General features: G+C 43.2%; 2 protein-coding genes, 1 non-coding gene and 1 pseudogene across 3 annotated transcripts; 3 read left to right on the forward strand and 1 right to left on the reverse strand.

The window, feature by feature from the left end:
- Positions 1 to 7,060: 7,060 nt before the first annotated feature.
- On the forward strand, positions 7,061 to 7,166 carry LOC121978896. The gene has a single exon (XR_006111225.1). It is a non-coding gene; the product is annotated as a small nucleolar RNA R71 (small nucleolar RNA).
- Positions 7,167 to 32,347: 25,181 nt separating this feature from the next.
- Positions 32,348 to 33,177, reverse strand: LOC121978413 (annotated as a pseudogene).
- Positions 33,178 to 33,193: 16 nt separating this feature from the next.
- Positions 33,194 to 35,334, forward strand: LOC121978414. The gene is made up of 2 exons (XM_042530762.1): positions 33,194 to 33,220; positions 34,630 to 35,334. The coding sequence occupies exons 1-2, from the start codon at positions 33,194 to 33,196 to the stop codon at positions 35,332 to 35,334; spliced, it is 732 nt and encodes a 243-aa protein (XP_042386696.1).
- A 2,121-nt stretch (positions 35,335 to 37,455) lies between these two features.
- On the forward strand, positions 37,456 to 39,210 carry LOC121975598 (scopoletin glucosyltransferase-like). Its single transcript, XM_042527339.1, has one exon. The coding sequence runs from the start codon at positions 37,566 to 37,568 to the stop codon at positions 39,072 to 39,074; it is 1,509 nt and encodes a 502-aa protein (XP_042383273.1). The 5' UTR covers positions 37,456 to 37,565; the 3' UTR covers positions 39,075 to 39,210.
- Positions 39,211 to 72,089: the final 32,879 nt, after the last annotated feature.

Consider the following 72,089-nt stretch of genomic DNA (forward strand, 5'->3'; position numbering starts at 1 on the left):
CGTATACCCGAGGGACCCTAGTGATAGGGGTAACCCGTTCACGAACATCTAGGGTATTTTCTCGAAAGGAGAGGCAACTTCTCCGCAAGGAAGTAAGAGACCAAATCAAGCCCTTATTTCTATCCTTAGTGACACCAATTAGAGTTGCGTTCTTGTAATCTACCGAGGCGCTCTAGTGACAAGGGTTAACCATAACAGGATTTCACAGGGATCTTCTCTATTTAGTGCTTAAGGATAGATGCTTTAGCTTCCGGCGAATACATGTTGATGGGCAATACCACCATAATGAAACCGAACTCCTAGAACTCTTCATAAAACAAGTTAATTACTTTCTCTTTACTAGTTCTCATTTCTGCTTCCCAATCTCTTTTCTTTAGATAACTTACCATCGATGGTTTAGCTAATCCTAAGTGAACCTTGCTAGTGCTTATAACCAGTCCTCGTGGGATCGATAATCTTCATTACTGACGACGAATCCGTGCACTTGCGGAATCGTAACAAAAGGTTGCACGACCATGTAGCACACACAGCCATTTTCTAGAATTGCTTCAGGGATGACACGACCATGTGAATACACACGGCCATGTCATGCTTCTCCTCTGCTGATGCTACACGGGATGTCTACTCCGCACGGCCAAGGTCATTTTCCTTTGGCATGGTCGTGTGGCTCACATGACTGATGTTGTCTTCCTTTATTTGCTTGTATAGTTGCCCATGAATATCAATTCTTCTCCAAATTCGACTCCTATAGTTAGAAATGTACACGAGCATATCTCTAAACAAAGAAGAGTAAATATGCTAAAAGTAAAGCAAGAAGTATGAAAATGCATAGATAAAGCATGCATAAAACATATGAATGTGCGTCAAAACATGCTAAACAAGTGTATATAATCTACGCACATTACACCCCCAGTCTTAAACTTTTGCTTGTCCTCAAGAAAAATACCGCAATCTAGATTCATATGTTCTATAATGCATCATAATCCCTAATGCACTTTCTTATCTCTATCCAAAAGTTTCATTGATAAGCATGATCATGGAAGTAACTCAAGTATGGCTTAAGAATAAGTCTCTTTGTGCACAGTGCAAATAAGTGACCCAAATGTTGGTGCAGCGGAGGCCGACAAGAGGGGGTTGAATTGCCTGCAAAATTAAACTATACCCTCCTCAAAGCTTTCAACTCAAAAATTCAACAACAATAATAAAATTAAAACAGAAATAAAAGAGGAGACCGAAGTTTAACTTGGTTACAACCAAGACGGTTGTTAATCCAAGGCAGTTGAAGATCACACTAGCAAAGTCTCCTTCACTGTAGGTGGAGAAGCATTTTTACACACTTAGAATGCTCACTAGTTGCTAGGAATTGATTACAGAGTTGAATACTGAGTTGATGTTTAATTCCTAGCTTCAGGAGCCTTTTTATAGCCCCTGGAAAGTCTATCTCGGAGGTCCAAGGCGCCTCCAACAGAGGTCCAAGGCGCCTCTAACCGAGTCAGCGGATAAAACTCTATCCATGCACAAACGGTCACATTTGACTAGTTGAAGGCGCCTTCATCAAGCCTTGAAGGCGCCTTCAAGGTGAAGGCGCCTTCAAGCCATGATGAAGGCGCCTTGAGCAGATTTTCCAGCTCAGTTTCTTCTTTGCTTCAACTTCCGAAGCTCCGTTCTTTTGGGTGATTCCGGCCAACCGAAATAGGGCTCACCCTAACCCAATTTCTGGCCTTCTCCTCGAGCAGCCTTCCTCCCCGGCTTAACATCCCTCGAACGCCACGCATGTTCTTCTCGCCCACCGGTGTACTCTTCCGCAGCTCTCTCATCCTTTGGACGCACCGAGCCCGTCAGCTCCCTTCCCATGTCGTCCTTCTCGCTAGCTACGTCTTCCGCTCGACTTTTTGCGCTCCTAAGCTCCTGCACACTCAGACACAGGGATCAAACACAAAGCAGGACCTAACCAACTTGGTTGATCACATAAAAATAACCACGGGGTCCAACACCAAACCCTTCAAGTTTCAATATTTGTCCTAGTCAAGTTGTCATCCAATTAAGTTCCTAATGTTTCTGGTGATAGGCACTTACCTACCACACACTTAGTTCATATTTTTCAATCAACCCAAGGTCTCAAAGGCATGCTTAATATCAAAAGAATCATAGCAATTATTTCCTCAGTAACCTAACTCAGTCTCAAAGGGGTAACTTGCTAGTTTCCACTCATGACAACTATTTTTTATATCCCTTATTCAACATTTTTTTTTCTTTTTGCTTGCTTTGCTTGCTTTTCTTTTTTTCCATTTTTTCCTAAGTGATTGCAAGGTGCAACATTTAAACATAAATATACACAAGCACAAATGTTGGGATATTTTGATTTTTTTAAATGAGCTTACATGATTCGAGCCTCATCCAGTAACCAAAATGAAGTTTGAGAAATTACTATGGAAACCAAGTACTAAACAAATAGGATGAATCATGACTATTTCAATTATATCAACTATTCAAGCTCAAGTAAAGTGAAAGTAAGATCCTTAAGGTTAGGCCAAATCTCAAACTTATCTCCATACGATACTTAGCTCATATCATGCTACTTAAGATAGAGAAAAAAGGTACACTAAACATACTAGTATCATTTACAACATCATGAATCAAGATAAAAATGTGCTAACAATTTTGCTTTTAGATAAGTAAGTATAAAAGTGAGGATTGATGTTCTCAATATGAATGCCACAATGAAAGTCAAAAACAAACTCAAGAAACCAAACAAATAAAAAAAAATGCATAAAAAAAATTTGGTTGTTGCAGCCCCCCCCCCCAGGACTTAAACTTTTCATCGTCCCGATGAAATCAATATGGTGGTGGACGTGGAAAAGGAGGTCTACGTGGATGACCAATAGGAAAACCTGGAGTCTCACTCAGGAACTTATGATATTTATAGAGGGCATCCACTTGTTGACTAGTAATACTCATGCCTTGCATGAATTCTCTCATCCTAGCTTGATCAATATCATAGTCCTGAACAAACTCAGCCACTTGACCTTGAAAATTCCTCATAAACTGAAAATGATCTTGCACCTTTCTAAACTGCTCATCTGATAATGAGAAATGACCCTCCAACATCACACATTGGGCCTCCTGCTTCTCATGAAGTGAGTTTAGAGATGCGCAAAAATCAGAAAAATCAAATCTGGACTGAGCCGTACCATAGGCGAAAGAATGCCTAGCAGATTCCGGATGACCGGAGGGCTACGAGTGTCCAGATGATGAGGGCTCAGGGTGGGGCTCAGTGTCCTTAAATAAAGAAGGAACATTCTCAGGATCTACATCAGTGATTACCCAATTAGCAGGGTTGCAAACAGAAGTCCGCTCAGGATAAGGAAGAGGTAGTGGAAAACCATCTCTTCTAGGGAAAGCAAAGTCATTCTCATCCCGACAAATCATTTTCATAGCAAGACATGTATTTATATCAATCGTATTATTGCCATGAATGATCTCTAGCTCATCTATATCACAACCCAAACTTATAGCTACTTGAGTAATCAAACCACCAAAACTAATCAATCCTGAGGATGCCTTTCCAGCTCTCACCAAGGTTTGCAAAAAATGAAAACCAGAATCAAAATCAACCTTATGTAACATATCCCACAAAGCATAAAGTTCCACTTTTCTAGCAACTCCATCGCTTTCCCCTCTACCAAAAATAGTTTTACTCATCACTCGATGTAAATACCTAAAAATGGGATTTTGCATATGGGAAGCTTTAGCTCTAGAAGGCTCATAAGGTTGATCCAATCCATTAATTGAATTCCAAAAATGATTCCAATTGAATATAGAGTCAACCCTACAAGAGCTACCGATGGACAATCCAAAATAATTATTGAATTCACTAAATGTCCACTGAAATGCTTGGTTCATTAATCTAAAAGTTATTTTGCCCACGTAGTCATCTTCATTAGTAAAGTGAACATCTAGTTAACTCAAAAACTCAAGTATAATGCGAGGATATGTAGGTAGATGCGTGTACATGATATCATTCCAATCAAGAGACTCAATCATTCAATCTACATCATCTCTAATTCCTAGAATATTCAAAATAGTTGGGTCCATATAACGTGTACACACAATCTTTCTATTGACAAGAATATTAAATCTAGATTTATGATCTTCATTTCTAAAATAATATTGTATTCATTGTCGTTACCTTCGTCGCGTGAAATCCTCTTTCCTTTGCCCTTTGTGACCTTTTCCTTTCCTTTTTCCTTTGTTGGCTCCCTTCCTCCACTTGATCCACAGCTTCCCTTACGAAGTTTCTTCAAAAGATTAGACATATTGTCAAGCTCAAGTAGAGAAAGGTGTTGTTTTGTTGGAGAAGATTTTCTTGCAAGAATAGATCTCAAAAAGTAAGATCTTTAGGAAAAGAAATTATAGATCTTGAAGATAGGAGAGGAGAATTTGCTAGATCTTGATGTGGTTTATGGAGAGAAATGAGTTTGAGATATAGATCTAAGATGTTGGGAGGAAGAGTTGAAGATGAGAAAGGTTTTTGAGAGAGAAGAGGCTTGGGTGTGTCGCCGACACGGCTTAGGCACAGTCGTGTCTTATAGACACGACTAGGGTTAAGGTATATCGCACGACAATGCAGATCTACACGGCTTAAGAATTCTCTATCTCGGCTAAGTCCGCACGACCGTGTCAATTGACACGGGAAGAACATGCTCCTTCTTGGCTTCTTTTGCACGATCGTGTGTAATACATGACCGAGTTCCTTTTCCTCTTGAGCCAGCCTCACATGGTTGTGTCTAAGACACAACCGAGTCCTTCTTCTTCTCGGGAATTCTTGCACGGTCATGTATGGGACACGGGCAGTGCATCTTTCTTCACTGGAATTTTCACACGGTCGTGTCTGGTACACGACCGAGCATGTCTCCTCCTCGGGTAAGTTTACACAGCCTGTGTATGGTACACGACCGAGTGTTCCTTCTTCTTTGTAAGTCTCAAACGACCCGTGTATAACACACGGTCAAGCTATTTCAAGACCCATAATGCTTTATTTCTTCCTTTCCATTTTCTCCATTGTTTCCATGCCCATGAAATGATCATGGCCAGCACATGGAAACAAATTTAAACCTGAAAACAAAAATAACAACAAATTCAAAAGAACTAATTAACGGAAAGACAATTGCAAATTGAATCTAATCTAAAGAACCCTTGGGTTGCCTCCCAAGAAGCGCTTGTTTAAGGTCATTAGCTTGACTGATCCCCATCTTCTTGACGCTTTCTTGCCCTCAGAGGGCAGATGTACTTTTCATTTTTAATGGGAGGCCTTCTCCCATTATCACTTGTCGATCATGTACCTCGTCCGACGACCTTCCATGAGGATGGAAATTCCAATCCTTTAACTTGTAAGTGTCTGTCCCGTTGCAAACACTTACTAAAAGAGAAGAGACATGGTTATAAGAATTTGATAAATCATATTCCAACATTTTCTTACCAATTACCAATGAAAGTTTATGATTTTTGACATCAATTATTGCTCCAGCTGTAGCAAGGAATGGTCTTCCTAATATGATTGGAATCTTCGGGTCTTCAACCATGTTGAGTACCACAAAATTTATGAGAATTATGATCCCACCAACTTCTACTAGCACATCCTTTATAATACCCATAGGATACCTACAAGAAATGGTCAGCTAATTGTAGTGCCATGGTAGTAAGTTTAAAGTTTTTTAGACTCAATTTATTACAAATTGAATATGGAATGAGGCTAACACTTGCACCCAAATCATAAAAAGCTTTTTCTATAAATTCAGCTCCTATATTGCAAGGAATATAAAAGCTCCCTGGATCTTTAAGCTTTGGGGAAGTGTTCTTTTCAAACAAAGCACTGCATTCCTTGGTTAGAGTAATGGTCTTAATGTCTCCTCTTCTTCTTTTATTTGACATGATGTCCTTCAGGAATTTGGAAAACTTTGGCATTTGTAAGATTACATCAATTAAAGGAACTTCAACACAAATCTCCTTAACTTTTTCCAAAAATCTACCAAACTCTTCATCCTTTTTTAACATAACTAATCTTTGAGGAAAAGGGACTATTTGATTTTGTGAGTTAAGTGGAAGAGTCTCTTCAACCTTATTGGTACTCTCCTCTTCATCTTAAATCTGAATAGGTTCAAGTGTTGGATGAGAGAGCTCTTCTTTAGTTTTCATCCCTTTTGGAGCAGTCACATGAGGATCCCCCAAGGTTAGTCCGCTCCTAAGTTTAATTCGATTGCAGTGCTCCATTGGACTAACATCAGGTTTTCCAAGAAATTATCTTGGTGCTCTTGAAGATGATGAAGCTAACTGGGCAATTTGGCTATCTAAAATCTTTTGATGCTTGTCAGAATTATCCATTCTCTAAGTTAACTTCAAGATATCTTGCTTCATTTCATTTTGACTGGAAATAATTTCCTCAAGCATTTTCTCAATTTTAGAAGGTTGATAGCCTTGAGAAGGAAGTTGTTGTTGGAAATTTTGTTGCCTAGACTGGAAACTTGGTCTTGCCCCCATAGATGGTCCTTGTTCTTAATTATTTTTATAAGAAAAATTAAGATGATTCTTCCACCCAGGGTTGTATGTATTTGAATATGGATTGTTCTATCTTTGATTATAACTCATGATAGCATCACATTATTCTAATTGATTGATTTGTGCAGAGATAGCTCCTAGAGGATATGAGTCTTGAGCATGATCAGAACTCCCACATATTTCACAACAACATACAATAGCATTGACTGTACTAGTACTTGTTCCCATATTTTCTAGCTTCTTTGTAAGAGCATCCAACTTTACAGTCATCAAAGTAACTGCATCTACATCAAACTTCCCTTATGCCTTTGTTGGGTTTGAATAAGAATAGCTTCCACTTCTTTCGGTTGCCCATTGATGATGATTCTGTGTTACACTTTCAATGATATCTTCGGCCTCATCTAGACTCTTATTCATAAGTGCCCCTCCAGCAGCTGAATCTAGGGACACCTTAGTATGGTAGTTGATGCCGTTATAAAATATGTGCAATACTAACCACTTCTCTAATCCATGGTGCGGGTATTGTTTGAGCATGTTATTGTATCTATCCCATGCTTCAAATAAAGATTCTGAGTCTGACTGTCTGAAGCTTGCAATAAGATTTCTCAAATGAGCTGTTTTGCTTGGAGGATAGAACTTGTCTAAGAATTGTTGCTCACATTGTTCCCAAGTGGTAATGCTATTTGGATCTAAAGAATTCAACCATTGTTTATCTCTATCTCGTAAAGAAAACTCAAACAATAATAATCTAACTGTTTCTGAAGGAACACCATTCATCTTCATGGTACCGCAGATTTCATAGAAAACTTCCAAATGTTGATTAGGATCTTCATGCGGTCCTCCACCAAATTGATTTTGTTGCTCCATAGTGATTATTGTAGGCTTTATCTCAAAATTATTTGCTTCAATATATGATCTAATAATACTCGAACGAAGCCCTCTAGCATATGGTGCTGCATAATCTTTAAGTGGTTTGTTCACCATGTTTAAGTGTTCTTATTCTTGTTGTCTTTGTGAGGTTTTCCTTTTATGAAAGGTTCTATCAATTTTAGGGTCAAGAGGAAATAAATCTCCTGCAAAGTTAGATCTTCACATACACAAGAACAAGATTGCAAAATTTGATTTACAAAGAATAAAGAACCAAAGAATTTGATTCACAACAAAAAGAATAAATGAATGCAATAAAAGAATGCAAAGAAAAATTAAAGAATAAAATTAGAAAACTAGTTACAAGTTAGATGTAAGAGAAACAAAGAAAAGTTTAGTCTAACTCAAATGATAATCTATAATGTTATAGATGCAGTCCCCGGCAACGACGCCAAAAACTTGTTACGTCACCGCAAGTGTACGGTTACATCGTCAGTAATATAAAAAGATATCGTATCCACAATGACTGATTATAATCACTAAAGATGTCTCAAAGTGAATTAGCTAAACAACCAAACAAGAATTACCCGAACTAAAATAAAACTAGAAAATGGAAATAGAAAGGTAATGCAGGAAACTAGGTCTTATGGAAGTTCTAGGAGATTTGGTTTCTTTGTGATACTTATCAATGTAATATGGTCTACCAACTCTATCCTCAATTATTATGTGTTTGCAAGAAGTCATCGGTTATCTTCTGCAGAAAACACCGGCTAGGGACATTAATCTACGCCTTAAGAAACTAAATAGAAATGATCCCTATGAAGTTCGTTAATGAGGCAGCCCCGTCACGACACCCCTCGATCATATGACATAGAAACTCATCACTAATCAATTCACATCAAGATATAGGGTACAACACATTCATCTATCCTTCTTCTTTGTAGATTCTTGTATCACCCTTCAAGGTGATCCCCTAAATGTCCGTTAATAGGGCAATCCTGTCACGACGCCCCTTGGTCATATAATCTAGAGAATTCCTCTACAAGATACACAAGAATTACAAACATCCAATCAAGAATGGTACTTAGATCCAAACACAACAATCCACACAAGATTGAATTGATACAAAATATAACAACATCATTGAAACAAGAAGTTGGCAAATCTATGAATTCATACATCAATTCACATCACAAATACTCCCTCCATCCTAGAACAAAGAGATCTACTCCATAAAACAAGAGAAAAGAACTGAGGAAGAGATGATCGTAAACATTTTGATCTCAATCAAGAAGATAAAGAAGAAATGCTTATCGAAAGATGGCGAGTGATCTTCGAAACCAATCCGTGCTACCCGGAGTCGAATCTTGGATGGAAACCCCTTAAAATCGTCGGATCGACGCCCAAAAGGTGAAGGAAAGTCCCAAGATTTGATCTCTCCAAAGGGAGAGCCTCCCTCTTTCAAAGGAGGAGAAACCCTTATATAGAGCAGGGGGTTTGGGCGCCACACGGCCCATGCCACGGCCGTGTGGATCTCACATGGCCTGGCAGTGTTTCTTCTCAGCTAAGGTCACACGCCTGTGTGGCTCTCACATGATCGTGCCATGCTCTGTCACTGGATGTCTTGCACGACCATGCAGATCCACATGGCATAGCAATGTTCTGCCTCTGGAAATGTCACACGGTCATGTGGCACACACGGCATGACAATGCTTTGCCTCTGGAAAGGTTGCACGGCCGTGTAGCACACACGGTCATATTCTGGAATTGCTTCAGGGATGACATGACCATGCGAATCCACACGGTCATGTCATACTTCTCCTCTGCTGATGCTGCACAGGCTATCTGCTGCACGGGCTATCTGCTTCACATGGCCAAGGTCATTTTCCTTTGGCATGGTCGGGTGGCTCACATGGCTGATGTTGTCTTCCTTTATTTACTTGTAGGGTTGGCCATGAACATCAATCTTCTCCAAATTCAACTCTTGTTGACAAAAAATGCACACGAGCAGATCTCCGAACAAAGAAGAGTAAATATGCTAAAAGTAAAGCAAGGAGTATGAAAATTCATAGATAAAGCATGCATAAAACATATAAATGTGTGTCAAATATATTAAACAAGTATATACAATCTACGCACATCACCGATCGGAGAAAACCCTTCTCATGCAATTGATGCACGACACCCACCCCACCATAGCAGATCATCCGATAAATAAGGGCGCCTATCTTCTTCCCAAACTGGGGGGAGGCGAGGTAGGCAGCCTTATAAGCCTCCAGGCGTGTAGTTTCGCTTGCCTGGTATTCTGTCAGCTCCTCCTTTACTTTGTCTGTGTCCACCCAGACCAGAGATAGGTCTTGCCAAGCGATGGCAGCCTCATTAGTGATTTTGGAAAGATCCTCTTGCAGGGACTTGATGGTAGCTTTGTTGACCTCCCATTGTTTCTGAAGGGCAGCTTCCCGATCAGTACTCGTAGTAAGGTTGGTTGTGGTGGTCGCCAGGTCCTTCTTTAGGGTATCATAGGATTCCTGAAGATCTTTCAATTTCTGCGAGAGGGTGGTTACTTCCGCTTCCTTCGCGTCTAGGTCATCCAAGATCTAAATGCGTTGTAGCCCTTCAGAGTTGAGTTTGGACTCGCTCATCTTCAAAGCGACCTCCAGGGTCTTTATCCTCTCAGCCTCAACATGAGCCATGCCTCAGGCAACTTGGGCCCTTTCTTCGACAGTTTGAAGGAGAGGAGACAATGAGGTATCAGGGGGAAGCGGATCGAGAATGTAGCTTGGGGTCTTAGGCAGTTCTAACACCCGAATATGACCCTTGAAGGACTCGTTCTCTTGATGACGATCCACCACATATTGGGATAGGCTCAGGCCACTGACACAGACCTAGGAAAAGTAGAGGAATGTTATGTTAGAGTGTACACTAAAAGTCTAGCTTTTTGTAAACATTTAATTTTGAAATAAAGAATCACATTGGTCAAATGTCTACATTTATATGCTAAGTGTAGTTGTTCAATTAATTTATATTGTAGATAACATGGTGTGTGATGTCACACAAAAGATCATGTTATCAGTTCCTTATAAATTTGACTAAGATGGATAGGAACAAACCATTGGAATAGTCATAGTGTAATTTGGTATTAGTTTATCTTGACTATAAAATTACACTAGTACACTCTGAGTGTATTGAGCAGGACAATTTGAGGTAGTTTCTTTTTATACTGACTCTTTAAAAGAACAAGACCTCTGTTATTATGGAAGTGTGTACTCTTAATTATGATATAATAACAAGCACGTATACTTAATATTTATTTCTTTAATTTATCAAAGGGTGCGATTCAGTTCAATAAATCAATAGGCCTGATAAGTTGAGAAATGATATTATTTATATGGTGTGTTGTTGATTATAGAATGAAACTATGTCCTAGTAATCTAGGTTGATGATATCCCCTTGAGGAGCTCATAAGGATTGTAATGTAAACCCTGCAGGTGGACTTAGTCCGACATGACAATAATGTTGAGTGGTACTACTCTTGGAGTTAGATATTAATTAAGTGAGTTGTCAGTAACTCATTTAATTAATGGACATTAGATATCTTAAACATAGTGAGAATAACACACTCATGATAAGAAGGAGCTCATATAGTAATATGAGATTGGTGCAGTAGTTTAATAATAACTCTTTAGTGGTATGAGTTATTATTGATGAACTCGAGTTGGGTGTTTGGAACGAACACGGGAAGCTCAAGTTCATCAGGAGACCAAAACCAATTCCTCCTCTCGGTCCCTATCATATCCTCTTATTTATAAAGTCTTATACCCACCCAAACCTAATTTCTTACCCACCTTTAGGTGGTTGGCCAAGCCTAGCTTGGAGTCCAAGCTAGGGCCGGCCAAACCAAGGTTAGATGGGATCATGTGGTGGCCGGCCCTAGCTTGGAACCCAAGCTAAGGTGGCCGGCCATAATTAAAATAAAAGAGATTTTATTTTTTAAAATCTTTCCTTTTGTAGCAATCATGATTAAAGAGAGTTTTAAAATTAAATTTTTTCTTTTATAGTTTTTACAAAAGGATTAAGAGAAATGTTTGATATCTTTTCTTATTTGTAGTTAAAAGGAAGATTTTAATTTTGGAGAAAACTTTTCTTTTTTAATCATCCACATGTTTTAATAGAGAAATTTTAATTTATAAAAGTTTCCTTTTATAACCAACCATGAAGGGAATTTTTTAAAAGAGAAATTTTTATTTTAAAAATTTCTGGAAACAAATTAGGAAGTTTAATTTTGTGTTTAAAACTTTTCTTATTTGGAGGACATTTAGGGGCCGACCATTAAAAGAATAAAAGAAAATTTTAATTAAATTTTCCTTTTATTGGCAAGGAAAATAAGGAAGTGTTAATGTTTAAAACTTTCCTTATTTGCCAAGACCGAGGAATATAAAAAAGAAGGTAGAGGTACTTCACCTTACAACACATCTATTATTTCTCTCTTCTCCTTTTCTTGGTGGTGGTCGGCCCTCTCCTCTCTTCTTTCTCTCTTCTCCTTTTGTTGAGGGCGGTGGCACTTGGAGGTCTTATTCATCTTGGTGGTCGGTTGCTTGTGGAGAAGAAGAAGAGAAAGAAAGCTTCCCTTGAAGGAGATTGTTGGTGGCCGAAACTTTCAAGGAGAAGAAGGAGGCTTGGGTGGATTCTCGTCTCGGTAGATCGTCGCCCACACGACGTTCGAGATAAGATGAGGAATATGACAGAAGATCGTGAGGTCTATAAGCTGCAAAAGGTATAACTAGTTATTAGTTTTCGCATCATAACTAGTTCATCCTTTTGTTTAGATCTTGAAATACCAAACACAAGAGGCTAACAATTCTATGTTATCGAATTTATGTTTCAATTTTGTGTTTCTTTTGTTTTTTCGATCTTGTGATTCGATTGTTCTTAGTGGTTAAACCTAGGGTTACTATAAGGAGATTAAATATTGAATTTCATTGAAAGGCTTTGTCTAGGAAGTGGTGGATGATCCCATACCCAAGAAGGCCTAGTGCCTCGCCATATTTAACTTGGAAGTCGATCTCTGAAATAAATATTTAATCAAATTTGTAACATGGGTGGATTTGGATTAATAATGTTAAGCATCGTTTGCGATCCAAGTCTAAACCTCTAAGAACAGATAAATTGAATTTGGAATCAATAATGTTAAGTTCTGTTTGCGATTCCAAATTTAATTTCTAAAGAATACAATAGGTTGTTAGGAAAGGTTCGAGACTTGTACAAAATTTTTGTACAAGGGAACCAGTATGATATTCCGAGTAGCAACCAATAGGTTAGTGATGCCTCCAAGGTATGCAAAGATATGAAGAGGAATTGGAGAAGACTTACAGAGAGCAACCGTTGTGAGAATGAGTATGCTGACTCTAAGGGCGAGCCTTCCAAGATTTGTTTTACGGCGGATTGCCAAGATTCGGCTAGGGCCCCATGAAGTTGCACCTGACCGCAAAGAGGGGAGGTGCTCACTGATGGAGGAGGGCCCTACAACTGCAGGGAGGGGAGTTGATGGACAGAAGTGAAGGCGTATCTGCTCCGGGGACGCTCCTTGCCGTGCGAGGAAGAGGCCGGAGTGGCTTGCAATGCCTTGGCTCATGAGGAAGAGGCCAGAGTAGCCTGCGGGATAATGAGGCGCAAAGAAGAGGCCGAAGTAGCTTGCGAAGTGAAAGGCAATGTAGGGGGAGGAGAGGAACCCACGGGTTGGTCTCCCAACGAGGCACTCGTTTGCTCTCCCGCCTAAGGTCTAGTCCGCGAGGAGGAAGTATCCCCTATTATGGTGGAGGGAGACACCCGGGCAGGCATCTTGTCCTTGACCTTGGTGGAGTCTCGGGTAAGCGGAGGCCTTGACGAAGAGGCCTGGACTGATGGAGTGACTCTCTTCCTTTTGCGTTGTAAAGGTAGACATTTTCCAGGAGGTGGAGAAAAAGCCCTCTCATCTTCAATCACCTTGGTTTCTAGGGTCTCTGCTCCCTTGGAAGATTGGGAAGAAGTCCCAGCCGTGACCCCAACTTGGGCAGTTGAAGGTGCCTCAGAACCTGTCTGACTCCGGAGTTCTTCTCCCAATTCCTTCAGAGCATCATTGGGTAGCTTGGAAGAATCAACAGAGAAGGCGCGAAACATGGCGGCATATGCAAAACAACAAGGAGGTACCTCAATTAGCAAAGACCAGGAATAGAAGATAGGAGATCTTACCGAAAGGAGCACCTATCGACACTTGGATAGGGCTAAGCCCAAAAGCATATAGTAGGCCTTCTCGTAATATCACTGAAAGCTGAAGGCGAACTCCTTCTAGTTTCTCGGAGGAAGGGAGGTAGTCATGTTGGTGTTGGTGCTCTCCCAGTTCGGAGGGGGAAGGCAGATTATAACGCCATTGCGCAGGCCAAGTGGCGGGCTCAGACAGCTGTATATAGAAAAAATGGGATTTCCATCCCTTATTGGAGGAGGGCATGTCCACAAAAAACTTATAGCCTACCCTGAATTGTATCATAAAGACGCCCGATTCTAAGCGCTTGAGGGTGTAAAAGTGGTGGAAGAGTTGTGGGGTTAAGGGAATTTTGTATGAGTGGCACAAAATTACCATTCCGCACATAGCACGGAAGGCATTGTGAGCAAATTGGGATAAGGGAATACCAAAGTACTTACTTAAGGATGAGAAGAATGGATGAATGGGAAAGTGAAGGCCACCTAGAAGCTGACCCTTAAAGAAGGTTACAAATCTAGCATGGGGAGAAGAAGCATGATCGTGGAGACCCAGAGGATGGAGATTATAGGAATCGGGAAGCCTCAAGCTAGCACGGATCGATTCAAGGTCACTCCTATCTAAATCAGAAAGAAAGTATGAGTACCAGGGTGTTTCCCTCTCACCAGCCATCAGAAAAACAAGGAGGGGAAAGGCAGACGAGAAAAGAAAAGTACTTACAATGAAGAGGAACGTGGAAGAAGGAGAACAATTGAGAGCGAAGGAACAATGAAGAGCCGAAGGAAGAAGGAGCAGTGAGAAGTAACAACGGACTGCCCTTAGGGTTTATAAATCAAAACCCCTAGGATACATCGAAAACCAAGTCAGACAAATGAAACGGCGCAACATACGTCAGCCTTCAGATCAAGGAGCAAAAGTGATTTGGGGGAGCGTGCGGGAAAAGCATGCATCATACATTATGAGGAGTTAAGGTTGCGGGACACGCGTCAACCCCCGATGAAAGAGAATTTATGATAAAAACGACAGAAAAATCATGAGAAAGGATATGCGAGGAGGCACACCTTGCTTCATGAAGACCGTGCCTCGAGAATCCAACAGTCCAGGCGGGAGCCTCGGGAAATGAAGAAGATGGCGGCGGGAAAGATGATCAGAATTCGACGTTGCTGTGCCTCCTCAAAACTAGAGTAAGGGTTAGATTTAATTAAAAACCTTATGAAATGCACTTTGCGATGACAGGAACATTAAGCTAAATCCATTTACCCATCTCCTGAGTATCACAAGTGCTACCAGTTAAATTAGATTGCTTCCTGGTCAGGTCTCTAGATCAAGTACCGGTCAGGCCTCCAGATTGCTTCCTGATCAGGCCTCTAGATCTAGTACTGGTCAACCCTCCAGATTGCTTCCTGGTCATGTCTCCAGATCAAGTACCGGTCAGGCCTCCAGATTACTTCCCGGTTAGGCCTCCAGATCTAGTACTGGTCAGCCCTCTAGATTGCTTCCTGGTTAGGTCTCTAGATCAAGTACCGGTCAGACCTCTAGATTTCTTCCTGGTCAGACCTCTAGATCCAGTACTAGTCAACCCTCCAGATTGCTTCCTGGTCAGGTCTCCAGATCAAAGTATCGGTCAGGCCTCCAGACTGCTTCCTGGTCAGGCCTCAAGATCTAGTACTGGTCAACCCTCCAGATTACTTCCTGGTCAAGTCTCCAAATCAAGTACCAGTCAGGCCTCCAGATTGCTTCCTGGTCAAGCCTCCAAATCCAGTACTAGTTAGCCCTCCAGATTGCTTCCTGGTTACGTCTCTAGATCAAGTATCGGTCAGTCCTCCAGATTGCTTCCTAGTCAGGCCTCCAGATCTAGTATCGGTCAGCCCTCCAGATTGCTTCCTGGTTAGGTCTCTAGATCAAGTACCGATCAGCCCTCCAAATTGCTTTCTGGTTAGGCCTCCAGATCTAGTACTGGTCAGCCCTCCATATTGCTTCCTGGTTAGATCTCCAAATCAAGTACCGGTCAGGTCTCCAGATTGCTTCCTGGTCAGACCTCCAGATTCAGTACTGGTCAGGCCTCTAGATCACCCCTCGGTCGGGATTCCAGACTCTCGCCCCAGTGCGAGTTATAAGTGAGTATGCTCTCATGCCTCCAGACTCTCGCCCCAGCCTGAGTTATAAGTGAGCTTGCTCTCACGACCAACGACCTCTCGGTCGAGATTCTAGACTCTCTCCCCAGCACGAGTTATAAGTGAGCATGCTCTCACACATCCAGACTCTCGCCCCAGCACGAGTTATAAGTGAGCCTTCTCTCACGATGAATGACCTCTAGGTCAGGATTCTAGACTCTCGCCCCAACGCGAGTTATAAGTGAGCATGCTCTCACGCCTCCAAACTCTCATCCCAGTGTGAGTTATAAGTGAGCCTGCTCTCACAACCAACGATCTCTCGGTCGGGATTCCAGACTCTTGCTTTACATGAAAGTGTCGTCACAGGGTTACATGATCAGTTTATTAATGAAACTCTTGGGATAATTTATAAAAATGTCTTTAATGTCTCAATTTAGTCCTAATTATATCCCTATAGTTTGTTCTGAGCCATTTATATCTCCTATGATCCTGTCCGAACGCTGAATCGATGGACGCTGGGCACGTGGCGCTCTCTAGACCGATGACGTGGCTATCTGAATGACTGTATGGAGCTCCAGCAAACCTGCAAAGAAGTCGGGCCGGGAAGGGGTTCCCGGCGACGACCCTCCGACGCTCAAGTCAGGCAAGAGGGAATGAAGGAAGTGGCTTCGAAAATGAAGGATTGTGTACCTCAGGCGAAGTGCGAGGCCCCTTATATAGAGCTGTGAAGAGGCTCACACACACATACCGAGGCAAATACGTGTCCTCTAACCATACCTCAGTATAGGCTTGTCAAAAGAGTTTACCTGACAGCATACTGCTACAGTCCGAGCACATCTCTGATGGGACAGTGGAACCCTCTGTCGTAAGATCCTGCGTATGGCCTGGTCGTTGAACATACCCGATGTCAGAAGATGTTCCCTTGTCCTTTTGTCTCTTCTTACTCCATGCCGAGTGCTCGTCCGGTCGGCAATCCCCTCACGTCCGGCCGGTCGTATGTGCTGGTCCGCTCGGGAGGTTCTCGGGTCGTGTGCTCTGTGGAGACTGTTAGCAGTATTGCTACGTTATACCTTCGGCTGAGAGGCCATACGACCCTGTTCAACATGAGCGTCGGAACCCCGGCTCCCCGCCGAGGTGTCTTTGCTTCCGCTAGGATCCCGCTCATCCGGTCGGCCTCCTCTTCTCCGATCGGTCGTTTGACTTTGACCTCCACGTGGCGTTGACTTCCCTTAAAGGGGGTCCCCCGTCGTTACCGCCGGATCACTTGCCTCCCCTTCAAGTCTAGTCGAAGGAGGTGAATAGTCCGACTGACTGGACCATCAGTTTCGCCGAGCGGCGTCCATAAGCAACTGTCCTCCGCTCGACCCCCACGGGAGCAGCTAAAACGCCAGTCAACGCCAACCCTTCTCGGTATCTTTCCGAAGTTTTCACCAATCTACATCATTAAGGTCGAGCACGCGCTCTGTGCCTCATTAAGGCGCTCATTAAATGCTCACCCGTGATGGAATGCCACGTGGCCTTGCTTTCGTCATCGTACGGCGGCGGCGCCGCGGGTGACGAGACCGAGGCGGTTCGAAATGGACGGCGCGATGCGTGCTCCGATTCTCGTGACCTGGATCCGACGGTGGAGGCCGCTCGGGCTCCACCCTATAAAGCCTTCTCTTCTTCCCTTCGCCTCACTTCTACTATCGCGTGCTCACCGCTGCTTCTCGCGTTCCATATTTTCGGCGATCTCGCTCTTCTATTTTCGGCGATCTCCGGTGCTCTTCCCTCGATCCTCTTCTTCGTCGTAAGGTTCTCCTTCTTTCTCTCTTTGGTTCTTGTGTTTTCTTTGCATTTCTTTCCCGAGTTTCGATCCTCGGAGCATCATTTTGTTTGCTGTCTTCTTTCTCCTATTCTCTACCTTTCTTCGCCTTTTTTGATTTCGTCCGCTCGGACAATGGCTAGCTCTTCCCAGCCACAAGACCAAGCCCTCGGCCCATGGTATACCACCATGGAGTCGCGCTTCGATCGGCGTGACGCCAACATTCTGATAAATAGTTTTGACATCCCTTCTGACCTCGAAATTATCTTACCCACTCCCTCCGCTCGGCCACACAAACCGCCGCGCGGCGCCTTTTGTGTTTTCCGCGACCAGTTCACTGCCGGTCTACGACTTCCCATTCATCCCTTCATCGTTGAAGTTTGCAACCTTTTCGGCATTCCACTCGGAAGCCTAGTCCCCAACACTTTCCGCCTTCTATGCGGCATCGTCGTCCTATTCAAAATCCATAACATTCCCCTCCGACCGGAGATCTTCTACTATTTCTACTACCCTAAACAGTCCGAGCTGGGCACTTACATGTTCCAGGCTCGGCCTGGTTTAGTTTTCTTCAATAAACTACCCTCTTCCAATAAGCATTGGAAAGAATTTTACTTTTATATTCACCTTCCCGAGCGGGCCCCCTTCCTAACGAAGTGGCAGATCGGACCACCCACCTCACCAGAGCTCAAAAGGTTCAAAACCCGACCGGCCTATCTTCATGCCACCAACATGTTGGCCAGTCTGAGGTTTGACATCAACAAATTCCTGCCTGAAGGGGTGATGTATATATTCGGTCTGAGTCCGATCAGGACCCCCCTTCCGAGCGGCTTCGGTAAGAATTTTACTTTATGCATTCGTTTTAATTGCTAACTGATTTTATCTGTTTTCCTTTGCAGCAAACATTGTCATGGAGTCGGTGATGGCTGGTATTTTGAAGAGGAAGGCGGCGGCGCTCGAGGCCGCAGCGACCAAAGAGATGGAGACACTTGGCATACAGCCGGTCGCCTCTAATGAAGAAGAGAGCGATACCAATGCAGGGGAGTCGGCCGCTCAGGCTTCTCTCCCGGAGCCAGCGGCTGGCACAACTGCTAGTCGAGAGCCTTCCGCTCGGGATGAAGGCTCGGCTCAAGAGGAAGAGCGACCCACCCGAAAAAAGCGACGCCGCACGGAGACACCACTCCGCTCGGCTACATCGGTGGTCCATCCTTCCGAGCGGACCACGACTGATTCTCGAGGCAAAGCCCCAGCAGTCGAGGCGATATCGTCCAATCGGACCCCATCACAATTGGACGCGTCGACGGACCCTCTTGAGGCCGTTCTAGTTAGCGTCCTTCCGCCTGCTCCCCGCCGAGTCCAGCGTTCAACAATTTTGTCCCAGTTCTCTGCGTCGACTTCCGATCCTTCTCCGGCTTCCGCCCAGATGACCCCCGGTCGGCACCGCACCGTCCGGGTCTCCTTGCATCTCCCCACCGAGGAATTAATGCCCGAAGCCGATCGGCCTACCGTGCCTGAGCACACAATCACTTTGAAGGGGCCTCTAGACGAAATGGAATGTGGGCTGATGCCCGGGCGCGTGTGGCGATGATTCCACTCAACAACTTGGCCAATAGCCACATGCAACAGGTCACTGGGGTAAGTGCATTTTCTTCTTAAGCTTTTTATACATTCTTTTTGATCGGCCCTTAATAATTTTCGTTTGTGCCAGAGATGGGTGGAGGAGATTGCTGTCTCCAATCGGCTCGCCATGGTGGACGAGGAGCTCAAAAGGCTACGGAGTTCGGGCGGCGCTCCTTCCCAAGGCCCATCGTATGCCGAGCTGCAGAAAGAGCTCAAAAAGACTCAAAATCTGTTGGAGGCTGAACGGAAGAAGACGGCCGACCAAGCTCATAATCTGGCCGAACTTGATCGCCTGAATAAATCCTTGGATCGCAAGATAAGCCTGGCGACCGAGCAAAAGAAGACAACTATCTCCGATCTGGAGAAGAAGAATGTAGAGGCTCGTGGCCTGGAGCAGAAAGTGAAAGAGCTGATGGAGCAGCTTGATGGAGAGAAGGCGGGCCAATCGGTCAATGCAAATAAGCATAAGGAAGAGCTGAAGACTCTACAGGAGTCCCTCGCAGCCTCTCAAGCGGCATTCAAGGAATATCAAGACGCTGAGCCTGGCCGAGTCGCAGCCCTGCGGCTAAACTACATCCGTTCGACTGAATTTTTAGAGAAAGTCTGCGAACGGATGTACACTGCCTTCGACCTTGCTATGACCGCCACCACGACATATTTGAAGTCCAAGGGTCTACTTCCCGACTCCGCTCTTATCCCGGCCGCAGATCAAGTGGCGCTCCTCGACAACATTCCGAAGGACCTTTACGATTATCTAGAATAGAAGTTTTTATGTAATTCGGCCGCTCGGCCAAAAACTATCCTTTTTGTAATTCGGTCGTTCGACTTTAATTTCTTTAATGCTATCCTTTCTTGCTTTTTCTTTTTCTAATCAATACGCATGCCGTCCGCTCGCCCCTTATCACACCTCTCTTGTGTTTGAAAGGGATTTTTACGAAGTATTTTGCGTAGCTTTTCCACTCGGCTTAATATATCATGTCTCGACAAAAGAGGTTGTTCGCTAGACGTTGACGAAGTACTCTTGGGTACTTGGCCGATTGACTAAATGACTCACCAGCGAAACCTCTTTATTGAATTCGTCCGGCCGGAGGGTTTATAGTCGTCGGCTCGACTCTAAATTTTTAACGTCGGAGCTCGACGGTCTTCCGCTCGGAGGGTTTATAGTCGCCGGCTCGACTCTCGATTTTTAACGTCGGAGCTCGACGGTCTTCCGCTCGGAGGGTTTATAGTCGCCGGCTCGACTCTCAATTTTTAACGTCGGAGCTCGACGGTCTTCCGCTCGGAGGGTTTATAGTCGCCGGCTCGACTCTCGAATTTTAACGTCGGAGCTCGACGGTCTTCCGCTCGTAGGGTTTATAGTCGCTGGCTCGACTCTCGATTTTTAACGTCGGAGCTCGACGGTCTTCCGCTCGGAGGGTTTATAGTCGCCGGCTCGACTCTCGATATTTAACGTCGGAGCTCGACGGTCTTCCGCTCGGAGGGTTTATAGTCGCCGGCTCGACTCTCGATATTTAACGTCGGAGCTCGACGGTCTTCGGCTCGGAGGGTTTATAGTCACCGGCTCGACTCTCGATTTTTAACGTCGGAGCTCGACGGTCTTCCGCTCGGAGGGTTTATAGTCGCCGACTCGACTCTCGATATTTAACGTCGGAGCTCGACGGTCTTCCGCTAATTAACGTCGGAGCTCGACGATATTCCGCTCGAAGGGTTTATAGTCGCCGGCTCGACTCTCGATATTTAACGTCGAAGCTCGACGGTGTTCCGCTCGGAGGGTTTATAGTCACTGGCTCGACTCTCGATTTTTAACGTCGGAGCTCGACGGTCTTCCACTCGGAGGGTTTATAGTTGCCGACTCGACTCTCGATATTTAACGTCGGAGCTCGATGGTCTTCCGCTCGGAGGGTTTATAGTCGCCGACTCGACTCTCGATTTTTAACGTCGAAGCTTGACGGTCTTCCGCTCGGAGGGTTTATAGTCGCCGGCTCGACTCTCGATTTTTAACATCGGAGCTCGACGGCCTTTAAGGCTAATTTCAACACTGCCGTTCGGCAAAGATTGCCAAATGCGTTATCATTTTGCTTCCTGCATTAAAAGAACACGGGCAGCCAAAAGGTACACCAAATGAATTACATCAGCGCACCTCTCACCCAGCTCTGTACGGCTGGAGATGATTCGCGCTCCATGGTCGATCCAGTTGTCGTCCATCTTCATCCTCCAAATAATAAGCACCCGAGCGGAGCTTTTCGATGACTTTGAAGGGGCCCGATGAAATAGAACCGTGGCAGGCGGTGCTTCCGCTCGGCCACCCGACACTGACGTTGCTTGTTGCACCATCCGCTCGGCTTGTGCCTTCTGCTTCTATTGCTCCACGAGCTTAGCTGCTCTTGCCTCGATTAGAGCATCGAGCTCCTCCTGGGAGAGCATCACGGTGTGCGGTCGTCCAGCTTCGTCCATCTCTTCCTCTCGGATGCAGGTGCGTTCCCACAGACGGCGCCAATTTGATCCTATCCGAACGCTGAATCGATGGACGCTGGGCACGTGGCGCTCTCCAGACCGATGACGTGGCTATCTGAATGACTGTATGGAGCTCCGGCAAACCTGCAAAGAAGTCGGGCCGAGAAGGGGTTCCTGGCGGCGACCCTCCGACGCTCAAGTCAGGCAAGAGGAAATGAAGGAAGTGGCTTCGAAAATGAAGGATTGCGTACCTCAGGCGAAGTGTGAGGCCCCTTATATAGAGCTGTGAAGAGGCTCACGCACACATACCGAGGCGAATACGTGTCCTCTAACCATACCTCGGTATGGGCTTGTCAGAAGAGTTTACCTGACACCATACTGCTATAGTCCGAGTACATCTCTGATGGGACAGTGGAACCCTCTGTCGTAAGATCCTGCGTATGGCCTGGTCGTTGAACATACCCGATGTCAGAAGATGTTCCCTTGTCCTTTTGTCTCTTCTTACTCCATGCCGAGTGCTCGTCCGGTCGGCAATCCCCTCACGTCTGGCCGGTCATATGTGCTGGTCCGCTCGGGAGGTTCCCGGGTCGTGTGCTCTGTGGAGACTGTTAGCAGTATTGCTACGTTATACCTTCGGCCGAGCGGCCATACGACCCTGTTCAACATGAGCGTCGGAACCCCGACTCCCCGCCGGGGTGTCTTTGCTTCCGCTAGGATCCCCCTCGTCCGGTCGACCTCCTCTTCTCCGATCGGCCGTTTGACTTTTGACCTCCACGTGGCGTTGACTTCCCTCAAAGGGGGTCCCCCGTCGTTTCTGCCGGATCATCCTATATTTTACAAATTATCCCAAATATATCCCCACCCTCAACTCCTCCGTTAACTAATATGAAATTAGTCATGTGATAGTCACATGACTAACCTGTGACGGGATTCTTAAAGAAAAAATAGAGAAGCTTGGCTTTGCTTCGTCTTCTATCCTGATCCCCCTACCTTAAACCCTAATTCTCGTGGGATCATTGGTGGTGAAGTCGCCGGGCGGTGAAGACGTCTAACTCCTGTGGTGAATGTTGGTTGCTACTCGAAAAACCTAATGGTTCCACTGTATAAAAATTTTGTACAAAGGTCTGAACCTTTTCCTAGCTACCATGTGTTCTTTTAAATTAAACTTGGATCGCCTGCGGAACTTAACACGTTTGATCCAAAGTTTAATCTATTTGTTCTTTTAGGTTTTGACTTGGATCTCCTGCGGAACTTAACACGTTTGATCCAAATCACCTAGGTTATTAATTCCATTAAATATTAGTTTCCAAAATTGGCTCCCAGTACTGACATGGCGAGGCACATGGCCTTCTTGGATATGGGAACAACCACCACCGACTAGACAAAGCTATTTAAGGAAAGTTAATATTTAATTTCCTAAAATAACTTTAGGTTTACCGAAAAGAACAATCAAATCACAAGGAAAAGAAAGAAAAAAAAACAAAGAACACAATATCGAAAACAAATTCGAAATACTAGAATCGTATGCCTCTTGTATTTGGTATTTATTTCCAAAAATAACTAGTATGATGCGGAAAGGAAAAATACTAGTCATAACTTTTAGAAAGACCTCTTGATCTTCTACCGTATTCCTCTTCTAACCTCGGACGTTGTGTGGGCAACGATCTTCCAAGATGAGAAACCACCAAAGCACCTTCTTCTCCTCCTTGCTAGGTTCGGCCAAATCAAAAGCTTCACCAAGGATGAAGAAAAAAAACACCAACCAAACTCCAAAGGATGAAAGCTTTCTCTCCTTCTTCTTCTTCTTCTCCAAGTAGTATCCGGCCACCACAAGAGCTCCAAGCAAGAGAGGGTTTCGGCCACCACAAAGAGGAAGAGATGGAGAGAAGATGGCCGGCCACAACACCAAGGAAAAGAGGGAGAGAATAATAAAAGTTGTGTCTCATGAAGGCACCTCAACCCCTTCTTTTATATTCCTTGGCTTTGGCAAATAAGGAAATTTAATTACAATAAAATTTCCTTAACTTTCCTTGATAACAATTAATTAATAAAAATTAAATAAAATTTCCTAATTAATTGTATATGGCCGTCCACATCAACAAGACCAAACAAAACAATTTCAATCACCAATTAAAATTCCTTATTTGTCTTCGGAAATTTAAAAAAAATAAAATTTCCTTTTAAAATCCCTTCATGGTTGATAAAAATAAATTTCTATAATTTTAATTATTCTACATGTGAATAATTTATAAAGAAGAAAAATAAAATATCTTTCCAATCTACAAATAAGGAAAGAGATCTAATCTCTTTCTTTAATCTTTTGTAGATCCTTTTAAAAGAGATATTTTAATTTTTTATCTCTCCAATAAATTATATCTTTCACATAAGAAATATTTAAAATTAAAATTCCTTTTAATTTAATGGGGGCCGGCCACCTAAGCTTGGGTTCAAGCTAGGGTCGGCCACCCATGAATCAAGGCTTGGCCGGCCCTAGCTTGAACCACAAGCTAGCTTGGCCGGCCCCCTTCTCATGGGTATGAAGGTGGGTATAGGTGGGTATAGTACTCTATAAATAAGAGGCTACGATAGGGACCGAGAGGAGGAATTGGTTTTGGTCTCCCGATAAAATTACCATGTTCATTTCGAACACACAACTTAATTTTATCAATAATAATTCATTCCACTAGAGAACTATTATTGAACTACCGCACCAATCCCAAATTACATTTTTGGGCTCCTTCTTATTATGAGTGTGTTAGTCTCCCTGTGTTTAAGATGTCAAATGTCCACTAATTAAGTGAGTTACTGACAACTCATTTAATTAATATTTTAATCCAAGAATAGTACCACTCAACCTTATCCTCATGTCGGACAAAGTCCACCTGCAGGGTTTAACATGACAATCTTTATGAGCTCATCTTGGGGACATTATCAACCTAGATTACTAGGACACAGTTTCCTTCTATAATCAACAACACACACTATAAGTGATATCATTTCCCAACTTATCGGGCTTATTGATTCATCGAACTAAATCTCACCCATTGATAAATTAAAGAAATAAATATCAAATATATGTGCTTGTTATTATATTAGGATTAAGAGCACACACTTCCATAATAACTGAGGTCTTTGTTCCTTTATAAAGTCAGTATAAAAGAAAACGACCTCTGATGGTCCTACTCAATACACTCTAAGTGTACTAGTGTAATTATATAGTTAAGATAAATTAATACCTAATTACACTACGATCTTCCAATGGCTTGTTCCTTTCCATTTTGGTCGTGAGCTACTGTTTATAATTTATAAGGTACTGATAATATCATCTTCTGTATGTGACACCACATACTATGTTATCTACAATATAAATTAACTGAACAACTACAACAAATGTAGATGATTTGACCAAATGTGATTCTTTATTCAAAATAAATGTTTACAAAAGCTTAGACTTTCAGTATACACTCTAACAGTGAAGACATCTATCTTTAGGATCCCCTTAATCCCCCTTGTATCAACATTTTGGCACCATTTTATTCTTCCCGTGACATACTACTAATTCGTCGTGGGATCGTCGATAGTGAAGATGTGTAACACCTTCGTCTAACACATCACACTTTGGTTGCCGACATTGCAGGCAACGTTTAACAACGTTGGGAGCACAAATTGGTAAGTCCTACGAAAAAACTATGTTTTGTGATTAATCTTACAAGTTAGAAAACTTTAGGATTTGCAACTAATAATTTGATTTTATTGAATAGTGAAGATACATTTCTTGAGTTTCGATGGTTAGATGAAGTAAATGCTTGTTGCAATTCACCCCGGACTATAGTCTTTTCTATCCTTTTTTCAAAATTTTAATTATATATTTTTTGTTTAATTACTTGTTAGATGACACTCATAAAACTTATTTTGTGTTTTTATTTTTTATTTACAGATAATGTTGGAGAACCATATGAGATTGGAATTGAATCAAATGTTGATGAAAGTGGATTAGATGATGAGGACGATGAAGATTTTCATGACAGTGGGTATGAGTTTGATAAAGATGATAGGATTTTTTATAGTCACGCTGATCATGATGTTGAAATAATGGAAAATAGAGTGGCTATTGGTAATGTAGTAATTCGAAATGCGGTTTTATTTAACATGCAGGTTGGTTTTTTGCACATTTTGTTTAAGGATTGTTTGCGCATATTATTAATATTTATAAGTTTTTATTCTTAATGATTACTAAGTATATCAATATTTTTGCAGAATATAGAAGGCGATGCTAATTGTATTGATATTGATGAATTGATTAGTGATGTGGGTTCTAATGATGATGATTGTGAAGCCCAGACATTTCTTTTGTTAAATCCCATTAAGGATGCCGAAAACTCTGACTTGCAGGTTGGTATGATTTTTAGCTCAAGAGATGTAGTTAAGTTTGCCATTGAAAGTCATTGCATTCGACGAGGAAGGTCTGCTAGGTTTGTTAAAGTGGATAAAAGAGGTTGCAGGGAAAGTGCAGAAATAAAACTTGTGATTGGGTTACTCATGTGTCACCAATGGGTCATGATAGTTGTTGACAGATTAAGAGTTTTCATTCCAAATACAACAATTATTTTTGGGATAATGCTAATAGAACTGCAACCTCAACTTGGCTAGGAAAGACTTTTGTCAACAAGTTTAAATTGAACTCAAATTTGGGGACTATAGCTTTCAAAGATGAGGATTTTGATAGCTTAAGATTGAGTGTTTCGAGGAAAAGAGATTACTTGGCTAAGAGAAAAGTTGTTGAAATGGTTCAAGGGTCTGTTAGCCAACAATTTAGCAGGATCAAAATTATTATGCAGAGTTGATGAAGGTAGATCCAAGTACCACAATCATTTAAAATTAATTGAGGATGAAGATGGTCCAAGGTTTTAGCGTATGTACATTTATTTTTCTGCATGCAAAGAAGGATTTAAGAAAGCATGTAGACCTCTTGTTGGTGTTGATGGATGCTTTCTTAAAAGTAAGAATGGTGGACAATTGCTAGCAGCAATTGGGCTAGATCCCAATAATAATATCTTCTCTATTTGTTATGCCTTGGCTGAAAGAGAAACAAAAGATAGTTGGATGTGGTTTCTGCAGTTGTTGGACACTGATATAGGCATTGCAGATGGACATGAATGGGCATTCATGTCATACAAACAAAAGGTGTTGATTCCGGCATTCGAAAGTTTGTTTCATGCTACTGAGAATCATTTTTGTATTAGGCATTTGCATACTAACATGAAAAGGGAAGGGTTTCCAGGTATGTATATTAGAAATTCACTTTGGGTCATAGCCAAAGCAACAACAATTGCAGAATTTCGTCATAGGATGGAGGAGATGAAACAAATTGATGTGAAAGTGTACGAGTGGTTGGCTAAGAAACCCGAGGAACATTGGTCCAAGTCACATTTTACCATAACCCCCAAAAGTGATGCACTTTTGAATAATATGTGCAAGTGCTTGAACAGTTTTATCTTGGAGGCCAGAGAGAAGCCAATTATTCTGATGTTTGAAGCTATAAGAAATCTGCTCATGATTCGATTTCAACTTAATAGAGAAAAGGTTGAGAAATGGGACAACAAGATTTGTTCAAAAATTATAAAGGTTTTGACACAAAATTACAATGACGCGGCACAACATAGCCTGATACAAGTTGATATATCATATTCATTTCCAGATCAATGGACCATCTGGTTAGCACACAGTCAAGTTTGGTGCAAATTCGTGCAATTGCAAGAGATGGGACTTGACTATCATCCCATGCCAGCATGCAGTGTGTGCAATTTGGTACAAGTATCAAAATCCACTTGATTACGTGCATTCCTATTATGGGGTTGAGACATATAAGAAATGCTATGAGAAATTTATTTTGTCAATTACTGGTTTTGATTTATGGCCTGAATGTTCATTGTCATCACCACTACCTCCGATATTTAAAGAGAAAGTGGGTAGACCTGCTAAATTGTGAAGGAGGGAAAGAGATGAACCTCCTAGTTCTAGCAAAACACATCTACATGGAACAAGAAGAAATAATAAATGAAAAAAAATGTGGAGAATTTGGCCACCCAAGAAGACTATGCAAGAACATTCGATACAACAAAGCCAAACAACGCCTATTGTTGATTCAAGCCAAATTAAAAGGAAAAAAATTGTAGGTTTGGATATCTGAATTTTATTCTTGGTTTCAATCTTTAATCCATGTTATTTAAGTTGTCGTTATGCTTTGATGATGTTATGCTTTAATGATGTTATGCTTTGAGTTGCTTGCTGTTAATATTCTGCTTTGAAAGTGGGTAGACTTGTTGTTATTTAAACTGCTATTAATATTCTGTTGTTAAGTTGCTTGGTGTTTATATCTGAATTTTTAGTTCTATTGTACAATCTGCTGTTAAGTTGCTGTTAATTAATAAGATCCCTTATTATGCTTTACACATGTGAGAAGGTCAGTTTGTGGTGGGTAAAACGGAGCAGGAGAGAGACCGATATCAACTGGAGTCAGAGCATTGTTAGCTGATTAAAGCATCGTGAAAAGGGGACTTTGTGACTCTTTCTGGACTCAGGTCATCGTTATTTTATCCAAGAAAGAAGAGCTATGAAAATGCAAGGCTTGTTTCAAAGACTAAATCAACTACATGTGCTTTAGAATCTTCAATTGTGAATCTTCATAATTAGTAGATGTAATGCATTGGTGTTTTTGGATAATTTTTTGTAGATACATTTTAGTAGATGTAATGCAATGGTGTATTGGGATAATTTTTTGTAGATACATGTCAATAGATGTAATGCATTTCAGTAGATGTAATGTAGTAGATGCATTGTAGAAACTATCTTAGTCTATTTTTTTTGTGAACTTGGCAGTTTCCTTATTTGGTCACAAAACTTGTCTCTAAGTACTGTGTTTGGTCACAACAAACTTGTCTCTAAGTATTATTTGCCACGTTTATATGCAAATCATTTTTTCTGGACAAATCTTTCAAAAAAAAAAAAAATAGGAGGTTTTAATGACCAACCAATGAGACAATCATCTTTTTTGATCAAGATAATAGTTCTTGAAGTTATAGATGCATGTACCAAGAATTAGATTTGATCCAAATGATCTTGGCTAGATCGTTGCTCAATGACAAACCTTTTACAATTTAGCCAATGATTTCCGTTCTATTTCCTGGATGATTTCTTAAATAATAACCATGACATTTCAATGAAGTGAAAAAGAAACTTGATGTTTATCTCAATACATCGATCAACCTTGATTACACCATAAAAAATAACTATTTGACATCATCTCTAACACGGAGAGATTTCAAACCTTCATTACAATATAAAAAAATTACTTGGCATCATCTCTAATACGAAGAGATTTCAATTCTTGTTCTATGTTCTCAAACATCCCTGCAACCTTTAAATAATGGCTACGATGCTCATTTTCTAACTCTGACTATGCATCCATAAGTTTAGCTAGCATCTCAAATTGGTCGAGTTTACTAGAACTCAAAGCAACTGTTGAGCTTGATTTGGAAGTTGAGCTCGAAGGTTTCTTTTTAGCACGAGTAAAGGTAGTAGCTTGTTTCTCTTTGTTTGTAGTAAATACTGCTATTGTTTCCTTACTAGTTTTATAGAACTTGTGTACAACTCTGTTAAATTTGTTAACTTGCATATGCGCTTCCTCCCAAGTGCTATAAACACCATGATTCCATCCAATAAATACAACATATGTCTTTGTCTTTCCCTATAATTGCAATAAAAATTTTCAAACTTATTTCCAAAATACAATAAATAATCAGAAACACAAATTGAAATCCCTAAAATGGCTCACTATTTCCAAACTTATTTACTCTTCTTTCTTCTCCTGCTCAATTTTGATGATCACGATTTATTTTCCAGTCCGCTTGTTAGCCCGTTAGATCTGGTCTCCTCAACTCCAGGATCCCCTAAACTCCTCTAAATCAAGATGCAAAGTCACATTTTGCCAGCCATTTGAATGAATCAAATGTTAAAACACATTCACAGACAACTTACCGATGTGTGTTGATGGTACCACCGGCATCTGTGAGTTAGATGTTTTCACCACCGGAGTTAGATGTCTTCACCGCTCGGCTACTTCACCGCCAACGATCCCGCGAGAATTAGGGTTTAGGGTAGGGGGATCGTGAAATAAGATGAAACGAAGCCGAGCTTCTCCTTTTTTTCTTTAAGAATCCTATCACATTAGTCATGTGGCTATCAGGTGACTGATTCTATATTAGTTAACAAAGGAGTTGACGGTGAGGATATATTTGAGATAATTTGTAAAACATGAAAAATATAAATAGCTCAGAACTAACTATAGGGATATAATTGGGATTAGATTGAAATATTAAAAATATTTTAATGAATTATCCCGAAACTCTTTTTTCATCTTTAGGGGATATGGTTCCACCTATCTTATAGTAGATCTGTTCTTATTCATTGACCTCATAGATGTTCCTTATAGATGTTTGTGCTTCTTGATATATGATAAATTTAAGATAATTAGGAAGAAAAAAGTTTAATGAATTTTGACTTTTGAAAAAGATGTTAAGAAATATCAAATAATTAAGTATTATTTGGGTGAAATTGAATTACCTTTTTCAATAAAAAAAATTACTTTTGTATACTTTAGAGTTAAAGATAAAATGTAGTGTAATTATATGAAAGAAAGTAAACCATGAATCATCTTACTGACCATGAAAATAAATAAAGTGTAGAAAGGTATGTGTATAGAATATATCATAATAATTGAATTGGACCAATAGCGCCAATTCTATCGGTGCATTTATATTTCGGGTTAGGTACACTATGAATTGACAATATTTATATGTCGAGGACGACCTGTGTACAGCTCAGCCCCTTATTTAAAATTTGAAAAAAATATTTTTTTTAAAAACATGGAAAAAGGCAATTTTCAAAATATATATATTGAGAAAAATCAAAATGGAAAAATAATAAAAGATAAAATGTATATAATACTTAGACATATTCAGAGCTATAAATGATTTATATAAAAAATAAAAAAATTTAACACTAGTAAATTTATTTTATTAACATATATAAATTTATGAATACTTTTTTAAAATAGTATTTATTATATTTGTACAATAGCTAATTATAATTATTTTTAAAATTTATGTCTAAATATAGATACAATCGATATTAATTGGTTCATCGGCAGTGCCCCCTATCGACAGTGGAACCCCTAGTATTATAGGGTTTCATCGATAGAGATAGAAGATACCACCTTTTATTCCGTGTAAAAATCGTCCCTTCGTATTGAAATTCCTAGATCCGCCACTGAATGTCGACCCCCTCGTAGAGGTGGGAGGGGGCCCACTCGGGATAGGGAGGCCACCTCTATAAGGGGTTAGACCATCTCAAATCCATATCACCAAATTTGGTACAATTTTCACACCAAAATGGTGCTATTTCAATACCAAACACTATTTCAACTCCAACTCATTATCACCATATCACACCAAAAAGGAATATTCTATAGAATATTCTATAATTCTTATTAATTTTTTTTATATGATAATTATTATATTTAAAATTAATACTTCTTAATATTTGATATTTTAATTTTTTTAAAATTTAGTATCCAACTAATTATTATATATATATAGAGAGAGAGAGAAATGATATGCTACGGACCATTATTTACGGATTGCTACGGACTTAATGCCATGTCATTTTTTTATTAATTTTTTATAAAAAAATTTCTCTTTCTTCTTTATTTTTTTTCTCCTGCTTCATTCGTTCTCGGCGCGTTTCACACAGAAGCAGCTCACGTCGCGCGCCCGCCACCCGCCCTGCCGCCGGCCATCTGCCCACCGCCAACGGCCTCCGGCCGCCTGGACCCACCCACACTATAGCCCATGGGGTGAACCCGTCGGGGATCGCGGCATGGATTCCGGCCACATCTCTATTCCAGCCGCGATACAGGCGATTCCGATAGTGTTGGGCAGGGGACTAGATTCCGACGCGGTCGCATCTGGATTCCGGCCGTGATCGCGTCGGAATCCGGATGTGCCTTCGTCGGAATCCTGACACGGGCGCGTCCGGACGCGATCGCGACGGAGGCAGGTGCGGTCACGATGACGATGGCGCCATCGCGGCCGGAATCCGGCGCCATCGCGGCCAGAATCCGGTCGCTGCCAAACTCCATCCGATTCCCGACCGGATTTCAACCGGAATCCGGCAGAAATCCGGCCGCGATCTGGCCACCATGCTAGCGACCGCAATCGCGGTCGGATTTCGGCTGGGATTCTGGCTGCCGGCGGGTGGTCGGCGGGTGGTGGGCGGCCGGAGACGAGGAGGCGGGGTGACCGGTGGGTGGTGCCCGGCTGGCCAGCGGCGAGGAGGCCGGCGAGGCTGGCACATGCACACGACGACGAGAGGGAGGAGAACAAGGTAAAAAAAAATATAAAATATATAAAAAAAAAAAAAGCAAAATCTGTAGGTCGCGGATGAGTCCGCATGCAGAAGTCCGCATTTTAACAAAACTGTATATATATATAATTTTTATTTTTAATTTTATTATATAATTACTCAGGCATAAATATATTTTAAAAATATTATAAAATCACACACAATTAGGATAAAATATTTTACTATTTTATATTTAAAACAAACAAGGATACTTAATTGAAAATACAATATTACAAGACTTTAACTTTCAGAATTACTATATTGTTCCCATAAATGCTCAATTAATGCATTTCGAAGGGCAATATGAGCTTCTTTGTCTTTGATTTGTCTGTATCGAGCTAGAAACTCTTAAAATCGAGTACCATCATCTCCTGTGGGCTCAACATCTGGAGTCGGCACCTCAAAGTGTTGCACGATTGGTGCATTTAAATCACGTTCATCTTCAATTATCATATTATGCATAATAATACATGATGTCAGTATATCATGTAAAATATTTTTCTGCCAAAAACGTGAAGGTCCTGCAACAATTGCAAAGCGTGATTGGAGCACGCCAAATGCTCGCTCAACATCCTTTCTACACGCTTCTTACTTCATTGCAAATAATTTATTCTTTCGACCTTGTGGAGCATGAATCGTTTGAACAAGTGTTGACCATTTTGGATATATACCATCAGCTAAATAGTAACCCATATTGTACTCTTTTCCTTGAATGACATAATGAGCAGGAATTGTAATACCTGCAGCAAGATTAGCAAAAAGATGAGAAGACTCATTCTGAATCTTCTTCAAAACATTACATCATTATACAATGCATTTTCGGCGAAATAATCATTGAATAGATTACGATCAGCAACTTCACGATTACGATTGATCATCTTATGACCAGGAATTGAGCCTCGATGCCTGCTTTTGTTGCTTCCTTCATTGAGATAATTTAAGACAATTTGATTATTGGTAGAAATCACCTGAGCGATCAGTTGTTGCCTTGCACTAAAACTTTCTCCATAGTTATCATCATCAGAGCTTGAAGATGATAAATTTGATGAACCTTCAATATTGTTATCCATTTTCTGAGATAATTGAATGGATGAGGTACATGTTGCTTATGGGGTATGTATTTATAATGTATGTTATAAACACATTTGGACAAATATACACAGATGACGTGACACAACAATGACAACATCAAGACAAGTTTAGCAAGCGACATGACCGGACATTGAAAACACATTTTTGTGTGCCCAGATGATGTGACCTAACAATGAACACATTTGGACAAATATGCACAGATGGCATGACACAACAATGACAACATCGGGACAAGTTTGGCAGGCGAAGTGACTGGGCATTAAACACACATTTTTGTGTGCCCAGATGACGTGACCTAACAATGAACACATTTGGACAAATATGCACAGATGACGTAACACAACAATGACAACATCAGGACAAGTTTGGCAGGCGACGTGACCGGGCATTGAACACATATTTTTGTGTGCCCAGATGACATGACCTAACAATGAACACATTTGGACAAATATGCACAGATGACATGACACAACAATGACAACATCGGGACAAGTTTAGCAGGCGACGTGACCGGGCATTGAACACACATTTTTGTGTGCCCAGATGACGTGACCTAACAATGAACACATTTGGACAAATATGCATAGATGACGTGACACAACAATGACAACATCGGGACAAGTTTGGCAGGCGACGTGACCGGGCATTGAATACACATTTTTGTGTGCCGAGATGACGTGACCTAACAATGAACACATTTGGACAAATATGCACAGATGACGTGACACAACAATGACAACATCGGGACAAGTTTGGCAGGTGACGTGACCGGGCATTGAACACATATTTTTGTGTGCCCAGATGACGTGACCTAATAATGAACACATTTGGACAAATATGCACAGATGACGTGACACAACAATGACAACATCGGGACAAGTTTGGCAGACGATGTGACATGACACTGAATCAAAATTTGCATAATTTTATATTCACATTTTTTTCACTATATAATGGCTTACCAGATATTGGTATAACACATTGTATGTCAACAATTTTTGTGAGGGTTTCTCTTCTACTAAAATGAGTGCAACCCCCCGACAAGCTTCATACTCATTTGAAGAAGATAAACACTTATGTTATGTTTACCTTCATATTTCACAAAATCCAATCATTGGGATCAACCAGTCGAAGGATCAATTCTGGGCAAGAGTTGAGAAAGAGTTTCATGCATATCCAAATTTTGCGCATCATAGCCGACCGCCTAGATCTTTGCAAAAAAGAATGCTTCTTATGCTAAGTTCAGTATCCAAAATGCAAGGTTGCATTCGACAAATCGAACATCTGAATCCTAGTGGAGCATCGGAATAAGATATTGTAAGTTACTATGCTCATATTTATTTTAGACTATCTAAATTTTTAAATCTAAGTCTAAATTTATTAATACATATTATTATCTTCATAACTGATGTTCAATTATTTTCTTGCAGTTAACTCGTGCCAAAATGTTATTTGCAGAAGACCCAAAATACACAAAGGGTTTCAAATTTGATCATGTCTGGAATATTCTCAAAGAGATTGAAAAATTTGGCACTGACACTATGAATACTGCATCCATGAAATCGCGACAACAAAATGCTAATGCTGGTTCATCTGAACAACAATTCTCCGATGAAGCATTTCATACACCTTCATCTCTTTGTGTGTCTGCTTTTGATCTTAATATCACTGATTCAAATAGCGGTGGTAGTTCTATTAAACGACCTCCAGGGGTGAAAAAAGCAAAAATGAAGAAAAAGAATGATGAACAAATTGCAAAGGTAATTAATATTAATGCTCAACTTGTTGAGGCAATGAATGCAAGTACTGTTGCTACTACAAAAATAGCAGATACTATGCTTTACAAGGAAGAAACCAAAATTTTATTCAAAGATTTGAACTCGATCTCTAACCCGATGATGCGTGAATATATTCGCAACGAGCAAATTAGAATTATGCAAAAGAGAATACAAGTACAAGGATCTCATTCAGTTGCACATCAAGGAGAAGGATCTCAAACATCTCAAATACAGGGAGAAGGATCACAACTTAATCAATATCAAGGTGAAGATCAAGAATCTCAGAATCCTTCGAATATTTTTGGGCAATTTCATAATTATTTTAGCGGAATGGGAAGTGATCTTCCTGAATATTAGTATTATAATATTATTAAAGTAATTTTAAGTTTATGTGTGCTTTATTAGTATCGTTTGTACCATGTACTTGTTTGTTAAGCTTAGTTAATTATGTTTTTAAGTTTGTATTAGTAATATTTTAATTTAATGTCATTACTATCTTTATTTTGTGTGTCAATGTAATGGGTAATGTATTGTATATTTATGCATATCAAAAATTTTAATATTTTATTGTACTATGTTTATGAAATTAGTGATAATTTATAAATGTAATTATAATTAAAATATATTAAATAAAATTAAAATAATAATTTTAATAAATTAAATATTTACAAATATACATAATAAAATTTAAATATTCTATTAAATGCACTTAATTTAAATTTATAATAAATAATAATTACATTTAATTATACTATAAATAAAGATAAAGAAAATAATAATTATTAATTAATTACATTTGATTTTATAATAATATAATAAAAATAAAAAACAAATCTCTCCATCACCAAATATGGTGATGTGAATAGTGCAACACCAATATGGTGTTGCACTATTCACATCACCATTCACATTCTGCCCTGGAATTAACCGTGATTTACTCCCTCTAGAATCTTGTGGGGTCGGGGCCAAGGGGCCGCTAGGGTGGCAGTTCCACCTTTTGTCACTATTCACATCACCATATTTGGGATGAATTTTGGTGTATGGGTTGAAGCAATTTGGTGTCAAATTGACACCAAATTTGATGTTTTGGTGATGGATTGGAGATGCCCTTAGAGTATCCATAATAACATTAAATATTTCTCTCAAATATTTATGGTTCTTATGTTCACATCATCAATCAAATATCTAACTCGGGGATAAAACCCTGGTCTGCTGTGCCAAAAATTCCTTCGACCCCCAGTCACCTATCCTGCCCAGCATTAACCGTGATTTACTCCCTCTGAAATCTTGTGGGGTCGGGGTCAGGGGGCCGCTAGGGTGGCGGTTCCACCTTTTGTCACTATTCACATCACCATATTTGGGATGAGTTTTGGTGTATGGGTTGAAGCAATTTGGTGTCAAATTGACACCAAATTTGGTGTTTTGGTGATGGATTGGAGATACCCTTAGAGTATCCATAATAACATTAAATATTTCTCTCAAATATTTATGGTTCTTATGTTCACATCATCAATCAAATATCCTAAATCTTACAATTAAATATCCCCTCAATCAAATATCTATAAATTCCACCTATTAAATATCTTTTAAATATCTCAAATTATATAATAAAATAATCATTATTCCTAATGGAGCCTACTTACATACCATCTTATAAAATCATCCGATATAAAATTATGTCTAATGATTTCTATTGACTTCTCAAAATATCCTTACAATAATAAAAGATATTTGACAGAGTGAATATTTCTCCTCATGTCTATATATTTGAAAGAGTGATAAATCTCCATTAAAGATGCCCTTAGAGGACGATCGAATCAACTTTGAGCTGTCTCGAGTTTTTAGCTCTTTAGTTCCTGAGTTCCTAAGGAATGGGACACAGAAATTATTATGATATAGGTTATAAAGAAGTGCGTTTTGTAAGGAGCGGTTAATTTGATCCTGCCCCTCCGCATTGCCCCCACCTCTCACAAAGGGAGTGGGCCCCACAGATTCCCAGATGGACCCCACCCATCTCCTGGTGAGAGGTGAGAGGTGAGAGGTGAGAGGTGAGAGCGGTGGCCTTAGGGGCAGGGTCGAATTAATCGTAAGGAGCACTCTTGATTCCTCCGACGCATATTATTCTATGCAAGAATCATCTTGTCGCGAGAAGATAGCTAGTAGAAGATTTCGACGTCATCTCCTGGATTGCAAGCTGAATTTCTATTTCTGTATCACCGCAATGAGATTTCTTCCCCATAGCAAATATGTTAAAAATAATTAATATTAATATTTATTTTTACCATATTGACTTTTTTCTAATATGTTAAAAATAAATAAATTTAACGTATTACCTTAATGTTTTAAATAAATTATAAATATAAGTTGAACTTCATAAATTTGCAATAAGAAAATCGCAATTAAATTGGGATCATTCAAACGTGGCTGGCAAAGCAAAGTCGCGGCCGCCTTGTAACCTCTCGTCCTCCCTATAATTTCTCTATATATATGGCGCCGGAGAAATGGCCTGAGTGGCGCTCGCTCTGCTCATCAACTCCTCCTCCATCAATACCATTGTCCTTGTCTACACATTGTTAATCCATTCCGCCATGGCCGCCGCATCCTTCTCTGCCACCTCCGACGATGGAGCCGCTGTCACCGAGACCGCGCCCATCCGCGTCTTCTTCATCCCCTTCTTCGCGTCCGGCCACATGATTCCCATGGTTGACCTTGCCTGCCTTTTCGCCGGTCGGCCCGGAGTCGAGCCCACACTCGTCCTCACACCCGCCAACGCCGACCTCATCCGTTCCACCCTCGACCGCTCCGCCGCCGCTGGCCGCTCCGTCCGCCTCCTCCTCTTCCCCTTCCCTTCCGTCGGGCTCCCCGATGGTGTTGAGAACATCGCTACCGCCCCCGCCTCTGACACCTGGCGCGTCCACAAGGCCGTCGAGCTCGCCCAGTCCGTCCACGACGAACTCATCCGACTCCACCGCCCCGACGCCGTGGTCACCGACATCCCCTACTGGTGGACCACTTCCATCGCCGCTGACCTCGGCATCCCTCGCATTACCTTCCACGCCGTCGGCTGCTTCCCCCAGCTCGTCATGAACAACCTCTTCCGCATCCGGTCGGAGCTAGCCATCAACAATGGGAGTAGTAGTCCTACTCCGATCGTGACCGTCCCGGGTCTGCCAGGGAGGTCGATTTCCATCCCGCGGGCGGAGCTCCCCAGCTTTTTAAAGGCGCCCAATCACATGACCGCCGCGTGGGATCGGATGAAGCAGGCGCAGCTGAAGTGTCACGGCGTGGTGGTCAACACCTTCAGCGGCCTCGAAGGCGAGTACTGCGAGGAGTACCGCCGGGCGGACGCCCGGCGCGCCTGGTTCGTGGGCCCTGTCGCGCTGGCCGCCAATGCAGGCATCGAGCGGGGAGGAGGCGAAACAGGGGAGGCGACCGGAAAGGAGTGCCTGCGGTGGTTGGATGAGCGGGAGGAGGGGTCGGTGGTGTTTGTGTGCTTCGGGAGCTGGTGCTTCTTCACGGACGAGCAGCAGCGGGAGCTAGCTGCTGGGCTGGAAGCCTCGGGCCGGCCGTTCCTGTGGGCGGTGAGGGCGGCGGAGGAGAACGAATGGATGGAGGAGGGATGGGAGGAAAGGGTGAAGGAGAGGGGACTGGTTGCCCGGGGCTGGGTACCGCAGGTGGCCATCCTCGGCCACCGGGCCGTGGGGGCCTTCCTCACCCACTGCGGATGGAACTCTGTTCTTGAAGCCGTCACCGCCGGGGTGCCGATGCTGACGTGGCCGCTGGTATTCGAGCAGTTCATCAACGAGCGGCTGGTGGTGGAAGTGGTCGGCGCGGGACGGCGGGTGTGGGAGGGGCCGCGCGCCGAGGCCGAAGCGGAGAAGACGGTGGTACCGCGGGAGGCCATAGCCTCGGCTGTCACGCGGTTCATGGAGGCGGGCGGAGGGAGGGAAGAGGCCGCGAAGAAGGCCACGGAATTAGCGGCGGCGGCGAGGGCGGCTGTGGAGGAGGGCGGGTCGTCGCAGCAAGATTTGGAGAATCTGATCGACGAACTGGTGGCAGCGGGCCGCCGTGGAACGGTGGAGAGCCAATTAGCTTAATCAATTACTCCAATTTAGTCGCTATTAATAAAAATGTATGACGATAAGTATGGATTCTATTGGTACCCGATGCCTTAATGCTTATCTTAATTATTATGAATCTAAAAAGGCACGCACTTCTTTTTTTTAAAAATTTATTGTTTTAGAGAAGTTTATATATTAAAGCCAAATAATAATAATAAATATTATCGACTGGCAAATTAGCTTGCAAAATTCTTTGGACGAAAATATCAGTGCCAACTGCCACGCGTAATTTAGGGAAACGCGGCTTGAACGTCGTTTTATACTAATTATGAAATGCATTTTTCATTTCGTTAAATTTTGTTTTTTTTCTTTTTCTTTTTAATTTTTGCAGAAAAAACAAGAGTAGGTCTATTTCCCAAAAATTCTAAACAATTTAGGGCAAATTGCAGTTTCATTTGCCGTTGCTTGTCTGGTGGTGGATTGCAGATGCCCATATGTCCACTGAGATCGCAGATTGAGAATAAGCTTGAGCGATGATGAAAAAACATAAAAATAAAAAGAGAGTTCTTTGAGAGTCTCTTTGAGTGTTTCGAATTGTTACTTCTTTAGTCCGTTGGTTATTAGTGGAGTTAATTATAAGTGTATATAAGTAAAAGTCTAATCTATGAAACTCATCTAACTTAAATTTACTAGATTTTAGATTATCAAATGTGGATTAAATGTATAAAAAATTTTAACCTCATTTGTTATTATTTATGGATTGATAACAAATTTATTATCTTATTTAAGGGGAGATCCTTAAGAATTTATAGATTATCTTGACAGAACTTGTGATTACCATTGACCTAGAGTTTTTTTTTTGACACCATCATCCCTTAAATTCCTTGAAAGATCTTTTCATTTTACTTCCTCCTCTTTCTTCCACTTTCTCAGGAGCACAAGATTGAGAAGACATGACGCTATAACAATGACACTTCCACTCCAATCAAATTCTATTCCATTGCTTTTAAATAAAGATAGATTCGTGCTATCTTAACGACTTTCTTAGTGCCGATCTCACAAATATAGAGGGAGGTAAATACATGTATGATCCTGTCCGAAATCTGAGTCGGATGAAGGCTGGATGAGATGTCGCTGGCGTTGACAGAGGAAAGACTATGATGCTACGGTCGTGCGAGCTTCGGAGAACGGACCCCCACGTGGCCCTGAAGGACTACTGGACCTGAGCCGGCGGTACTAGAACTCTACGCACACTTAGACAAGCACACGGAACGTTAGAAGCCAAGAACCAGGGTAAAAGTCCCCGGAGTAGGCCCTCCGACGCTCAAGTCAGATACTTTTTCCCTAAAAGAACAGTGTACGAAGGAAGAAGAAAAGCATAAGACAAGTATGCTAGTGAGCGTACCTGCACAAGGGAGAGGACGCCCCCTTTTTATATGACAGTGCGTAGCTTCTAGAGATTAACCCATGCCAGAGGATTTCGGGTGTCAGGACTTTGTCGGGTGGTGGAGGACACGTGGCCTTCTCCTATAGACTGGAGGAAGATTCTATTTGCAGTTGACCCCAACCGTTGGAATATTCCCTAATATGCAGTAGTTATTCTCTGACAGGTGGTTACGATTCCTTGACCTGTTGTCGCATAGCGCCTTCTATCTCGTCCGGGTGTGATCGAGGCAGCCCGGGTCAATGTGCTAAATGCTGATGAATAGACTGGATGGACGGAAGGACGCGACTAGAGCCCCTTTCTCCCTGCTATCATGATTCAGACCCGATCGAGAATGATAAGTCTGTTTATGCGAGCTAGCTTGAGGAAACCCGACCGGTGAAGATAGGTCAGACTTCGTCTTGATTACTCGTTCTGTTGTAGACCTGGTTTCCTGACCGGTAGAACCTGCCCTGGCTTTACATGCAAGATGGCCCTGGGTGGCCCTACTCCGTATGTTGAGTGTCCCATCTCCTTAACTTCTGACTGTCACGCCCCTTTGACTTCTGACTGTCACCTCTACTTGACTTCTGACTGCCACGTCCCCTTGACTTCTGACGACCGGACCCTACTATTATACACCGTATCACAAGTTCCCCCCCCCCAAGTCTAGTTAAAGGAAGCTCAGGTTCGACTGACTAGACCCAGACTCTGGTTTCACTTAGCCTTGCCATTGCACCTTTAGCTATTATTCCTTTCCCCCAGGTCTTTGGAAATTTATCATGTTCTCAAAGGCTACGCCACTTCCCAAATGTCTGCGCCGCTATGTCAGTTCCCAGATCTTTGGATATGTAACATGTCCTTGAATGCGACACTATTTCTCATATGCCATTGCACGCTTCGAGGATGACTCTTCATATCTCTCTCTTTAAAAAGGGTTGACTCCTCTTATGCCCTTATTCTTTCCTTGCTAACCTCTTTGCACCATGGAATCCATCGTGGAGTTCGACGAGATGTCATCTTTGCGCCAACAACTTACTCATCTGACTCAATTATTTGCCAAGAAGGATGAGGTCTCATTTGAGATGACGCAAAGCAGGGATCTTCAGTCCTCCCTTCGTCGAGAAATGGAAGAACTTTGGCTAGCCACTAAGTCCCGGACTCAAGCTGAAGCGGCCTTGAAACATAAGGCTCATTCAGATCTGGAGAGCCAGACTCAATTTATTACCTATTTGAAGGTAAAACATGAAGATTCTCTAACACTTCTCCAAGAAGAAAGTCGGATGAGAGATGAAATCATTGCCCAACAACATCGTACCCTTCAGTGCCTCAAGGAGGAGTTGACCCAAGTGCGAGCTCATTTGGAACGGGCAGGTCAGGCAGATTGATCTTGCCCCAAGTGCCGACCTGCTACTGCTATTTGAAAGAGGGTTGGGACTACTTATATTCCTAGTGTAATGATATGAACTTTGAAGAATGTCTCTCAAACTTGATCGAATAAATGGCGATTTGGTTGAGTTCTTGTCTTTCTCTTGCGTTTCCTTTTCTTCCTTGTTATTTCTATTTCTTAAGTGAACTTTGAGGAGGGTGAGAGCAAGTCTTGCTCATCGCAAAGTCACTCGAGAACAAGAGTGTGGAAAACCAGCCAATGAATCATTAAATATGAGAATATTCTTGCTTGTAGCTTGCGCTGAGGCATGAGTCTGAAAAGTTTAACTGTAAAGTTGCTGCTTGCGAATAACTTGCACCGGGGAGAGGGTCTGGAATATCGACCGAGAGGTCGTTGGTCGTGAGAGCATGCTCACTTATAACTCGTGCTGGGGCGAGAGTCTAGAATCCCGACCGAGAGGTCATTGGTCAGAGAATATGCTCACTTATAACCCGCGTTGGGGCGAGAATCTGGAATCCCGACCGAGAGGTCGTTGGGCGTGAGAGCATGCTCACTTATAACTTGCACCGGGGCGAGAGTCTAGAGGCGTGAGAGCAAGCTCACTTATAACTCGCACTGGAGCAAGAGTCTGGACTACCGACCGAGAGGTCGTTTGGCGTGTGAGCATGCTCACTTATAACTCATTCTGGGGTGAGAGTCTGGAATCCCGACCGAGAGATCATTGGTCGTGAGAGCTGGCTCACTTATAACTCGCACTGGGACAAGAGTTTGGAATCCCGACCGAGAGGTCGTTGGGCGTGAGAGCATGCTCACTTATAACTCGCACTAGGGCGAGAGTCTGTAGACGTGAGAGTAAGCTCACTTATAACTCGCACTGGGGAGAGGGTTTGAAGGCGTGAGGGCAAGCTCACTTATAACTCGCGATGGGGCGAGAGTCTGGAATACCGACCGAGAGGTCGTTAGGCATGAGAGCATGCTCACTTATAACTCGCGCTGGGGCGAGAGTATTGAGGTGTGAGAGCAAGCTCACTTATAACTCGCGCTGGGGAGAAAGTCCGGGGGTCTTCTTAGCATTGTGATCTAGAGATCAACCCAGGAATTTGATCTAGAGATCTGCCCAGGAATTGATCTGGAGGTTTGACCAGAGAACGATCTGGAGACCTGACCAGGAATGCTCTGGAGGTCTGACCAGGGAACGATCTGGAGACCTGACCAGGGATTCCCTAGAGGTCTAACTAGGGAACGATCTGGAGACTTGACCAAGGATTTGATCTGGAGATCTGCCTAGGAATTGATCTGGAGGTCTGACCAGAGAACGATCTGGAGACCTAACCAGGAATGCTCTAGAGGTCTGACCAGGGAACGATCTGGAGACCTGACCAGGGATGCTCTGGAGGTCTGACCAGGGAACGATCTAGAGACTTGACCAGAGATTTGATCTGGAGGTCTGCTCAGGAATTGATCTGGAGGTTTGACTAGAAAATGATCTGGAGACCTGACCAGGAATGCTTTGGAGGTCTGACCAGGGAACGATTTGGATACCTGACCAAGGATTTGATCTAGAGCTCGGCCCAGTAAATTTCTAGAGGTCTGACCAGAGAACGATCTGGAGACCTGACCAGGGATTTGATATGGAGCTCAGCCAAGGAATTTTTTGGAGGTCTGACCAGAGAACGATCTGGAGACCTGACCAGTAATGTTTTGGAGGTCTGATGTCACGCCCCGGAGGAGTCTCTGTCCGAAGAAATTTCGGCAGCATCTCCCCTGTACGGCGCACAATCTGAAACTTTTCTACAAGCACTATACACCTCAGCCACATGCAGCTGGAATAATAACACAAATTAAAACAAACACCACGCAGTTTATAAAGATATTCAGCCTCTAGCTGTCACAACCACGCAGTTAATAATAGTAATCAATAACAATAGGACTCTGACTCGAAATCCACCCTACTCCACTACACTCGTAAAGCTCAAATCCAACGAACTCTCCTCTTCTGCCATCCAGGCAGGCACGTAGTAGAATGAAATCCAATATCATATCAAAAATCCATCAAAAGGTATCACTCCATACAATATCCATAGGAAAAATCCAAAGACAATACTAAAACAAAGTTTGATATAGAAAAAGGCCAAATAAAAACAAATAACGAACTAGTAGAGAACTGGCTCTACGTGCAGATGGGGGGTCAGCGACTAGAACTGCTCCGGACAGCCTCAACCTGAAAATATCAACAATGGAGATGGGGTGAGTCCAACACTCAGCAGGTACAACTGATATGCATAATAAAACAAATAACAGACAACACTAATCATGCGTACAGCCTCCTGAATACAAGAAGGAATAAATGCAACTGAAACGAAATCAGGAGATAACTGTACTAACCGGAATCAAGGTACAAAGGTAACAGGTCGTCAGACCGAAGAAATCATAATCCTGTATGCATGTCAATCAAATGCATCCATACAAATGCAGCATATAAGTGCAGCAATCACAACAATAAAATGCAATAAATGCATATGGTGACCGTGCACTCGGACATCATTGCTCCTGACAGTGACTGAGTGGACGGAATGCTGTCGGAGTACTCCTGTCCTCTGGCCCCAAATCATAAATGGGGGAGCTCAATGCTCTCATCTCCCGGTACACAATCTCTGCCGGCTACCACGCTGAGTCTCCTGACCAACGGAGCCAAACAGAGTCCACCATCTGCCGGCTACCACGCTGCTACACTAAATGCCAACGGAGCCAAACAGAGCGGAACTGACTGTCGGCTACCACGCTGAGTCACCTGACCAACGGAGCCAAACAGCAGAACCACCACACACCTGCCTGATATACCCCTAATCCATGGGTGGTGGTGGTGTGTGCAGTACATGTAGCTGGCGATGGGCTCAACCATAGTGGAGCCGACAATCGCACAGCATGCAAACATGATGCATGATACTAAGCATAGCAATCTCATGAATAGCATAGCAAGATCCATACATAAATAAAAGGTGTACCACAAGTCAATGTATCAGATGGAAGGTACACAAACAGATAGGGTATCATATAAACCCTAGGTCCTGAACATGATGTATCACATGGTTGGGTCACTACCGAAAGCATGTATGGTCAGATAAATAATAACATGCAGTGCATAATAAATAAACAAACAACATGTAACAGATCATGTAGTGACCAACCGAATCAAATGGAAACACAATTCTTGCTATATGTTAGACACTTTATCATGCATATCAAAAGACATAAGTCAAAGTACCCGCCTCCAATAAAGTGGTCCAATCCAGTAATCAAGATACTCGTCGAGATACCGTCTCGCGTCAAAGTCTTGTGTCATAATATTTAATTTAGTTAATTCTATCATGCATTCATTAACTAAACTAAATCCTAATCCATTGATCAATTAGGGTTAATGAAATTAACCCTAATCGTTCCACCTTCTAATTAGGACTTACTATAACATAATCCATCACAGATTCAACACAAAAACACATCTAAATCTGTACTTACCCACTGCTAGGGAAGGCTGCTGCCGGACCAAGAACACTCCACAGTAAAACAAACCCTATAACTCTTCGGTGGCAATACAACAGCGTGATCACCGCCCAAAAACCCTAGCAGCAATGTTTCTTCCCTGCTCCAACAGTAAGACAACAAAATCAGTGACTTACCAAAATGAATCGTAAATCGGTTCATCACAGGAGCCCAAATCAAAATCCTACAGTGAACAACCCTACCCAAAATCTGCCTTACCTAATTCGGAGTTAGGCCACAGAAGGGAGGATTCCAACTAGGGCAGAGGGATCTGTGGTGTGTCTGTGCTGCTCCGTGCAACGACAATCTAGGGCAGAAGAGTTTGGTCGGTTGCCGACGCTCAACAAATGAGAAGGCCGACGGTAGGGCTGAGGAAGAGGTGATCGGCTTCGGGCAGAGAAGGCGTCGGGAAGGAGTCGGCTAGGGCTCGCAGTAGCAAGAAATCTGCGTCGGCGCGCAGGAAAGGAGGAGCCAGCGGTGGTGGCTTCGGTGTCGCGGCAGGGGAGAAGTGGTGCTCTGCCGTGGGGAGGAAGGGAGGCTCGTTCGCCGGCACAGAGAATCGGAGAGGTGCGGTGACGCTAGGTTAAACCTAGTGGCCGACAAGGTCTCGAGAAGAAGAAAGGAGGCGGCTAGGGTCGGCGCAGAGGAGATTAGGGCAAGGAGAGGCGCGGCGGTTTCGTGGAGAAGAAATGGAGGAAAACGGCGAAAAATAAAGAAAAATAATAAGAAAAAGAAAAGGGAAAAGGAAAAGAAAATAAATCTTTTCCTCATTAAAACAGGGTAACCTAAACAGGTTTTTCCGGACCCCGTTTTTATCCCCGTCAACTCGTCCGTACGAGCTCCGAAAAATTCCCGAAAAATCTCCAAAAATTCCGGAAAATTCCCTTATTAATATTCGCCTATTTTCCGGTATTTTACATTCTCCCCTACTAATAAAAATTTGGTCCCCAAATTTCGTTATCTACCATCAGCAAGTACTAACAACAGATATAGAGTATAAATGTTGAACGGTAAATAAATCACATACCTCAAGTGAAAAGATGGGGATATCGAGCTCGGATCGTATCCTCGAACTCCCAAGTAGCATCCTCGTCCGAATGATGCTGTCATCCGACTTTAACCAGCCGGATAGTCTTGTTCCGCAACTGACGCTCTTTCCGGTCTAGAATCCATACCGGAACCTCCTCATAGGTGACGTCAGGCTGAAAGGAGAACTGAGATTATCTATCAACACATGTATCAGATCGGGTACGTATCTCCTCAGCGTAGATACGTGGAATACGGTGTGAACGCCTGCCAAGGACGGCAATAGTGCCAACCGATAAGCTACTGCTACAATCCTTTCCGAGATCTGGAAAGGTCCAATGTATCGCTGAGCTAGCTTACCTCTGAGGACAATCTCTTCACCCCTTTTCGTGGGTGAAACTCGCAGAAATACCTAGTCGCAAATGGAGAACTCTAAGGGTCTCCGACTCCGGTCAGCATAACACTTCTGGCAGTCTTATGCCTCTGACATCCTCTGCTGATAATATGGACCACTTTGCCTCACGTTGAGCTCCATGAGGTCTCAACAACTGGATCTCCCGGATTCTCTTCCTGATCAATGACTGAGCAACCATCGTAACAAGAATACCCTGCTCTGTCTGTCCCTGCTCCTCAATGTCTAACTCAGAGAAATCCTGAATCAAATCTGTGACCACAACTCGGTGGCAAGCTAAAGTCCCTCTGGACCTCTAGCTAAGTGCATCGGCAACCACATTAGCTTTTCCCAGGTGATAGCTAATGGTACAATCATAATCCTTCAGGAACTCCATCTATCTCCTCGGTCGAAGATTAAGTTCCTTCTGAGTGAACAGATATTTGAGACTCCGATGGTCAGTGAGAATCTCAATGTAATATTATACAGGTACTGCCGCCAAATCTTCAGGGCAAAAATAATAGCGGCCAACTCCAGATCATGAACTGAGTATTTTCTTCTCAGACTCCCTCAACTATCGAGAAGCATATAAGAATACTCTACCGTGCTGCATCAGAACAGCACTCATACCCTGTAGAGACGCGTCGGTGTAGAGGACAAATTCGTCCTCTCCAGAAGGTAAAATCAAAACTAGAGCCGACACTAATCTCCGCTTCAGCTCCTAGAAGCTGGTCTTGAAATCCTCAGTCTAAATAAACTTCACGCCTTTCCTGGTCAGGCGTGTAAGTGGCATAGCAATCCGTGAGAAACCCTCAACGCATCTCCGGAAATATCGAGCCAAACAAAGAAAGTTATGAGCCTCTTCTATAGACTCCGTCTACTTCCAACGGTAACAACCTCGATCTCCTGTGGAACCACGGTATACTCCTACTGGTGACCGTGTGTCTCAAACATTTCACAGAAGACAATCAAAATACGCACTACTAATCTTCACATCTAGACATTTCCATCGAAACATCTCTAGAACTATGCAAAGATGATGTGCGTGACTCACTGTGGATCCAAAATAAATCACAACATCGTCAACAAAGACAATGGAAACCGATCCAAACATCCTGGGAATACCAAAATCATCCAGTCTCTGAAAACATCTAAGGCACTGTAAGCCTATATGGCAAAAACCAAGACACATAATGTCCGTATCACAGACATTCCTATCCATAAGATCTCTGACAATAAGTCTGAAATATGATCACCAACGATAAAAATCACCTAAGCATAGATCCTCCAGTGTGAGAGCAACGCTCCATCACAGAAAATACCACATATGGGGGAGCAACGCTCTACCACAAGAAATCCTCAATATGTAGGAGTAACACTCCACTACAAATAATCCATAACATGTATCTGCAATAGATATGGGAGCAATGCTCCGCTACAAGCAATCCGAAATATGTATATGTGGGAGCTCCGCTCCACCACAAACGATCCATAAGTGTCCAAGGCACCTAACTATCCAACTAAAGGCTGCACGAGATCACTCGACCACATATCACTGTGGGCAGCCAAAGGTATAAACAACCTAGTAAACAAATCAAATCCATAGTCAACTCTATCATCATCCTAGTGGGTTGGTCACCCACTAATAGGAGAATTAGTTGACAGGGTTATACAACCAATAACATAATGTAGACACTCAGCATTCTACATTCAACATAGGTAGAATCATCATGATGCTACCCACCATACACCTGGCACACGTGCATACACAACATATGTATAATCGACATAATCCTCCAACTAGTACACACCAAACATACTCACAACATAGGCATAAATCATCGTGCTACCTCCAACAATGCATACCAAACCCGTGTGCATATATCAACATAGGTATAATCGACAATACACCTCAAACAACCTCACATGGCATATATACACCTATGCCAAGAGTATAACCAACATATTCTTCCAATAAAGCATACTTAACCCAGGTGCACTCACATATCAAACATAATCAAAAAGATACCTCAGATACCCCACCAAACACATATGTACATATCACAACTCAGATTAAATTGACAAAATGCCTCCATCAAAACACCACCGATGTACTTATACTACATCTCGGATTTAATCAACAAGATATCTTCAATAATACCTCCAGATACATACACCCAACTACATATCTATGATCCACAAGGAACCTTCAAACCATATCAGAACATGGATACATATACTACTTGCAAATGGACAGTCTACCACAGGACTCCTACAACCCAAAACAATCATGATATACATGCAAAATCAGCATACCAGCTCAATCAAAGAGACCAACCTTATGCTACCAACACTCATGGGTTACCGGTATATCTAAACAAAATTCATGCATATGTATCAAGCATGAATACATCAATCAAAGGCAACCCAAAATAAAGCAGCTTAATCATCCAGTAACAACCCTGCTCTAGGTTCAAAAGAAAAATATACACACCGTGGTATGACATTGCCAGTCAATGTCATACACTACCAAGACTATATCCAATGGGAAAAATTTTATCATCATAAATCCAAATGTACTCTCCTAGTTTACACTAGTAACGATTGTATCCCATAAGTGTTAAGCAATTTGCTCTACACTTCCTTACACCAGCGGGGTCACATATCCCAACGCACCCTCTAAGTTATCCCACCAGGTATATACAGTCCACGGTCAAAGTCTTCATGGAATAGGATACATTGATCCTTTATAAACTATCCAAGCTGAAAATGATTTCTGACTAAATCATTCCTTCCCACGTCAGTACAAAACATGTACTCAAAGGTGCTCTAGATACATAACTAAGCACAAATAAGCTAAAGGTTCGAACCTCTAAAAATAGATCATGGCAATCCTTTACTGATCAACCAACAAAACTAAATCATTCATCTACCAACTAATCAAGAATACCTTAATCCTCCACAAGCAACTAAAGTATATCCAACCACATAATATCATATGTATAAATGTGTACGACCCAAAAGAAAAAGTCAGAATTTAGGAACATCAAGACACTCTCATCTTCATCCTCAAAAACATCAGCCGACACTATATCAGATGAATAAATCTCTACTCCCCATGAGGGCAAGTTAGCATTCAAAACATCAATCATTATTTATCCACATAGTCCCATATCAGAGGAAGCATATATCAATTTTTTTTTTCATCCTGTTAACTATCCATAACCAACCAGATTTATTAAAATCTCATAGGCACATTCAACCGTAAACTCTCCAGCACCCAATTTATAATCTGATCACCAACCATAATCATCAAACCTGTGAATATCATAAATGACACTCACTATGTCACCATCAATGACAACCCAAATATAAATCATCAAAACAGTTATCCACTAATAGATCATCAAAACAAATATCTAGTAATTGATCATCAGACAACCACATAACATTTACTCTCATAAATCATTAGAAATCAACATATCATAATATCTGATCTCACAATATCCCTCAACCTCAAACCATTCTCAACAATGATCAAACATGGTAACCCCCAATGATCAATTTCCATCGTACCTGGTACCCTAATATCCAAAAGATATTAGTATAAAACTCTCCTAGCTAGGTCAACAGGAATATGTAGGTATCATCCACTACCCAGCTAACAATAGCAGAGGCTAGTATGTGCCTCCATCTCCTACGAGTAGTAACAGAAGCTAACACTACTGATGGTATGATAAGAAAAATCACCAGAGATTATAATCCTTTATCTCTATTAAGGTCAACCATCCTCAATGGCTAACCCATCACAAGTAATATGTGCTACAGCAACCAGACAGGTACTAAATAAAGAATATACCTATATGCCGTCCGGAGATGTTCCGTCGTTGTCCAGTCCCCAACTTGACCTCAAAATTTCCGATCATAAAAATCACCGAAAATCCATATAAATCAGAAACGAAAATCCAAAATATATACATAATGGAAAATCCGTGCAATCCAAATAACTACCCAGTTTACCTCGCAAACTTGGGCTAATCCAAAAATCCAGAATACCAAAAGCAGGTATCATAACCCACTCTGATACCAATAAATTAGTATTAGCCAAATCTCGAAAATCCGTAACACGAAAATCAAACAAATATCGCCAAACTTTGGCGCTCTGATACCATATCAATTGGTATCAGGTTATACCAACTATCCAAAATACGAAAACAAAGATCGTATAAATCCAGAACACATAGCAAGTATCGTATACCTGCTCTGATACCACTAAATTGTCACGCCCCGGAGGATTCTCTGTCCGAAGAAATTTCCGCAGCATCTCCCCTGTACGGCGAACAATCTGAAACTTTTCTACAAGCACTATACACCTCAGCCACATGCGGCTGGAATAATAACATAAATTAAAACAAACACCACGCAGTTTATAAAGATATTCAGCCTCTGGCTGTCACAACCACGCAGTTAATAATAGTAATCAATAACAATAGGACTCTGACTCGAAATCCACCCTACTCCACTACACTCGTAAAGCTCAAATCCAACGAACTCACCTCTTCTGCCGTCCAGGCAGGCACGTAGTAGAATGAAATCCAATATCATATCAAAAATCCATCAAAAGGTATCACTCCATACAATATCCATAGGAAAAATCCAAAGACAATACTAAAACAAAGTCTGATATACAAAAAGGCCAAATAAAAACAAATAACGAACTAGTAGAGAACTGGCTCTACGTGCAGATGGGGGGCCAGCGACTGGAACTGCTCCGGACAGCCTCAACCTGAAAATATCAACAATGGAGACGGGGTGAGTCCAACACTCAGCAGGTACAACTGATATGCATAATAAAACAAATAACAGACAACACTAATCATGCGTACAGTCTCCTGAATACAAGAAGGAATAAATGCAACTGAAACGAAATCAGGAGATAACTGTACAAACCAGAATCAAGGTACAAAGGTAACAGGTCGTCAGACCGAAGAAATCATAATCCTGTATGCATGTCAATCAAATGCATCCATACAAATGCAGCATATAAGTGCAGCAATCACAACAATAAAATGCAATAAATGCATATGGTGACCGTGCACTCGGACATCACTACTCCTGACAGTGACTGAGTGGACGGAATGCTGTCGGAGTACTCCTGTCCTCTGGCCCCAAATCATAAATGGGGGAGCTCAATGCTCTCATCTCCCGGTCCGAGGACTACTGCCGGCTACCACGTTGAGTCTCTTGACCAACAGAGCCAAACAGTAGTCCACCACAGGCTACCACGCTGCTACACTAAATGCCAACGGAGCCAAACAGAGCGGAACTGACTGTCGGCTACCACGCTGAGTCACCTGACCAACGGAGCCAAACAGCAGAACCGCCACACACCTGCCTGATATACCCCTAATCCATGGGTGGTGGTGGTGTGTGCAGTACATATAACTGGCGATGGGCTCAACCATAGTGGAGCCGACAATCGCACAGCATGCAAACATGATGCATGATACTAAGCATGGCAATCTCATGAATAGCATAGCAAGATCCATACATAAATAAAAGGTGTACCACAAGTCAATGTATCGGATGGAAGGTACACAAACAGATAGGGTATCATATAAACCCTAGGTCCTGAACATGATGTATCACATGGTTGGGTCACTACCGAAAGCATGTATGGTCAGATAAATAATAACATGCAGTGCATAATAAATAAACAAACAACATGTAACAGATCATGTAGTGACCAACCGAATCAAATGGAAACACAATTCTTGCTATATGTTAGACACTTTATCATGCATATCAAAAGACATAAGTCAAAGTACCGCCTCCAATAAAGTGGTCAATCCGGTCAATCAAGACGTCGAGATACTCGTCTCGCATCAAAGTCCTGTGTCATAATATTTAGTTTAGTTAATTCTATCATGCATTCATTAACTAAACTAAATCCTAATCCATTGATCAATTAGGGTTAATGAAATTAACCCTAATCGTTCCACCTTCTAATTAGGACTTACTATAACATAATCCATCACAGATTCAACACAAAAACACATCTAAATCTGTACTTACCCACTGCTAGGGAAGGCTGCTGCCGGACCAAGAACACTCCACAGTAAAACAAACCCTATAACTCTTCGGTGGCAATACAACAGCGTGATCACCGCCCAAAAATCCTAGCAGCAATGTTTCTTCCCTGCTCCAACAGTAAGACAACAAAATCAGTGACTTACCAAAATGAATCGTAAATCGGTTCATCACAAGAGCCCAAATCAAAATCCTACAGTGAACAACCCTACCTAAAATCTGCCTTACCTAATTCGGAGTTAGGCCACAGAAGGGAGGATTCCAACTAGGGCAGAGGGATCTGTGGTGTGTCTGTGCTGCTCCGTGCAACGACGATCTAGGGCAGAAGAGTTTGGTCGGTTGCCGATGCTCAACAAATGAGAAGGCCGACGGTAGGGCTGAGGAAGAGGTGATCGGCTTCGGGCAGAGAAGGCGTCGGGAAGGAGTCGGCTAGGGCTCGCAGTAGCAAGCAATCTGCGTCGGTGCGCAGGAAAGGAGGAGCCAGCGGTGGTGGCTTCGGTGTCGCGGCAGGGGAGAAGTGGTGCTCTACCGTGGGGAGGAAGGGAGGTTCGGTCGCCGGCACAAAGAATCGGAGAGGTGCGGTGACGCTAGGTTAAACCTAGTGGCCGGCGAGGTCTCGAGAAGAAGAAAGGAGGCGGCTAGGGTCGGCGCAGAGGAGATTAGGGCAAGGAGAGGCGCGGCGGTTTCGTGGAGAAGAAATGGAGGAAAACGGCGAAAAATAAAGAAAAATAATAAGAAAAAGAAAAGGGAAAAGGAAAAGAAAATAAATCTTTTCCTCATTAAAACAGGGTAACCTAAACAGGCTTTTCCGGACCCCGTTTTTATCCCCGTCAACTCGTCCGTACGAGCTCCAAAAAATTCCTGAAAAATCTCCAAAAATTCCAGAAAATTCCCTTATTAATATTCGCCTATTTTCCGGTATTTTACATCTGACCATGGAACGATCTGGAGACAACACTTGTGACTGCGTGAAGATGAGCTATCGGATTTACCTCCTTACCCCTGCGGTCATAAAGTGTGTTACATAAGGTTTTTAATTAAATTTAAACCTTACTCTGATTTCGAGGAAGTCTGAAGGCGCCAAATTTTGATCAACTTTCTCGTCACCGTCCTCTCCGTTTCCCGAGGCCCCCCGCCTGGAATTTCCAGTCTTCGATGCATGGTCTTCATGAAATAAGGGGCGCCTCTTCGCATATCCTTTCTCATGATTTCCTTGTCACTTCCATCATAAATGCCCTTTCATAGGGAGTTGACATGTGTCCCACAACATTAACTCTCTATCATGTATGACACATACTTTTTTTGCACGCTTCTCTAAATCGCTTTTGTTCCTTGATCTGACGGCTGACGTGTGTTGTTCCATTTTGTTTGTCCAGCTTGGTTCTCAATGTTTCCTAGGGCTTTGATTTATAAACCCTAAAGGCAGTCCATCATTACTTCTTACTGCTTCGTCCCTTTTCAACCTTTCTTTGCTTTTTTTGCCTCCGATTGCTTGCCTTCTTCTTCACATCCCTTCGCTGTAAGTACTCTTCCTTCTTCATCTACCTTCCCCATCTCCGTCTCTCTAATGGCTAGTGATAGGAAAATACCCTGGTACTTGTACTTTCTCTCCGACTTAGATAGAAGCGATCTTCATTCGATCCATTCTAGTCTGCACCTTTCCGATGCCTACAAGCTCCTTCCTCCAGGTCCTCATGATCATCCATCCTCCCCTCTCGTCGGGTGTGTAACCTTCTTTAAGGATCAGCTCTTCGGTGGTCTCCACTTTCCTATCCATCCATTTTTCTCCGCTCTGAGCCAGTACTTCGGCATTTCATTATCTCAATTTGCTCCCAATGCTTTCCATGCTATGTGCGGAATGGTGGTCTTGTGCTGCTTATATTGAATCCCTCTAACTCCGTAGCTCTTCCACCACTTTTATGCCCTTAAGCGCTCAAAGCCGGGTGTTTTTATGGTGCAATCCCGGGTAGGCTATAAGTTTTTCGTGGACATACCCTCTTCTAATAAGGCCTGGAAGTCCCCTTTTTTTTTCTATATCCAGCTACCTGAGCTTGCCACTTGGCCCACGAAATGGCGCTATAATCTTCCTTCCCCCTCTGAGCTGCGGGACCCCCTATCCCCCTCTAGAGAAACGTTTACGTCTTCAACGCAAAAGGAAATGCGTCACTCCCTCAGTTCAAGCCTCTCCATCGAGGCTACCTCTTGCCCGAGCCTCCTCCAAGGTCAAGGCCAAGATGCCTGCTCGGGTGTCCCCCTCTATCGCAACAGAGGATATAGTCTCTTGACGGATCCCTCTTGTTGTACCCGAGCAGACTAGTGCCCTGGCAGGAGACCAACCCGGGGATTCCCCTCCCCCTTCTATGCTACCTCCTGCTCCGCAGGTCACTCTGGCTTCTTCCTCGCGTGCCAAGGAATGCCCCCGGAGCAGATAAGCCTTCACTTCCATCCACCAACTGCCCTCCCTGCAAGTGAAGGGCCCCCTTCCGTTGGCCAGCACCTCTTCTCTTTGTGGTCAGGTGCAACTCCATAGGGCCTTGGCCGACTCTTGGCAAACTATTGCAGATCAGATCTCGGAAGGCCCCCCATTAGAGTTAGCCGATTTATTTTTACAACGACTGTTGTCGGTGAGTTTTCTCTGCTTCCCTTTCAGACTTTTGATATAGTACTAACTTTCTCCTGCTATACTTAGACCTATGTTACCGGTCTGCGCATATCCTAGTATGTGGAGGATCTCCAGTGGGAGAACGAGTCTTTGAAGGCTTGTCTTCGGGAGTTGGAATTGCCTAAGACCCCCAACCAGGTTTTTGATCCTACCCCTTCTGATAGTTCAGTACCGCCTCTCCTTCCAACTGTCGGGGAAAGGACCCAAGCTACCCAAGGCCTGGCTCAGGTAGAGACCAGGAGAATATAGGCCCTGGAGGCTGCTCTAAAGATGAGCGAGTCCAAGCTTAAATTTGAAGGGTTGTAGTGTGTCCAGATTTTGGACGATCTGGATGAGAAGAAGAAGAAGTAGACACCCTCTCTCAGTAGCTGAAGGATCTGCAGGAGTCATACGCAACTTTGGAGAAGGATTTGGCGACCACCAAGGCCAACCTGACTGCGAGTACTGATCAGGAAGTCGCCCTCTAGAAACAATGGAAGGTCACCAAAGCTACCATTAAGTCTATGCATGCAGATCTCTCCAAGGTTACGAATGAGGCTACCACACCCGGCAAGAACTGGCCCTAGTCCGAGTTGATGCAGATAAAGCTCAGGGAGAGCTGACAGAATACCGGACAGACGAACCTGCTCGCCTGAAAGCTCATAAGCCCGCCTATGTAGCTTCCAATAATTCGGGAGGAAAATAGGCGATCTCATCGATCGGATGGTCTGTTATGGTGGCGTGGGTGCCCTACGACAACTCCACGAGCAGGGTCTTCTCCGATCAGTCCCTTCTGATGACTTCCTAGATCAGACCCGCCTTATTAGGGAGCTTTCTGATGAGGCATTTCCTTCTTTTGATGACTAAGATGTATTCCTCCCTTTATGATTTCCTTTGTATGACTATGAAAATATTGCGTTTTGGACAGACGATCCTTGGAGTGTACCATTTATCGATTGCCTTTTTCCTAAGTCCTTGCTAATTTTCTTTTGATATGTTTGGGTAGTCTGTTAGGGGTTTATTCCTGTCGTAGGTATTTTAAGCCTTAACATATATGTAGACACTGAAGCTTTTAGCAAGACAGACTTCTTTGTCCGACCGAGCTTCTATCCCTACCAATGAATGTTCCGACTAGGATGATCGACCTATCCCCCTAATCGACCACTTTTCCCAACTGATCCTTTTTCCCGCTTAGTCTTCTTTCCCGACCAGTCTGCTCTCCTTGTTCGAGGTCTTGACACTTATGAGTTTGTAGCAGGTCTGACGGAGGGCTACTGTAGCTTTGCCTATTCCTGAGACTATAATACATAATTTGTCCCTTCGTATCCTCCACCGCACCTTTCTTTGACACGTTCTCTGAGCGTTATTTTCTAGGAGGATCCGACGACCTTTATTATTATTGGACTTACGGGGTGATGTCATCAACCTTTAAACATGAACCATTCGATGAGCGCTGAGAACGAGGACCCCTAGAGCCTTCTTGGCGCCTATAAATATCCCCCTTCCCTTACTCTGCTGAACTTTTTGCTTCCCAGAGTAAGCTTTCCTCCTGCTTCTGGCGCCCCTTGTATTCTGCCCCTATGATTTATTCCTACCTTCCCTTATGGACTCCCCTGCACATACTTATGCTGTCGGAGTCTCCATCTTCACTGGCGTGGATCTAGACGATCTTCGCTTTACCTACGAGGTTCTCATGTCTATACACATCATCATACCTTCTAAAATCCACCGGGCCTCTTCCCTGCCTACAGGGTATGTAACTTTCTTCAAGGAACAGGTTGTGGCTAACCTCCGCTTTCCTATACACCCTTTCTTTTCCCAAGTTAGTCGATATTTCCGCATCCCTCTCTGTCAACTTACCCCGAACTCCATGAGAATCTTGGCCAGGTTCGTCCTCCTCTGCAAAGTATGCGACATACCTTGGGCTCCCTGCTTATTCCACTATTTCTTTACTCCTCGCCGCCACAGTGAAAGACTTTTTCGTCTTCAGGTCCGCCTTCGAACCAATTTTTTCGTTCCTCTTCCTTCTCCAAATTCTGAATGGAAAGATAAATATTTCTTCTTGAGCTTTCCCCGAGCCGTGGAATGGCCTACCCAGCGATGCACAGTTTTACCTTCGGTGCCCATTCTTGGAGACTTTCAGACGGACCCTGACTTTATAGATGCGTCAGTACAACTGGGGTGTTGGCACTTGGACTTGCTTAGAATATTGACAGAGGACATATTGTTCCTGTTCAGGCTGAGCCGCACTCCCTCAGAGCTACCGTGTTCTTTAGGTATGGTTACCTTACATCTGCTGACCCTTAGTTCCTTATTCTGACTTTGCTACTCTTATCGTAGACAACAGTCTAGCCCAAGCATCCCCGATCAGGCCACTCCCCTTGAGTGATATGGAGATACAACGTCGGGTGCACATAATACAAGACAGGAGGGGTCTCTCGCATTTGGCTCCCCTCCCCTCGAGGGCAACTGTTTCAACCGCTCCTCGGTCAGCCCCCCGAGTAACTCCACGGGTTCACTTCGCTGCCGAGCCTTCTCGGCCTATTCCTATTGTGGCCCCGCTCATCGGCCTAGGACTCTATCAGAGGAATCAGACTCGGATGACCAGCCACTCTCGCACTGCCCCCGACATCGACCTAGGGGACCCGACCTGGCTTCCGAAACCCAAGCAGCTACTTTGACATCCCGACCTGCCTCTACTCCTATTCCAATCCAACAGTTTCCCGGAAACCCAGTGATGCCATTGATGGTCCGCACTGGAGCTGGGCGAGGGAAGGCTCCAGTCATTAAAGAAGTAGTCACTACAGAGCCTTCTTCTATTCCAGTAGCCCCTGCCTCAAATGCTCCCCCCCGGGCTTTCCTCCTTCCCCGAGATGCCTCATATACCTGGGTCAGGTGGCACTAATGCTACGCAAGCTGGACCTTCTCTGTCCTGACCATCTACCTCTGCGCATCCACATCCCAGCGGGACTACCGTTGGGCCATCAACTCACCCTCCTTCAGGCGAGACCAGTGCTGGACCATCACACTTGCAGCCATCCCACTACCCCTCTTTTAAAATCACAAATCCATCGGAGTGGAGTATGCGCTGTAAATCGGATGCTCCCACTAGTCGCCTCAAGCTGAGGGGCCAATTATCAACCCATTGGGAGGAGCATCTTTACCAGATGCAAGCTCTCCCCGTACCCACCCAGCTAGATCGGCTCTCCGAAGGATCTGTTGCAGTAGATTCTCGCTACCTTTTATTGCTTTTCTTTTTTCCTATCCTAACCACTCGTTTTCCTGCTCAGGCTTTTGCCGATTTCATGGTGTTGAGTCAAACACTCTCCCTCCTTTATCAGCAAAATAAAGTCCTAAAGGATAGAGTGGCTGACCTGAAATCTCAACTATTTGATCTAGCATCAGTTGGGTACCAACTAAGGGGGGAAGTGTTAACTTTGAAGAGAACAAACACCGCTCAGCAAATAATTCTCAAGGAGGCCTAGCAGGAGACTGACCGCCTCCGAGATGAAAAGAGCAAGCTTGAAGTTCTCCTACAAACGTCTGAGACGAAATGTCAAGAAGCTCAGTCTAATCTTTCTGAAGCCATCACTGCTCTAGAGACTTATAAGGCGGGGGCGTCTGAGCGGTTGAGAGCACACTGAGAAGAATATTTACACTCTCCAGAGTTTGGTGCCCAAGTGGGGGATCGCTTCGTTATGTTCGTGGCTTATGGAGTAGTAGGAACGCTTAGGCAACTCCATGAGGGAGGATACCTATCTTCTGCTCCTCCCGAGGAGTCCTAGATCATCGCTGCATCCTTAGAGAGATGCCTGAGGATGTATTTGAAGAATTTAAATGACTTTATGATCATTTTATTATACTCTACTGTTTAAGTGTTATATCTTTTCCTTAGTTGTGACTCAAAGGAGCCTAAGCTATTCAACCCGAGAGCGGAGATGTGCACCCTGGCATCCCGACCGGGCATTCCACGCCCGACCTGTCTTATTTTCTTACCCTCGCATTTTACAAAGCATTAATCCTAGACTCGATAAAACTGGAGGTAGTTAGCGCTCCAGGGATAACTCAACGGTCTACCCTGAGCATCCTGTAAGTAATAGACACCTGAGGCTAATCTTTTGACAACTTTGTATGGGTCGTCCCACTGAGGAGACAACTTGGTCACCTCTCCTACGGGATTTGTCCGCCTTCAAACTAAATCCCCTTTTCCAAAGAATCGGGGCACCACCCTTCTATCGTAGTTTTGGCGCATCCTTTGCTGATACACGGTTAATCGGGTGGTCGTTTGCTCGTGAATTTTGCTAATAAAATCTAGCTCTGATAGACGTCACTCGATATTTCCTTCATCATATAGTATTCTTCTGACCGAGGGCACCCCGACCTCGATAGGTACCACAGCCTCACTGCCATAGACCAGATGGAATGGGGTGAGCCTTGTGCTCTCTCGGGGAATTGTTCGATAGGCCCAGAGGATACTGGGCAGCTCTTCAACCCAATCACCCCCAACATGATCCAGTTTGACCTTCAGTCCTTGAACAATTTTTCTATTGGTGATCTCTGTCTGCCCGTTGCTCTAAGGATAAGCTACGGATGTGAAGGCTTGAGTTATACAAAACCCTTGACACCAGGCTTGGAACTTGCGACCCTGAAATTATCTTCCATTGTAAGAAACCAACTTGTGAGGAATCTCAAATCGATAGAGAATGTTCTTCCACAAGAATTGGATAACAACTCCCTCAGTGATCCTGTCCAAGGCTTCTGCCTCCACCCATTTGGAGAAATAATCCACTACTACAAGTAAGAATCACCTCTATCCTAATACCATGGGGAAATGTCCCACAATATCCATACCCCATTGATCGAATGGGTAGGAGATTGTTGCAGTTTTTAGTGTGTTAGTCGGGCGGTGGGTTAGATTCTGATGTTTTTGGCAAGATAAGTAAGTGTTTACCAGTCGTTGTGCATCCTTCTGCAGAGTGGGCTAGAAATACTTCGCCAGCAATACTTTATGGGCCAGCATCCTTCCTCCTACATGACTCCCACAACGTCCTTGATGTATTTCTCGCAGAGCATATTCTGCCTCCTCTGCTCCTACGCATTTGAGTAGTGGTCTGGAGAATGCCCGCTTGTATAGTTGATCTCCGATTAGGGTGTACATATGAGCTCTTTTCCTGACCAGCCTGGCTTCTTCTGGATCAACCAGCAAGACACCCTGCTGAAGATAAATGGTCATCGGGGCCCTCCAATCTATCGTCTTTTCAATATTGTTCTATAAGTCTATTTGAGCTATTAAGAAGGTCTGGGCTATTGACCTGTCCAACACCCAAGTGGTCAAGAGCAGGTCATTTTAGCCAGTACATCAGCCCTTTGGTTATCTGCCCGAGGAATCTCAGTCACCATGACCTCCTTAAAGTTCATCTTCATTTTCTCATATGCTTCTCGGTATACTTGCAACTTATCACTGTTGACCTCAAAGTTATCTGCCACTTGCTAAGTTACAAGCTGAGAATCCGAATATACAATGACCCGAGCAGCCCTGACATGTCGAGTTGTTTGCAGCCCTGCCAATAGAGCCTCATACTCTGCTTCATTATTGGTGGCTTTGAAATTCAATCGGACGACCAACTGTAAGATATCCTCTTGAGGGGATATCAAAAGGATCACTACTCCGCTTCCCTGTTGGGTGGACGACCCGTCTACATAAACCTTCCAAGTTTCTTCAGAATTTGCCTGATGAACCTTTGTCAGAAAATCGACCAGGGCTTGAACTTTAATTCTCGTGCGGGGTTGGTACTGTATGTCATACTCCCCTAGCTCGGTTGCCCATTTGATGAGCTGTCCTGCCACCTCCACGTTAGTGAGAGCCTTACCCATGGTGCTATTGGTCAGGACTATAATGGGATGTGTCAGGAAATAGGGTCTTAAGCGGCGAGCTATGAGCACTGATCCATAGACTAACTTTTCCAGGGTCATGTATCGAGACTCGGCCCCTTTCAATAAGTGGCTGAAAAAGTACACCGACCGCTGTACATCATCTTGCTCTTTTACTAACACCACCCCCACGATCGCAGGGGTGGCTGACAGATAGACCCAGAGCAGTTCCCTTGCAGGTTTAAATAGGGAGGGTAGAGCTTCCAAGTGCTTCTTTAAGTCTTCGAATGCCTAATTGTATTTTTCATCTCACTGAAACTTGACCGCTCTTCTGAGCACCTTGAAGAAGGGTAGCGCTCAATCTACTGACCGAGATATGAACCTGGATAGCGCAGTTATCCTGCCTACTAGCTTCTAGGCTTCCTTCAGGTTTTGAGGTGCCTTCATGTCTCGAAGTGCTCGAACCTTCTCTAGGTTGGCTTCAATTCCTTGCTCAGTAACGAGATATCCCAAAAACTTTCCTCCCCAAGCCCTGAACAGGCACTTCAGTGGATTCAATTTCAATCCATATTGCTATAATGTGCTACAAGTCTCCTCGATATCGGCAATCAGATTAACGGCTAGAGTGGACTTGATGAGTATGTTGTCCACATAAACCTCCACATTACGACCAATCTGCTCTCTGAAGATCTTATCCATCATTCTTTGATAGGTCGCCCCTGCATTCCTTAATCCAAAGGGCATGATAGTATAACAGAAGGTACCATCAATCGTAATAAAACTGGCCTTTTCTTGATCTTCCCATGCTAGAGGGATCTGATGATAACCTTGGTAGGCGTCAAGCATACAAATCCTTTCGCAACCCGAGGTCAAGTCCACCATTTGATTGATCATGGGTAGCGGGTAACAGTCCTTGGGGCTAGAGCAGTTGAGGTCATGAAATTCGATGCAGACCCTCCACTTATTATTGGGCTTAGAAACCAGAACTACATTAGAGAGCCAGGACGGGAACCGTACTTCTATAATGTGACCTGCCTTCCTGAGCTGATCCACCTCGGCTTGGATGATCTTATTCTGCTCAGCCGAGAAATTCCTCTTCTTCTGCTTAACCGGTCGGGAGTCAGGCAGAAGATGTAATTTATGTTCGGCCACCTCGGGCTTGACTCCGGGTAGCTCTTCAGAGGACTAAGTAAAAATATCCCTATTGCGAGTCAAGCACTGGACCAAGTCCATCTTGACCTCAACGGGCAAGTCACTGGATATGCGGGGGAGGCTTTCAGGGCGTTCAGGATATAGTTGCACCTCCTCCCAAGGGATGAGCTCCTCTGTTATAGGCAAAGGCTCCTCTTGGATGACGTGGATCCTGCCATCCTGGGTCCTTTGGGTCTTACGAGCCTCTACTTTCACCATGTCTATATAGCATCTGCGAGAGACCAATTGCTCTCCCTTGACTTCCCCGACCCGTTCTCCCATGGGGAATTTGATCTTTTGGTGAAAAGTAAAGACCGCTGCCCGGAACTCATGCAGCACCGGTCTTCCCAGGATGACATTGTATAAAGAAGGTGAATCCACGACTATGAAGGTGCTCCTCCCTGTTCACACCAGAGGTTCGCTACCCAAAGATATGGCCAGCTTGATCTGACCCATGGGTCGTATCTCATTGCCGGTGAAGCCGTACAATGAAGTAGCCATAGGCTGGAGCTCACTGGCGTCGATCTGCATGCTCTCGAACGCACTTTTGAATAACACGTTGACATAACTCATGGTATCTACGAAAACTCTGGCCATGCGACTGTTGGCTTTGACGGCCTTAATTATGAGAGCGTCATCTTACGGAAGCTCCAACCCCTCCAGATCCTGTGGCCCAAAGCTAATTATGGGCCCTGCAGCTTGCTCCATGGTGCATCTTATAGCATGTATCTCTAGACGACGCTCATGAGATTTTCGTGCCCTGGGGGAATCTCCGTCTGTGGGCCCCCCGGAGATCATGCCGATCTCTCGGATGATCGTGTTGCCCCAGTTCTCCTCTTCTTTGGCCTCCCTAGGCTCCTGGTTGTGGCCAGGCTGTTGACTTCCCTGTCTGGCGTTATTAGGCTGAGGTTAGCCAGGCTGGCCTGCACCTACCCCGGCCTATTGGCTGGACAGTATCCTCTGTTGAGTCCTGGGCGCGTTTTCTGGTGGAGGTAGGCCCACACTACAACAAAAATCCTCATAGACATTGGTTTTCCACCGATGTCTATTTCATTTTCGACCGATGTCTATGAAGGCGATGTAAAAGGTCTGCCATTTTAGACATCAGGTTAAAACCGGTGTAGTATCACTTAACGACATCGGGTGTAAAACCGATATAATATTATATGTTAATAACACCAGTTTTGGCAGTGGTATACGACCGATGTAATATTAGTTAATGACACCGATTTTGCAGCGGTGGAAAACCGATGTAATATCAATATTGTTTAACGATACAAATTCGATTTCCGAAATAGTGAACAACCAATATTATCACCAAGCAAATCATAAAATTAAGTTAATATTATTAATTCACTAACAAAATCACAAATAAAAATGCACCGATGTATCTAAACACACTAAGTCAATATCCATATAACCAACACATAAATATTCTTCTTACAACATAAAAAGATAATAGATATTGTGCACATCAAGTCAGTATCCACAAATTACACATAACTATTCTTCTTACAACATCAAAAGGTAATAGATAGTACACAAATATGTTTCTTACTGGTGCCAACGTTATCCTTCTTGCTTTGTGCAGAGATTTAACTAAATCTTCCCCAGTAGTTTTATTTGTTAATAGATAATTCTCTTTATCTATTACTGGATGGGCACCTCTGCTTGTTTGATGTCCTGAGGGTGACAACTGATTGGTGATTCTTTGTAAAGGAGGGCTCCATCTTAAAGGAGCCACTGGAGGCTTTGGGAACTTTGCAGCATCCTTCTTGGTTGTCCTCTCACCATTTAATTGATTCTCCAGTTCTCTTACCTGAATAGAATAAAATAGTCAATATGGATATAAAGCAGTTTGTTGCTTACATAAGAGAAATTAAAGATGCTGTAAATTCTACTCAAATAGAGATTGAAAATGAGATAAGTAACCTTTTGCTGGTAATTTTTACTTGTTTGCTCAGCTTCTTTGATCTGCACATTTGAAATAATCTGTTAAAGTGCAGGAAGCAAGGTCAATGACAAAGCTCTCATGGATGCACCTAAAATGTCAAGTACTGAAGTCCCGGCCCCACCATTAGCACAAGTGTGAATAGCAATGTTCAGAGCATCAACAACTCATTGATTCATGAGAGTTCTTGCATCCAAGAAGATCCAGGAGTTCACATGATCTTCTCTACTAAACCAGCTAAATTTACAAATTCAAATGATGAAGTAAGACCAATCCAGTCCCTGTAGAGTGCATTTCAAACGAATCCTGCTCAATCTCTCACCAACCAACATAATATCATAAAGGGGAATGCCTGAGACCCTTTAGCTAGCATATCAGAGAAATTTCTATGTTGTAATTGATCTGGTTCTCAATATAGCATTGATGAGAAAAAAATTTATGCCATTTACATATGTCTGTCCATGCTTGCACTTGGATATATAGAATGGAGAGTAGCAATTTGCATACTTAATCATAAAGCAATTATTTAAATTGATTGTTTTATTATGTGAGATGCACAGATGCACGTATTCCAATATTTTTTTAAGTGAAGGCCAATGGCCTGCCCATATTAACAATATGTGTGTGTGTATGCAAATAACACTAGAACTTTAGTAACTCCACTTTCAGTTATTGATAAGATGATGATGGTGAACCATTTTGTCTAACTCAATTTTAAGGTGGATAATTCTGACAATGCATTAAAGCATATGACATGTATGCGTCAGATGATTAAGATTTGATGAATATTAACACTTCCTCCACAAAAATCTAGCAAAATGAGACATAAGGACATAAATAGTAGCGAGAAAACAAATGCATTGGTGTACCTCTATTTGACAATAATTCATTCAAATGACTATGAGCATTAGAAGGAACCTATATGGAATATGTGGGTTCTTGGAGGCAAGAGCAGAGATCACATCTCCCAAAGCTGATAGAACCTATATGGAATATGTGGGTTCTTTACCTCCTTTTCAAGCATACCAGAGTACCTTGACAATACAAACTAAATCAGATAAACAGAAGTAGTTTTTTTTTATGTATAAGATCCTATATTACTGATATCAAGATGTTCAAGTCTAAAAAGAATATGTGATTCACATCCTGTTTTCACAACATCAAAAAGCTAAAAGAGAAAAATAAATCAAAAGCATTTTGCCAATATGGTTCAATTCTCTTCCTGTAGACAATGCATGCCATTTGAAATTTAATCACAAATAGGGTGGCTAGAAAAACAAGATCACAATTCAAGCCATTGGATGTGAATATAGTAACAACAATATAGCTCAACCACAATGAAACGTCACCAAAATAACAAAAGCAATCTAGCTCAACTCATAGTGAAACTTATACTCATAAGACAAAAAGGTAATTTAATAATATCAAAATCAAACAAAATCATGAGAAAAGGCACAAATAAGATTAAAGCACAATTAAGATTAACCCAAAGCTAAATTTAACTTGGATTCATCCTACAATAAATCAAAATTGATCTAAAAATCTCTACTGAAAGTCCTAATCCAAGTGTGCCTTGAGTGACCCTCCATAATGATAATCCATTCAAATCGAAGCTTCTCATACTAAGGAATATAACAAAACCTGCAAACTGAATCCAATAAATAAACTATTTGGTATTCAATTTAGGGAGTAAGAGTTCACAATTCAGCCTGATGACATAACTAGTCCATCAAGGGATACAGAGTGTGATTATATCCACTGTAGAATTTATATGCTTTCAGGACCACACCGCATCTTCTCACAAATTTTCCATAGAAAATATATGGAAAGGAGAGAATTAGAAAAACATGAACATCAAGCATACAAGTTATACAGTCCTATGTCATGCGAATGAGACTAGAAAATGCAATTAATAAATTGGAAATCAGAAAAGCAAGCTAAGAGTTACATTTAGAAGCCAAGACATTATAACTTTGCCACGTGTTCAAGAAAGACTCAATTCCAGATGCAATCTATAAGATCCTGATATATCTAAAACTAATACCAGAAAAGGGATTATATTTCAAGCATTAAGATATACAAAATTAGAGTAAAAAAATGCCAAGTCAGGCTAGAAAGCTAAAGAGATAATACTATGGACCTGATTAAGAAATTCATCATGCCAATTATCAAGAGTGTCAAATGATCTTCGGACATTAACATCATAGACCAAGACGCAGTAGTCAACTCCTCTGTAGAATGAAACACCAAGACTCTGGAATCTTTTTTGTCCTGCAGTATCCCAAATCTAGACCACAAAATGATGCACAATTCAAGCACTAAATGAAGGAACCAATAAGAAGCTTGCCAATGGTTCGTTCAATTTCAAACTCACCTGCAAGGTAACGAGTCTGTCATCAACTAGAATTTCCTTGGTGACAAAATCAGTGCCAATGGTGACCTTATACTGCTACGTGAACTTTTTGTGCACATATCTAATGGTGAGGTTTAAGAGACCACTAAATGCAGATAGAAGGCTACACAACAATTAGACCATGAAGAAATTGTTCCATAACGACCCATAAGCACCATAAATCCGAGATCAGAAACTTGCTTATCTCTGGTTTGTAGTGAAATAACAAGGGGAGTGCAATTCTAGGTAATTGGCATTTCATGTTTACGGAAAAAAAAAGACAAATAAAAGAAAAAAATAGTCCAGATCAGTAATTATCAAATGTAAGGGAAACCTCAGATTTACAGAGACGACAAACAAAGAGGATGATGAAGGATATTGGTTCATCAGCGACATCTTTCCAACACTACACATAAAAACAAATAAACCAAATAAGAGTTAGCCAAAACCTAGGTAGCCAAACGGCGAGATCCAAGGTAACAAGGTGAGATCAGGACGGAGGGAACAAGGCGGAGGAATCCTCTAGCACTTATACTGATTTCACCTTTCTCTGTTAACAATGATATACTTTTCTCAATCAGTTAAAAGTTGCAGCGGAACTTGCTCGACATACTTACCTCGCAGCAACGATGACAACCGCTCCTGGTTCTACGCCTCGTAGATGGAAAATGGAACATAAATCAAAATCTATCAAGGATAAATCTCTTAGTGTATTCCTAACGATGACATGAAGCCTGTCCTACAAGTTCCGATCGAAACCCTAAACCGAGATCAGTAGGGCAAACGAAACAATCTACTGAAAACATCATGACGAACAATGATAGGAGCATGGAGAAGGAAGATTTACCTCGATGAACGAGTTCTCGACGCCGAAATAACAAGAGCTGAGGGTGAGACAACCAAAATCCGCGACGAGCGGTGGGATGGAATTGGGATCGTTTATAATCAAACACAACAGAATAAGGCTGAGAGAAGGGGCGTCGATCTAGGAAGGGGAAGAGGGAGATGAGGCTGAGAGAGATGGTCGGACGGCCAGCGGCAAGGAGGAAAGTAGTGGTGGCGTCGCGACAATATACGGTGGACGGCGCGATATAGGTTTAGGTTTGAAGGGAAGAGTGAAGTGTTGTAAATTTTGGCTAAGTATTAGTGAGAAAATTATATTATTTTATTTTGGTTCATAGACACTGGGTTTTAAAAACCGTTGTTAAAATCGGTGTCTATTAACGAAAAAAAGGCGCTCATAGACATCGCCTAAAAAACCGATGTCTATGAGCGAAAATCTGCGCTCATAGACACCGATTTTTAGAAAAATTGGTGTAAAATACTCAAAGACATCGGTTTTTGCTTAAAACCGTTGTTGTTCCACTGATGTCTATGAGGGTTTTTCTTGTAGTGTCAGCTTAGCAGTACGCCGAGAGTCGCGAGCAAACTAGAAGCAGTCACTCGTGGCATGGGTGTGGGACCGGTGATAAGTACAATAATGAGGGCCCCAGGGAGCAGGCCATGGGGCCTGGACAGTAGCCATGCGCTGGGCCAGCCGGGGATCCAGACCAGGTGGAAAGTTCGGTCTGGTATCCCAAGCGTGCGGAAGAGGTTGGGCTGGCGGTTGAGGTGACCTATTCTCTGGTTTGTTGGCAGAAGCAGGCGCCTTGTCTGCTTTTCGTCGAGCCGCTTGAACTTCCTCTACTTTGATGTAACTTGCGGCCCTTCCTAGCATTTCATCAAAGTTCTTTACAGGATCTCGAATGAGATCTCAAAAGAACTCCCCTTCTACCAGTCCATGGGAGAATGCGCTCATCAATATCTCGGAGGTAGAGGATGGGACATCTTGAACTACCTGATTGAAGCGATTGATATAGCTCCTCAAGGGCTCGGTTGACCCTTGCTTGAGTGCAAAGAGACAGTGATTCATCTTTTGGTACTTCCTGCTGCTGGCAAAGTGGCGCAGGAAGATAGTCTTGAAATCATGGAAACAGGTTGATCCTGTTCGGAAGCTGAGTTAGATGGACCGCCGAGTGAGGTGGATGGAATGTTGACCGAGTCGCGATGTCCCGGAAGGGGGGGTGTGCTGAGATGGTTCTCGTGTTGACCAAGTCTTCAAAAGTCCTCTGGTCAACGGTACCTACAGCCGGCGACCGGGTCACCCCGGTCTCTGGTACCCCGAGGCTCAAGGCATATCCGACGACTATATAAATAACAGGCTAATAATATAGTAATGAAATAAACGAGAGACGAGTACGAAAAATGTACCCTGGCCCAGGGGCGCCCTCAGATGGGACGCTGCTCAAGTTGTTTGGACCCGGAAGAGTAGACGGCGCCCAATCAAGATAGAGGACTGGATCTGACGACGTAGAGCCGGACGCGGCACAGAGCCATATGTGACCTCAGCACGCAAGCCAAGCTATGGCATCGGCACGCAGGCCGGGATAGAACATCGGCACACAAGCTGGGATAAAACATCGGAACGCAGACCGGGGTAAAACATCGACATGCAGGTCGGGATAGAACATCGGCACATAGGTCGGGATAAAACTTGGGCACGCAGGCCGAGAAATAATAGCAACAAAAGGGCTAGAACTACAAATCACACAATCTAAAATACAATCATGGCTCGAAGGCCGGACCACAACACATGGGCGGGATCAGCGCGTAGGTTGGAACACAGTGCTCAAGTCAGATCGGCGTGAAGGCCAGAACGTAATAACGACATGGATTGGAGGGGCATGTGCTAATGAGCATGGTCTAGAGGACATCGGCAACCGCCGGAGGTGGTATCACCCGGCTGTTGACGGAATCGACCGCCTGTGAGCGGCGTCGACCGCCGGTAAGCGGTATCAACCGCTGAAGGCTATGTCGGTCGCCAATAGCGCAAGGAGGAAGAAGGCGTATGGGCTATCGACGAGTGTGAGCGAGAGGGAGGCGGCGCTGGACAGGGGGGAGAGCGAAAGTGGAGTGAGCAAGACCGCGTTGGCATGAGCCGGGCAGCAGCGCGACAGTTTCGGTGACCTCAGAAGCGTCAGCCGGGAGAGGGGAGGACGTCGCGACTCTTCCTCCTCGCGGTCTCCCTGGCGACGGAGGAGGAAAAGGAAGAGAGCGTATGGAGTCGGCGAGAAGCAAGGAGGAGGTGGCGACCGGCTTCGTGGGCGCCGGAAGGGAAGGAGGCGGTCGAAGGTGGTCATCGCTGGCGGTCGTTGTTGGCGGGTGGCAGCGAGTTTGTGGCGGTGGCGGCAAAGCAAAACCTCCGAAGCTCGAGATGCAGTCTGGTCATGGAAAAAAAAGAGAGAGAGAGAGAGAGAGAGGAAGAGGTGGTGGCCGGTAGCCGGCGCCGGCGAGGGGTGTGAGATTGAGGAGGAGGAAATCTCCTCCCTGGTCCCTATTGGCGGCGGAAGCTCCACACGAATCCAACCCCCTTTTTTCTACAGTGTTCTTCCCCCCTTAAAGCCCTACCTCATCACTTTCCCAAATTGCCCCTTCCTTTTCCCTTAATTCCTCCCCTACCCTAAACCATATCCACATCACAAGTCTCCCCTTCAAGTCTAGTCGAAGGAGGCGCGAGTCCGACAGACTAGACCCAACCAAGCGAAAAGCGAAATCCGTCCAGAATGCAGAGTCAGATCCCTGGGCTTGTCCTATAGTGTCGGACGAGTAGCTACAAACGACGAGCGCACAGCAGAGTGACGAAAAGAATAAGTGTCGACTGAGCGACAAAAGCAATACCGAGCGAGTGTCGAAAGAGAGATCTAACAAATGTTGAGCGATATCGAGCAGCCGATCAAGAGATGCTGAGTAAAACGATCGAGCAACAATAGATCAATACTAAGCGACCGAAAAGTGTTGACCGAACTATAGTAAATCGTGACCGGGTAATAGAGAGAATGATGGGTGAGCAGAGCCGTGAGCGAGATCGAAAAAAATTCCAACTGAGCGTCAAGAAATCGTGATCGAGCAATAGAGAGAATGATGGGCGAGCAGAGCCGTGAGCGCGACCGAGAAAAATACTGACCGAGCGTTAATAAATCATGACCGGGCAATAGAGAGAATGATGGGTGAGCAGAGCCGTGAGCGCGGCCGAGAAAAATTCTAACCAAGCTTCAATAAATCGCGACCGGGCAATAGAGATAATTATGGACGAGCAGAGCTGTGAACGCGCCCGAGAAACATACTGACCGAGCGTCAATAAATCGTGACCACACAATAAAGAGAATGATGGCCGAGCAGAGCCGTGAGCACGACCGAGAAAAATACTGACCGAGCATCAATAAATCGCGACCGAGCAATAGAGAGAATGATGGGTGAGCAGAGTCGTGAGCGCGACCGAGAAAAATACTGACCGAGCATCAATAAATCACGACCGAGCAATCGAGAATGCCAATTGGTGCAAAGCGAATGCTCAAGCAGATGGCCAAGCGATATTGATCGGTCGACTAAGAGAAGGTCGGTCGTGTGATCGAAAGAATGTCAAGTGGATGCGAAGCCTGCACTGGATAGACACGGAGTCTGAGACCAAATGAGAATGGGAGAAGAGCCCGTGGATCGAGCGCGAATGGGAGCGAAGGCTCTGTGAGCCAAGTCAGGCGCAGATCTCGAGAGACTGAAAGCGACAGAGAGTAAAGCATGTGGATCAGGCGTAAACGCGAGTAGAGCCTGTGGATGGAGCGCGAACGGGAGAGAAGGCTCTGTGAGCCAAGTCGTCGCGGACCCCGAGAGACTGAAAGTGATCGAGAGCAAAGCATGTGGATCAGGCGTAAATGCGAGTAGAGCCTGTGGATGGAGCGCGAATGGGAGCGAAGGCTCTGTGAGCCAAGTCGAGCGTGGATCCCAAGAGACTGAAAGTGATCGAGAGCAAAGCATGTGGATCAGGCGCAAACGCGAGTAGAGCCTGTGGATGGAGCGTGAATGGTAGCGAAGGCTTTGTGAGCCAAGTCGGGCTCAGATCCCGAGAGACTGAAAGCGACCGAGAGCAAAGCATGTGGATCAGGCGCAAACACGAGTAGAGCGTGTGGATGGAGCGCGAACGGGAGCAGAACAATCAGGCGGTTATGCAAATGCCAAGCAAGGGGGAAAGTGGGTATCGACCGAGTAGCAATGAGCAACCGTGGGGAGCGAAATGCGAATGATGAGTGCCAGGCAGAGAGACAAGTGAGC

This window comes from Zingiber officinale, chromosome 4B, assembly GCF_018446385.1.
Source record: "Zingiber officinale cultivar Zhangliang chromosome 4B, Zo_v1.1, whole genome shotgun sequence".
In the NCBI taxonomy this organism is placed as follows: domain Eukaryota; kingdom Viridiplantae; phylum Streptophyta; class Magnoliopsida; order Zingiberales; family Zingiberaceae; genus Zingiber; species Zingiber officinale.

What these genes read in the sequence shown, in the direction of transcription:
- LOC121978414 (XM_042530762.1), top strand. Translation starts at nt 33,194, where the DNA reads ATGGATGAGGTACATGTTGCTTATGGG. An exon ending in AGGTACATGTTGCTTATGGG is followed by an intron (nt 33,221 to 34,629) that starts GTATGTATTTAT and finishes ATTTTCTTGCAG; the next exon opens with TTAACTCGTGCCAAAATGTT.
- LOC121975598 (XM_042527339.1), top strand. Translation starts at nt 37,566, where the DNA reads ATGGCCGCCGCATCCTTCTCTGCCACCTCCGACGATGGAGCCGCTGTC.